This window comes from Haliotis rufescens, unplaced genomic scaffold (assembly GCF_023055435.1).
Source record: "Haliotis rufescens isolate VD_foot unplaced genomic scaffold, xgHalRufe1.0.p SCAF_16, whole genome shotgun sequence".
In the NCBI taxonomy this organism is placed as follows: Eukaryota; Metazoa; Mollusca; class Gastropoda; order Lepetellida; family Haliotidae; genus Haliotis; species Haliotis rufescens.
The window spans coordinates 34,457,758-34,529,846 of record NW_025963846.1 but is presented as its reverse complement, the minus strand read 5'-3'; the positions used below and the strand labels follow the sequence as shown (position 1 = coordinate 34,529,846).

At 42.6% G+C, this 72,089-nt stretch overlaps 4 protein-coding genes across 4 annotated transcripts; 2 read left to right on the top strand and 2 right to left on the bottom strand.

Annotated features, from left to right (window-relative positions):
* The first annotated feature begins 9,560 nt into the window (after positions 1–9,560).
* LOC124118053 (GS homeobox 1-like) lies at positions 9,561–11,087 on the top strand. The gene is made up of 3 exons (XM_046480103.2): positions 9,561–10,137; positions 10,307–10,602; positions 10,781–11,087. The coding sequence occupies exons 1-3, from the start codon at positions 9,561–9,563 to the stop codon at positions 10,967–10,969; spliced, it is 1,062 nt and encodes a 353-aa protein (XP_046336059.2). The 3' UTR covers positions 10,970–11,087.
* A 22,828-nt stretch (positions 11,088–33,915) lies between these two features.
* LOC124118051 lies at positions 33,916–47,156 on the bottom strand. Its single transcript, XM_046480101.2, has 5 exons — positions 47,033–47,156; positions 40,509–40,563; positions 39,341–39,373; positions 38,218–38,271; positions 33,916–34,450 (listed from the first exon to the last, which is right to left on the bottom strand). The coding sequence occupies exons 1-5, from the start codon at positions 47,078–47,080 to the stop codon at positions 34,251–34,253; spliced, it is 390 nt and encodes a 129-aa protein (XP_046336057.2). The 5' UTR covers positions 47,081–47,156; the 3' UTR covers positions 33,916–34,250.
* A 6,286-nt stretch (positions 47,157–53,442) lies between these two features.
* LOC124118042 lies at positions 53,443–57,018 on the top strand. Its single transcript, XM_046480091.2, has 2 exons — positions 53,443–53,512; positions 56,026–57,018. Exon 2 carries the CDS (start codon positions 56,089–56,091, stop codon positions 57,016–57,018), a length of 930 nt encoding a protein of 309 aa, XP_046336047.2. The 5' UTR covers positions 53,443–53,512; positions 56,026–56,088.
* A 146-nt stretch (positions 57,019–57,164) lies between these two features.
* On the bottom strand, positions 57,165–71,742 carry LOC124118040 (ADP-ribosyl-[dinitrogen reductase] glycohydrolase-like). Its single transcript, XM_048397164.1, has 9 exons — positions 71,439–71,742; positions 70,485–70,610; positions 69,877–70,026; positions 68,453–68,596; positions 67,404–67,555; positions 64,099–64,252; positions 61,729–61,887; positions 60,160–60,290; positions 57,165–57,258 (listed from the first exon to the last, which is right to left on the bottom strand). Exons 1-9 carry the CDS (start codon positions 71,448–71,450, stop codon positions 57,219–57,221), a joined length of 1,068 nt encoding a protein of 355 aa, XP_048253121.1. The 5' UTR covers positions 71,451–71,742; the 3' UTR covers positions 57,165–57,218.
* Positions 71,743–72,089: the final 347 nt, after the last annotated feature.

Below are 72,089 nucleotides of genomic sequence, written 5' to 3'. Positions count from 1 at the left end.
TATTGCTGAAACCGGCGTGAAACCATACTCACTCACTCACTCGTGGCATCACTCACTCACTCACTCACTCACTCAATCGTGGCATCATAGTCGTGGCATCATAGTCGTGAAAGCTGCGGCGATTCCGGATCAGAATAGGTCTCCATAAGGCCAGTGCCTGACGCTTCCTGCAAATGCCCAGCCCTGGGACTGTGGGACCGACAGGCTCTGGGTCTCTGCTGTGCTGATTGCACATCGTACCAGCATGGAGCGGACCGCTGCTCATCTCAATCTACGCCAGGACGGGCTGCTCATCTCAATCTACGCCAGGACGGGTGCTCATCTCAATCTACGCCAGGACGGGTGCTCATCTCAATCTACGCCAGGACGGGCTGCTCATCTCAGTCTACGCCAGGACGGGCTGCTCATCTCAATCTACGCCAGGACGGGCTGCTCATCTCAATCTACGCCAGGACGGGCTGCTCATCTCAATCTACGCCAGGGCGGGCTGCTCATCTCAGTCTACGCCAGGACGGGCTGCTCATCTCAGTCTACGCCAGGACGGGCTGCTCATCTCAGTCTACGCCAGGACGGGCTGCTCATCTCAGTCTACGCCAGGACGGGCTGCTCATCTCAGTCTACGCCAGGACGGGCTGCTCATCTCAATCTACGCCAGGACGGGCTGCTCATCTCAATCTACGCCAGGACGGGCTGCTCATCTCAATCTACGCCAGGACGGGCTGCTCATCTCAATCTACGCCAGGACGGGCTGCTCATCTCAATCTACGCCAGGACGGGCTGCTCATCTCGATTCTACGCCAGGACGGGCTGCTCATCTCAGTCTACGCCAGGACGGGCTGCTCATCTCAGTCTACGCCAGGACGTACACGTTCAAAACACAACCAAATTGTGTACCCGTTACATTTTGGTGTTGTTTGTTGTTTGCTGTTTAATGCCGTACTCAGCAATATTCCAGCTATATGATGGCGGTCTGTAAATAATCGAGTCTGCAGTAATAGACATCGTGAGAATCGACCCTAGCAATTGGGATAGGTGAGGTGAGGTTAAATGGGGTTTAACGTCGCGTCCAAGAATATTGCACTTATATAGCGACGTGCATGTACGTGTGTGTGTGTGTGTGGCTGCTTGTACTTGTCCGCACTGATGCCGATTTATAGTGCTAGCTCACTGAGATACCATGCCGCAGTTTAATATGAATACCCCACTCAGACACAGTATACTGACTCCGGGCCGACCAGTCCTTGTTTCAGCCCCTTAATGCCGAGTGCCAGACAGGGTAACAACAAGGACCATCTTTTGGTATGACGTGGTCGGGGATCGAAACCCGGACCTTCCGCTCTACCACTAGACCACGGACACGGTCAGCAATTGGTCAGCAATACGATGACATGCATCAACAAAGTCATTGCCTGACCACCCAATCCCTTTCGCCTTTCACGACAAGCAGGTATGAACTTAACGTGAGTATATTTAGATCTCTATTTACGGTACTCTCAGGACACATATGATTAGCCCACTGAACAAAAGATAATTCCGAGAGACCTCTTACACACCCACACGGGGTTGGCAGATTTTCATGGAGCAGGGGCGGTTACAGCTTTTCAAGGAGGAATAATGAGGTCCTGTTCTGAAAGTAGATCATTATTTTCGTCTCACCCTCGGCAGTGATGAATACATATGACATCGTGTATAAAGGCCGCCCGTAGACCTTAAATCATGATTTACACATACATAATAAAAGGTAAAATAAATCTCTAAATCGGCAAGAAGATAGACTATAACTGTGCACTGATTTCAAAATTTCAAGATTTGTTACAATCGTTAAATGTGAATTACCATTTATTATTGAATTTAAATCGTATTCTTATACGAAATAATACATATTTTGCCTTTCTGTACTGTTTAAGGGACAGGGGCGGTCGGTAAATATATATATATAATTTTATTTTTTTTGAAAAGCATATCCGAGTATATACAGGGTCGGGTATATATATTTACTCGGATATGCTTTTCAAAATTGGGGCGATCGGGTGGCCTAGTGGTTAAAGCGTTCGCTCGTCACGCCGACGACCCGGGTTCGATTCCCGACATGGGTACAATGTGTGAAGTCCATTTCTGGTGTCCCCCGCCGTGATATTGCTGGAATATTGCTAAAAGCGGCGTAAAAGCATACTCACTCACTCACTGTTTAAAGGACACGTAAGAAAGAAATGAAGCGCATCTTCCTTGAATAGCCACAACAACATCTCGGGTTGTCGGATATAAATCTAGCAACTTTGTCAGCGTTAAGATCACTGCAGCCAAGCCTGAGACGGGAGTGTATAACCTGACAGAATCTTGATCCATAATTTACATCAAAGTATATACCATTCTTATCATTGCTTTTTATAAAACTTTTAAAACTTCCTAAGCTATACGCATTAGTGTATTTAATTGATTTGAATTCCAAATATTAGCTGTGTCTGGAATAAATGATTTGACATAATTATTTGTTTAACACTTTATGTTTTGCAGCTGTGAGCAGTTTCTCAAATTATAATCACTAACTTGCATCCGAGACTCTATTTGGAACTATGGATGAGAGATATTCCGATACTGGATTGTTAACCAGATATTCAATATTTGAAAATGCCTTCTTTCTTCTAATGACGTAAGATTTGTTTCTTTATGAAGTTTACCATGACTAGTGCCACGAACAGCCCCACAATTAGTTCTGAGTGCATATAGATTCAATTTTTCAAGTTGGTTGGTTTGTTGGTTGGTTTGTTGTTTAACGCCGCACTCAGCAATATTCCAGCTATATGACGGCGGTCTTAAAAATAATCGAATCTGGACCAGACAATCCAGTGATTGACATCATGAGCATCGATCCACGCAATTGAGATCGATGGCATGCATCAACCAAGTCAGCGAGCCTGACCACACGATCATGTTAGTCGCCTTTTACGACAAGCATAGTCACCTTTTAGGGCAAGCATGGGTTGCTGAAGACCTATTCTACCCCGGAATCTTCACGGGTACAATTTTTCAAGTAGCAACGCCTGTTCTTTTGTGCAGTTGTCCCATATGTGGCAACAATAATCAAATATCGGTAATATGAAAGATTTATACATAGTTTCCAGTGTTTTTCTATTTAAACGATACTTGAGACTCCTGAGACAGTGATTCATTTGACTGACGTTCTTAACTAGGCTTTTAATGTGATCGTTCCACATACAATCTCCTTGGAGAGTAAGTCCTAGGTGTTTATGAGAATGATCTTCCTGAACAGAAGTGTTACTCATTTTCAAAACTGGTTTTACATTTGGAAGAATCTTCCGGGAAAATTGGATAGATGCTGTTTTATTAGGATTGAAATCGACCTGCCAGTTTTCTGCCAAAGAGGATATTCTACTTAGATCGTTATTCAGACAATGTGCTGCTGTATTCGGATCATTTTCCACGACATATAGGGACGTGTCATTGGCAAGCAATCTAATATTACTATCAGTATCGTCTATAATATCGTTTATGAAAATTAGAAACAGCAGCGGTCCTAAAACTGATCCTTGTTGAACTCCGGTCATAACTGGTCGTAATTCGGAACTATACCCGACCGGTGGGGTAGCCTAGTGGTTAAAGCGTTCGCTCGTCACGCCGAAGCCCCGGGTTCGATTCCCGACATGGGTACAATGTGTGAAGCCCATTTCTGGTGTCCTCCGCCGTGATATTGCTGGAATATTGCTAAAAGCGGCGTAAAACCATACTCACTCACTCACTGAACTATACCCATTAATAACAACCCGTTGACATCTATTTTTTAGGTAGCTTTCAAACCATCTCAATCATTTCCCTTCAATACCATACGATTTGAGTTTATGGATAATGCCTTTATGCCAAACTTTATCAATGGCCTTACTAATGTCGCAAAAGACTGCCTTAATCTAATTTTCCAGCAATAAAATCATAGTAAGTCAGGTGGTTAGCCTTAGAATGTCATGGCTTGAAACCTGATTGAAGATTTGTAAGCAAATTATTATCTCTTAAGTAATTCAAAACAGATTTAAAAACGCATTTTAGCCACACAACACGTGAGAGCTATAGGTCTATAATTACTACATTCATTGATATTACCTTTCTTATAAAAAGGTACTACGGAAGCTTCTTTCCAACTCCCCGGAAAAGCAGACTTGTCCAGGGATACATTAAACAATTCAGCCAGTGGATATGATATCGCTGAAGCACTTAATTTCGATAATCTGTTGCCGATACCGTCGGGCCCTGTTGCTTTAGTTACATCAACAGTCAGGAGGAAATATTGAACTTCCTTTTTTGTTAAAATGATAGTAGAGAGCGATTCTTCTGTTTTAAGCTTAATATCAGGGAGAACTTTATCAGGATATTTAACAGATGCCTGGTCAGAGAAATTATTGTTCATCACATTTGCAATATTTCTTGTGTCATCATATAGTATATCGTGGTAATTGATGGGAGGAAATGTTGTATTACTGAGTGAGTGAGTGAGTTAATATTTACAGTCACATCGGCACTGTTTCAGCCATATCGTGACTTGAGCAAGTTATGCATTTATAGAATATCTTAAGACCTGTCGTCGAAGGACAGCATAACAACTAGCAAAATATCACAGATTCTAATTGTAAAACTAGTTTTAGAACAATAAGATAATCAGATTATAACAGACGACACAAAATAAAAACGGGCTATAGATCGTCAGCAACTGAAGGCAGACCACCATACTGGGGACCATGGGGACTTACAGTACCTTTGCTACCTGCATGGACCCCAGCAGGATTTACATCATACCCTCAGCAACTGGCGATTGTATGTAAAGTTAGCCACAAGTAAAAATACAAATATTCTACGTTTTAAACACTAGTAGCCAGAAATATTCTTTGAATGACATGAACTTACAATATCCTCTCAGGGGGACAATAATTTTACACTACTTCAACCCCCTTTGAGGATACGGCCAGTAACAAATTCAGATATAATTTCGTTCTACCAATTTTTAAAAGGTCATTCATTTAATACAATACATATTATCAAAATTTGTTAAACAATTCTATCTCTTTTAAAAACCCAATAACTAAATGAGAATTAATATTATAAAAAAGATCCTTGAGAGATGATGATTTGAAATATTTATCCCTTGTGATGGCAAAATCAATACAGTTTGTATTACTGGTGTACTTGAGTACATATTTTCTCTTTGCAGTGCGAACATAGGAGATAATACGGTTTCGTATTTGATGAAAAATAGTCCAGTCAGAATCAAAGTTACGCTCTTCAGCAACCTTATGTATTCTCTTACGTTTCCTGATCAGTGGACGTATGGACCGTCGTCTAAGGCGCCGCAATTCGCTATGCAGAGTTGCGTCCCTTGGGCACGCCGGAAACCTACGATTGTGGGTTCAAATCCCGGTTTGCCCCGATTATGTTTCTAGGTTTGTCAGCACAATACCCGTGCTCAAGGGTTTCACCGAAGTGGTAAACGTCTGAGACCTACATCACTTCGGGCTTTCCTCCCACATTAAGCTGACACGCCGCGATATAACTGGAATACTGTTAAAACGGGCGTTAAACCAAACTCACTCACTTACTCATACAGCCACGTTTCGGTTAAGCAAATAATGTCGTATGAATGAAATTCAGTGCAGAGTTGATCTACCTTGTCCTTTAAACTCCTTACATTTAGATGAACAATCTTTAAATTACCATATTTTACTGGCCCAGGGTTTGGGTGAACATCCCCGCAACATTAGAGAAGTATCACTACTATAATAGACGTTCTTAGCTTATAGATACAACAGGAAGAGAGAAAAAAATAAATAAGCTGGATGCTTTGCTATAGACTAGAAGCAAATAACCCCACCGCCTGTCTATAATGCGCTATATCAACCGGCATATTTTTTTACAGAATATGTTTGTTTTCTACCGAGGCAGGCGGGAAGGTTACGCGCGAAGAATAAATTAGCAATGCTGAAGTGCACTATATATAACCAAAAACTGACAACAGAAAGCTGAATGAAAACTACAGAGAGAAAGAATGTCACAACACTCGCAGACAAAACATGACAAACACAAAATGAACTTTCGAAACATAAACAAAATCTATATACACCACATCACATAACTGAAAAAAAATAATAAAAAAGCATATTATTTGGGTAATTTGCGTTAGTGGTGTTTTTGTTTCGGTGGACAGTCCAACTGGAAACAAATCAGGTGTCACGATCGTGACGGTAATGATTGAGGTCGGTCCGTGTTTACCGAGATGCACGTGCATGAACCGGCGAGGTTGCAACAGGACAGCGCGTGGATAGCTTGTTGACATGTATTACAAACAATGGATATGGATACCCTGACATACACTGGCTTCTGGCAAGGAGACTGTTATGGGTGTAAGTATATTGTAGTACCCGTCATTAAGGTGATAATACTCATTAATATGTAGAAGATCTGAAATACTATGTTGAATTACGGCATACGTACACACATCGCCTGCCCCTCTAATTCACACTATCATACCAACCAACACACATTTACACAAGCGCACACATGCACACCCATTCATACATGCACACATGCACGCATGCATACATACACACACACATACATACTTACATACATTGTATTTACCTGCACAATCTTTTTAATTTATTTTCTTTAGTTTTTTTTAGTTTTTTTTATCGATCTTAATTTTAAGGAAATAATATTCGGGTAGCCGCAGTGTATTAGTCATAACTTTTACAGTTTGGAATTTAAACAAAAAATAAAACAAAATCCAAGTTTGTGCAAAATATTCTACTCTGTTGGGTCTGGTCCACTTCTAGGTAGATCATACATAAATAATGCCTAGTTAAATAAGGGAATATATATCTCCGTTTGCATACACCTTCAGCAAACCAAACAAAATACCTAAAGTCTGTTATACATCTAAATAAGTGGTTTCAATATTTAGATTCACATTTAATGGAATACAACAAACCATACACACGGATGTTGAACACTCATGAATGAACAACTTCAAAGCTTTAATCCCATTTACACCATTTACCACCACTCCCACACCATTTACCACCACCCCCCACCCCCCCCCCCCCACCCTAACACACCATATACCACCCCACCCCCAACCACCACCCACACACCATATACCCCCCACCCCCACCATTTACCACACCACCACCCGCACACCATTTACCCCCACCCCCTCCACCCCCCCACCCCCACCATTTACCACCACCCCTCACCCCATTTACCACTACCCCTCCACCCCACACAAACCATTTACCACCACCCCTCCACCCCCACACAAACCATTTACCACCACCCCCTCCACCCCCACACCATTTACCAATCCAGATTAACGTACGACATGAAAAATGAAGGAACACATGTGATAGACGTGCTCCACTGTCGACATGATTGTGTTTGCTATGGTTTAAATATATTTTTATTTCAGAACATACATGTAAAATGAAATGGGGATTGGTAAACAAGCAACAATTATATCAAGACCGCTCCCGATGATAACGTATACATTGGCAGTTTAATACATAAATAGAAAATACAAATATCATGTAACAATATGATAGAAAGGTATAATTAATGTACAGCTCATGTACCACCAGCATTGTTGGCATTGATAACATATTTCGTCCTTAAACACTTTCACAGTTAACATACACACTGTTATTGAACACTGTACAGATATACATGTTTATCTGCCCTCGCGTATCAGTATTGTGCTTCTGTGAGTGAGTTATGTTTAACGCCGCTTTTAACAGTATTCCAGCTATATCACGGCGTGTCAGCTTAATGTGGGAGGAAAGCCCGAAGTCATGCAGGTCTCAGACGTTTGCCACTTCGGTGAAACCCACGAGCACGGGTATGGTGGTGACAAACCTAGAAACATAATCGGGGAGAACCGGGATTCGAACCCACAATCATAGGTTTCTGGCGTGCCGAAGGGACGCAACTCTGCACAGCGAATTGCGGCGCCTTAGACGACTGGGCCACCAGTGCCCCTATTGTGCTTCTGTGAAGAAATATCGAACACTACACAAATCATAACTTTAATGAAACAATTGTTGCGATACTAGCAGTATTAGACATTGACTTTTAGCAACACTGGCCACTTCAAAAATAAATTCAAGTTTATCGGAGAAGTGTTTTTTTTTTATAACTCTTCATGAGAACTATTCAAAACCGTTTGGCATGAATGTCATAACGTTAAGAAGATGCAATTCACTTTTTCTATACCTGTCAAAAAATACAATGATATCAGAAACACCATGTATTTCTACACACATGGGTATGATTTAAAAACGATATTACATGGCAGTAGTTCAGTCAGCAGTTCCACAAACATGGCTATTCTTAAATCAGTTCACGATGTCATTGTCAAAAGCAAAAGATTTGAGTAGCTTAAGTGTATGCATGTAGTAATGGAAAACTGCATTATTTTATTTCACAGACACCACTGGTTTCAATGTATTGGCTTCATGTGTGCATTTAGTATGTTTATGTTTAGCACCATCTTATATATAACCAGCTGTTGTTAAGTAATTACTTGGATAGGTATTTCCATAAACAAGTTTTGCTTGTTGACCGATCCAGATTTCTTTTGAAATAAAAATATGTCTAAACCATAACGTTAAACTCATTGAATTTCGTACAGTTGACATTACCAATCCCCATAAGAAGATAAATCTGTGTGCTGTCATATGCATGACAGATGTTTACGCAGCAGGATATATGCAAACAGTGAACATTACTGTATTCATAAATGTTTAATTATGAATAAGATCACCCGCCTATTTTCCTTATAGAAATCCCAATGAAGCGCCTGACGAGCACGCTAAACCCTTGAAAGAAAAGCTAAACAAGTCGTTCTCATAGTGTACTTTACCTACTGTCATGCTGAGTAAACCTTATTATTGAGTCTAACTCAGTGTCACACATCGTGCTGACTGAACAGATCACAAATCCAATCAAGGCTTCTTTGAAGTGATGGGCAGTTTAATCAAAGTACATCCACTGTTCTTCATCTATTCCGAATTGTTGTTTTAAGGAGTTGTTACAAGATCGCATCCCGAACAACCCAATGACACCTTCTCTAAGCCCAAGCCGAACATCCAGTCACTTGAGTGGCAGATTATCGGATTAGTTGTCATCTCTCAGAGATTATCTCCCGACAAAGACACTGATGCAATCACACTGATTACCTTACCTCTGTATATCAATTGTTTTTAGTAGAGGTGAATTGGAGACGGGTATAAATTGGGCATCGAGACCTCTGTTCGTCACATTCACCTCTGAATCACCTGCTTGTACACAAGTATCTGACTGAAAAGGGTCCCAGGCTCCAAACAACCATGGAAAACAAGGTAAGTCATCCATATAAAGTCATACGGATCACGATTTGAAGTTTTTGTCATGAAAAATTGTCATCGTTGGAGATTCTGTTATCCAATTGATATATTAACTCAATATATAATTCCTGTCTTTGTCATTCTTTAACTGTCATTTTATCGTTATCGTAAACTTAACCTTTTATGTTTTTGTGGCAGATTACTTCCGAACCAGCTTCCAGGTCAGCAAGATGTCTGTTCCCTGATGATCTAGGGTCAGGTCCAGTGCCCACACAACGTCCCATCAAGCAGGAGCCTAGGACACCAGAGAAACGCTCCTCTGGCTTCAACGTCAGCGACATCATCAAGAAGGAGCAGATCGACGAGAGTGTCAGCTCAGATGACAGCGGCACTGATGCACTTCATATTGCTTTTGATGATACAGAGGACACCATCACATCAGCTTCTTGTGACACACCCAAAAGTGACACCATCGAGAACATTGCCAAACAAGCATCTTTATCAGAAGCAAAGATAGTACCTACACCCCTAATCAGCGAGTATCCACCACCCTCAATGCCTGGCTACCCCTATGGATTTATCCCACCCCATGCCTTGTACCCCATGCTCAGCTCGGGGATGTATCCATCTGTCTACCCAGGATTCATGCCGTATCAACCTCCAGTCCTCCATCACATGATGCCACAGATTCCTTCAGTACATCAAACCACAGCATCCCCTATCCCTGGAGCGCATAGTATGCAAGAATACTACAACAAAGGTATTTACCTAATTGAACATATATAATTAGTGGTATATAATCAATAATTAATAACTAATTATTAACTATGATATAATGATAAACTCAAAATAGTTTCTATCTCCATAATCGTATATATTACTAAATATGTTAATATAATTATAAACTAAATTCTGTCTATTGCTTTCAGTTGAGGACAACATGCACTCACATCGCAGCCCAAGTCCTGCCTCTAGCCATGCTTCCAGTGGTGTGTACAGCGATCCGAGTCCAGTGCCCAGTCCCACCAGATCAAACCCCAGTGTCCCGTCCCCCGAGATGAGCCCTGTCGCACATCAGAGAATGCGAGCCCCGGGTGGACGCACCTGTTACAACCAGACACAGGTCCGGGCAATGGAGAAGGCTTTCTCCGAGTGCAAATACCCCGACTACGAAGTGTTTGAGGAGATGTCATCGAAACTCAATATTCCCGCCAAGAAAATAAAGGTAAGCCAATATTGATAAAATGTAGTAGGATAATATTCCATCATTCAGTGACCAGAAGACGTTGGGTACATTTACATATATCAAATGAATATAATTTATAGACTTATAGAATTTGCTATGTAACGTCTGTTGTCTGTCTCTATTGATTTTTACTCATTTTATTTTTCGTTTCTTCCAGGTCTGGTTCCAGAACAAACGTGCTCGCAGCAAATCCCGCACCCATACTCCTAGTGTATTGACACCCGGGTATGGCTATATGGCACCAAGTCCCATGATGACCTTCCCATACCCGGTCCCCCAGGCTTCCATGATGCCAATGTACCCTGGGTATCCCTACCCATCGGTGTTCGCATCGCCCATGTGCTGAATGAATTATGACATTTATCAATGACCATGAAGTGCTACATGTACACATCTATGATTTGTATATTTATTATTATTTATTTGCTTATGAATATGTGAACATATTGTGTCAAACCATATGGCTGCTAAGAATGAATCATCAGTTAAGTGCTACAACTGTTCATGCCTGTACCTAAAATTTGTATATGATGAACTGTCTGAAATAAAATATCTGAATGAAATAAAATATCTTAAACATTTTGTGAATCTTAGAAACCCTCGATGTCATTATACCCATACAGCAATATACCGTCTGATTGGTTTGGATGGAATTGGATGTTATGTTCTTCGTAAGTCTACTATCGTGTGGCTACTTGAATCCCATAGCACTACGAATGATCGCTTGTTTGTTTACACGCTCCCTGAAAGTAATATAGTACATGGTAGGACACCCATGGAAACTTCACATTGATGCGTGGTACTCCTTCTTCTTACATGTGTGTGGGTTAGGGTTACACCCTTAAGATTGAAATTTCAGCGGCATTAACCGGAAGTTATTCGCGAGGTATGGTGCTGATCCTACCAGTGCAAAGGGACGCAACTCTGCAGAGTGCAATGTAGAGCGTATGTCCTCAGGCACCCGGTCGCTCCATCTCCTCGACCGCTCCACCTCTCCCCACTAGCATAAAAGTAATGCCTAAAGTTCTCAGTGTCTGTACAGAGGTGTGGCGAGGTGAAATGGGGTTTAACTTGGCGGTCAAGAGTGTTGCACGTATAAGCGGTGTGTGTATGCTTGTACAAGTCCACTAAGATACCATGCATTTTAACACTCATACCAATTATACTGACGCCGAGCCCACCAGACCTTGTCGTATCCCCTTAATCCCGACGCCAGGAAGGGACCCAACAAATACCATCAACGACTATTGGTATGACGCGGCCGGAGATCGAATCACTGACCTTCTGCCGTCCGGGCAGACGCTCTACCACTAGACCATAGATGCGGACGTTTGTACAGATTCACACTATAAACACTTCTGTCCAAACGTAATCAGAAGGAGTCTAACCACAGAATACTAACTAATAGTAACGTAAAGGAACCCGGAAGTTCTTCGGTCATGGCAAATTGGCTCATGGCAACTATGCTGTAACTACCAACTAGTACTACAACAGGTACGCGGTTTTACATAGTTTGCACACCGTTTTACCAGGCATAATATTGAAGTCAGTGCTTAAAAACATAGTAGTCATCAGATTATAACATCATTCATTTCAAACCAACTACAGTAAAGTACGGTTATAACGAACTCAAAGGGACTACTAATTTTAGTTCGTTATAACCGTAGTTCGTTATAAGCATATATACAGCATAACTACAGCAAATAGTCGGGACCAAAAAGCTAGTTCGTTATATCCGTCAGTTCGTTATAAGCGTGTTCGTTATAACCGTAGTTTACTGTATATCTGTTTTCCTTCTTCCGGTGTATGTGTACATGGATTCTAAAAAAACGCAAAAGATTTGCTTGACTTTTTGCAATCTCAGAAAAGAACCAAGTTCTATACTGTCAAAAATTTTATTTTTATAACTTTGTACAACAATATCCCACATGACAAACTGACGAAAAAGCTTCATTCCTTGATCCACGGGACTTTTGTTACAAAACGTAGTGACTACCACCCAGAAACTACAACCTAGTAACTGACACCCAGTATTTACCACGCAGTATTTAGAGCCTTCAAACTACAACCACGTAAGTACTACTGTGTACATACAGTCAGCAGAGAACAAGTCCTTAAGTACAACAATGTAACTACAGCCATGTAAGTACAACCACGTAAGTATCACTGTGTACATACAGTCATGTGAGAACAACCCTCTAAGTACAACAATGTAACTACAGCCATGTAAGTACAACCACGTAAGTACTACTGTGTACTACCAGTCATGTGAGAACAACCCTCTAAGTACAACAATGTAACTACAGCCATGTAAGTACAACCACGTAAGTATCACTGTTTACATACAGCCATGTGAGAACAGCCCTCTAATTACAACAATGTAACTACAGCCATGTAAGTACAACCACGTAAGTACTACTGTGTACTACCAGTCATGTGAGAACAACCCTCTAAGTACAACAATGTAACTACAGCCATGTAAGTACAACCACGTAAGTATCACTGTGTACATACAGTCATGTGAGAACAACCCTCTAAGTACAACAATGTAACTACAGCCATGTAAGTACAACCACGTAAGTATCACTGTGTACATACAGCCATGTGAGAACAGCCCTCTAAGTACAACAATGTAACTACAGCCATGTAATTACAACAATGTAACTACAGCCATGTAAGTACAACCACGTAAGTACCACTGTGTACATACATCCATGTGAGAACAGCCCTCTAAGTACAACAATGTAACTACAGCCATGTAAGTACAACCACGTAAGTATCACTGTGTACATACAGTCATGTGAGAACAACCCTCTAAGTACAACAATGTAACTACAGCCATGTAAGTACAACCACGTAAGTACTACTGTGTACTACCAGTCATGTGAGAACAACCCTCTAAGTACAACAATGTAACTACAGCCATGTAAGTACAACCACGTAAGTATCACTGTTTACATACAGCCATGTGAGAACAGCCCTCTAATTACAACAATGTAACTACAGCCATGTAAGTACAACCACGTAAGTACTACTGTGTACTACCAGTCATGTGAGAACAACCCTCTAAGTACAACAATGTAACTACAGCCATGTAAGTACAACCACGTAAGTATCACTGTGTACATACAGTCATGTGAGAACAACCCTCTAAGTACAACAATGTAACTACAGCCATGTAAGTACAACCACGTAAGTATCACTGTGTACATACAGCCATGTGAGAACAGCCCTCTAAGTACAACAATGTAACTACAGCCATGTAATTACAACAATGTAACTACAGCCATGTAAGTACAACCACGTAAGTACCACTGTGTGCATACAGCCATGTGAGAACAGCCCTCTAAGTACAACAATGTAACTACAGCCATGAATGAATGAATGCATGCATGCATCATGAATGAACGAATGAATTTCTTTATTTCCTCAATAAGTTACATCCTAAGATTTACAAAATCTGATATTCTCAGAGCAAATGAACTGCGCTAGTATTTATATAGATGGGTGCATTTTTAACACATAAAATACTTATGCATATATATATATATATACACACACACACACACACACACACACATGCACACACACACAGATATTTTCGTCATCTACAATGTATACAAGTGAGCACTATTACGATACGACAGATAAGTTTGGGGTTAATCTAATACGTTTCTGAAATTTAAGACACATTCACAGAATATCAATTATATGTTTTCCCATGTAAACAGGTTCATAATTCCAGATTGCATGTTTACTGAGCCCCAGAACAATGCGAGCATATCATTCTCTTCCAGAAGTTCAATTTGAACATAACCTTCGATATCCAGTTTGTCAATGAGGGTGGATAAGAATTCATTTCGATCATTTATACAATATTTACAGTGTAGAAGTACATGTCTGTCATAATCATAGGCTGCCACATTTAGAACATTCACGTGATGTAATGGGTCGGGAAGCTAACTTAAGGGAGTATTGGATGCAATACCTAAGATGAGGATAAGTTAGTGCTAGTTTCCATAATACATGTAGTTTAAGTTTAGAGCGAACTGACCTGTATCGGACCAGATCCTCTCTCAGTGACAGTCTGAGTTTCCTCCTACCTTCTTCATATGAGGATATTGCATCACATACAATTCTTCTCCATTCTTTTTTACAAGGACATATTCCAGTACTGATAAAGTTCATAATGACATTTTAAGGTTATATTTACCAGCAGTTCATATGATTGTGTCACATATGCTAGTGCTAGTTTTGATATTGTCAGCATTGAATAAGGCTAAGTATGCACACATATGTTTCATAGGAGAGAAGCATGAGTTTGTACACAGTCTTCCGAGGAGTAGTACTCTGCATTGGTCTATGTATCCTATCAGCGTCCACATTCCAAGATTTGCTATGGTTGAATCAGTTGATGATTTTTGGTCTAGACCTTGGATGACTCTGGCAAAGTGCCGTTGAACATTTTCTATCTGAATCGTATCCTTACCACGTATGTAGCATAGCAGCTCACACGTATAGAAGCTGGTAGAGTGAGTGAGTGAATATGGTTTTACGCCGCTTTTAGCAATATTCCAGCAATATCACGGCGGGGGACACCAGAAATGGGCTTCACACATTGTACCCATGTCGGGAATCGAACCCGGGTCTTCGACGTGACGAGCGAACGCTTTAACCACTAGGCTACCCGACCGCCCCAGAAGCTGGTAGAGAGAACCATTCGGTGCCATATTGTAACACATACAATTACAATTACAATAACACATATAAGATTACTGCTTGCAAACAACAAGTTTTCATTGCACACGGTGTCTGGACCTGGACTTTTGTTCTTACACAGACTGTGTATTTGTAAGAAGCTTTCTCTAGGATCTATACTTTTGTATAACTCTTTATCTATATTAGTTTGATCCCCATCCTTATTGCCCTTGATCTCCTTAAGCTTGTCGCATATGTGACATTTGAAATTATCATTAACACTATCAAAGTAGTAAGGCTGCGCTAGGTCAGCGTAGTCATCTCCCCATAGCTTGCATATGCCAGAAGTAGATGATTCTGTTTGACCACCGTAACTGAGCTTCTGCACCGATCGATTTTGCCGTTTTTGTTTCCTCACAGTATTATAAAAAGTGTTAATGTCACAGGACTGTGCTAACTCATGACGCACCTCTTTACTATATCTCCTTTTGGCGATCCTACGTAAACGACTAAACTCGCCTTTAGTAGTTTTATATTCAACATATGTTGTAGAGTTACGTCCCCTAGGCTTACTATCAGCACACCAAAGTGTACAAAGCCATGTAAGTACAACCACTTTAGTACCACTGTGTACATACAGTCAGCAGAGAACGACCTTCTAAGTACAACAATATAACTACATCCATGTAAGTACAACCACGTAAATAAAACCAGCTAAATTTCTGTAACTGTTACCCCGTTAATACAATCATATAAACACAACCATGTAAATACAGTAAACTACGGTTATAACGAACTCAAAGGGACTACTAATTTTAGTTCGTTATAACCGTAGTTCGTTATAACATATATACAGCATAACTACAGCAAATAGTCGGGACCAAAAAGTAAGTTCGTTATATCCGTCAGTTCGTTATAAGCGTGTTCGTTATAACCGTAGTTTACTGTACAACCATTTAAATACAATTTTGTTACCGCGACACTTCAAGTACAACCATTAAGTAAAACCAGGTGAGTTCAGCCATGTGCATACTACCATATAATTACACACATGAATGTATAACCGTATATGTACACCAGGTAGGTACAACCATGTAAGTTCATCTATGTTAGTATAACCATATAACTACAACGACTTATGTACAGTCATATAAACACAACCTCATTAAACCATTGATGTAAAACACAGCCCTGTAAGTACACGCATGTACGTAAAACCAGGTAAGTTCAACCATGTGAGTACAATCATCTTAATACAACTGTATAAAACGGCCATGAGAGTACAGTGATGAAACTAAATCCATGTTGGTGCAACCATGTAACTACAACCTTATAACTACATCTTTGTAGCGACAGGTGAGGTGAAACTGGGTTTATCGTCGCGTCTAAGATTATTGCACTTATGGAAGAAAAGAAGAAGAAGAAAATTGTTTTATTAGAGTGTCACATGCTGCAGTACAAAATATATGGACATATAAACATTTCATTAAAAAAACAGCACCCGGCCAGTTGGCCTACGAGACACTAATTACATAATGGTACATTTAAAATATATAAAAAAAAGAAAAGAAAAATTAGTTGTAACTTTGTATATTACTACACCCACACCCACACCCACACCCACACCCACACCCACACCCATACACCCACATACACATCCACATTAAAATCCCGCTCAAAGCATACAAACAGGTAAGCATACAGACAGGTAAGCATACAGGACGCTCACAGCAATCTCATGCAGAACATTCACAGCAGTCTCATACAAAACACTCACAGCAATCTCATACAGAACACTCACAGCAATCTCATTCAGAACACTCACAGCAATCTCATACAGAACACTCACAACAATCTCATTCAGAACACTCGCAGCAATCTCATACAAAACACTCATACATGTCATACATCTATACACATATGCGTCCATATACACACAACTTAATTCATCAATCGTGTATACTAGCCTACCTGTATAACCAGCATACATACTAACATACCAACCTACATACATACCTATATCCATCAAACATAAATCAATCCGTATTATACATACACAGGTCCATCCATACCTATGTCCGTTCAAACACACCTCAATCCAAATATACTAACACACATGCAACCATACATCCATACATATCTATATCCATTCGAACACACCTCAATCCAAATATACTAACACACATACAACCATACATCCATACATATCTATATCCATTCGAACACACCTCAATCCAAATATACTAACACACATACAACCATACATCCATACATATCTATATCCATTCGAACACACCTCAATCCAAATATACTAACACACATACAACCATACATCCATACATATCTATATCCATTCGAACACACCTCAATCCAAATATACTAACACACATACAACCATACATATCTATATCCATTCGAACACACCTCAATCCAAATATACTAACACACATACAACCATACATCCATACCTATATCCATCCATACACATATCGATCCATATATACATACACACATACAACCATACCTATATCCATCCATTCACACCTCAGTCCATATATACATACACACATACAACCATACCTATATCCATCCATTCACACCTCAGTCCATATATACATACACACATACAACCATACCTATATCCATCCATTCACACCTCAGTCCATATATACATACACCCATACAACCATACAAGAGTCGTACTGAATACAATATGAACATACATTAAATACAACAGATAATATAGATGAGAGGGACTGTATACTAACGTACATAAACACACCCGCCTACACACCTACGTGCATATATTAGACAATGCATAACATTATGGATGGGATAAAAAGTAATTAAAATAAAAGCTAACAGTTTATATAAAGTTTACGGCGTCTGTACATTCTGTAGACAAGGGAGGCTAGGGATTTACTTATACATGTAGTATTCATTAAATAACAGGTCTGTTGCAGTAGAGAAAAGGTCGGGAAGGAGGGCTCCAAGGAGGTAATATAATTCCATAAATCATATCTTAAATCAGAATAAAAGTTACATTCAGTTAGAAATAGGATTTCATCTTCGATTGGTTTAGAGTCACACATTTTACATATCCTTTCTTCCAAGGGGACAGTCGGTCGTGAAAATCTCCCGGTCTCTATTTCAAGAGGTAAAGTTCCTGTACGTATTTTGGCGAGTGTACTTCGATAAGATCGGTCCATTATAAGTTAAGCATATGGTTCAGTGTTAAGCGAGCCCTTAAAGAGTCTATATGTTCTAAGTTTGTACCGTTTATAAGCCCTCGATCGTTCCACAGCTGACGTAGCCAGTCGTGGTAATCATTTGATATAAGCCAAGTCTTTATGTAGTCCATGTCAGGGGGTGTTAAATTAAATATAACCAAAATAGGTAGTTGCCACGACTTGATAAGTGTAAAAACCTTATTAGTCCATGATTTACTTATATAGCGACGTGCATGCACGTGTGTGGCTGCTTGTACTAGTCCGGACTGATGCCGATTTATAGTGCTAGCTCACTGAGATACCATGCCGCAGTTTAACATGAATACCCCACTCAGACACAGTATACTGACTCCGAGCCGACCAGTCCTTGCTTAAGCCCCTTAATGCCGAGCGCCAGACAACAAGTACCATCTTTTAACGTCTTTTGGTATGACGCGGCCGGGGATCGAAGACCCGGACCTTCCGCTCTCCGGCCTTTGACAATCCCTCTGATACCCACGCCGTGATCTCCCATTTAGTCATCCAAGTCATCCAAGGCATTGCAATGCGTTGTGCAGAGGTGCGTCCCGTGGCAGAAAGCTATGAACGTGTATTCGAATGCCAGTTACTTATAGCAGCGTTGTGAACGAAGATATATCGGGGTCTTGTTCAGCAAAATATTTCTTACTCACTTAAACTTTGCATATTTTCTACATTCAACGCTGAAAATGACGTTATAAGAGTGGCGTGTGAATACACAATTCGCAGCTTTTGATTCGACGACCAGGATCGATTGTAAGAAACGAGGAAATATCGATTCTAAAATAATGTTCATTGTATCATCTATTGACACAGACATCAGCATGTTAGAGACATTTGCAATTAACGGAAAGTCTAGCTTCAAACTCGATTCAGTGCACTAGGTTTACCGTCAGTGGAGCAATCGACACACTCATCGAGTCACCTCATGTTGGCAATGTAATTTCATACGAATCAGCATTATTCCAGCTATATGACGGAGCTCTGTAAATAATCGAGTCTAGACCAGACAATCTAGTGATTGATATCATGAGCATCGATCCACGCAATTGGGATCGATAACTTGCATCAACCACGTCAGCGAGCCTGACCACCCGATCCCGTTAGTCGCCTTTTACGACAAGCATAGTCGCCTTTTACGGCAAGAATGGGTTGCTGAAGACCTATTTTACCCCGGATTTTCACGGGTCGCCATCAAAACAAAACATGTCAGTATGTTAGTTTTGAGATGCACGCGTCTATTTATCTGTTGTGTTTTGTGGGAAAATAGTGGTGTCATCGGGAGTAGATTATCCGTTTTTGAGAAGACGTGGCAAAGCGCTTCTAACACCCCGTTCGAATGATCAGAATCAGTCCTGTCCGCGGGTGAGAAATAAATATAATTATTATGTTAAACGTTATCTTTTGTTATTTTTTGTTGAATTTTTTAAAACATTTCAAAAGACTTCATATCAGTAACACGTGTCTAGATAACCGATCTCTCCCTTATCTCTATGTGAATTTGTTTAAAAATTGTAAATCGTAGTTTGCGATCGCTGTTCATGACATGAGGTTTGTTTGTTTAACGCCGCTCTAAGCAATATTCCAGCTATATGACGGCGGTCTGTAAATAATCGAGTCTGGACCAGACAATCCAGTTATTGATATCATAAGCATCGATCCACGCAATTAGGATACGATAACATACATCAACCAAGTCAGCGAGCCTGCCCACCCTATCCCGTTAGTTTTACGACAAGGTTGCTGAAGACTTATTCTATTCACGGGTCTTATTACATGAGACATCAGTGCTGTTGTACTATATCGGGTTAACCCCCTGGATGCCAGAGGGACATATATGTCCCTCCTCTACAGCCCTCACTTTGAAGTCGAATAAAATTCAAAATACATCACCCACACAAATACAGCTTACAGTTTTGAATAAGGTGGGAAATTTCCTGTTCTGTGATATCATCCACTGGCATTTTAGGCCAAGCAAAAGTACTGAACATGACCTCTGAAAATTAGGTACATCGTAAATGTCGCCATTTTTTACACATTACTAAATCACCACTCACGGCATGCTATTTTGGGAATTGAATGTATGTCGTTATACATACGCATATAACTCCATTTGATATGTAGTTATGTCGTTCAGAAATTAGGCAGTATTTTGTTCGCTCACAGTTTCCGTAAAGTTTCTTAATTAAAAAAAATGTCGCACAGTACTTTTATCGGTGTACGATAAAAAGCGGCGAAATTTACTGTTTTTCAACGCAGAATAAATTTTCGGACAACACTTAGGAGTGTCTTTTTTAAAAACCGGTTTGATATTTACAGTTAAATTTACACTATCAAATAAGAAATTTAATATTCTCCACCTCTGCGTAATTTTATAGCCAGAGGTAGATCCAGTGCCGTGTGAGCGCAATTCTCGCACAACCTTCACTTTTCAGATCTTAGGAAAATGTGCGTCAGAAAAAAAACTCGGCATCCAGAGGGGTAAAACCTGCTGGCAATTATATTGTCACCAGTTCTGTGTGGCTATACACCCAGTGAACCTCCTGTCGACAATTACACCAGCATCGCTCTTCTGGCTTGACATGCTGACCTCATTGTCTGGTCACCGGATGCAGACACTCAGGATGATGGTGCACTCATCTTTAACTAGTATGGTCTCTTGTCTAATGAGTATTGGCTATTTATAGGCCTAAATGCTGATTATCTGTGGAGTTTGATGTGCACTCGGTGAAACCCAGTAACCATGGCTTCAATGTAGATTCGTTAATGCCGTAATCAGCATGTTTAGAACTCCTCCCTCAATAACCTCACCCGCTTACCACAATGGTGAAGGTCCAGAGAACATTATTGTTTACATCGACTTTTTCAGTATGCCATCTCTAGATTACCAATTAATATATATATTTATTTATATATACAAAAATGAGGTAAATGTTCACTCGGTGTACATGTAATATATAATAAAATAATAAAGTACACGTTAGTCCATCATCTTCTTTATATAAGTTTCAGACATAGTACTTTCGCTGTCTCATGACAGCTCTTCAGTGTAACTGACAATGACATATAATATGACGTCATACTTATGATGACGTCATAAATTACAACTGTGACGTCATAATGTATTTACACACTCCAGCGACGACACCAAGTAATTTAACAATGGGCGATCTTTTTCAATTTATCTTCCCTTCACTAACCCGCTAGGTGCGCTGACCCGGACGGTCCAACCTTAAACTGACGGCGCATGTGGTATGCGCAAAACGAGCACTACATGTTACTATGACGCCTATAGATAGTTAACTAGTATAACCCTCACCTCTGTCGGCAACAGTCACGCTTGTGTGTGGACAGCATATCTTTTCGCCTAAACAATGATTTATCTATTGCCATGTCCGGAAATAAATGTTCCTTGATTTAATGATACATCAGGGATGACCACGACTGATTGTATTGTATAGTTATCCACTAGATAGGCGTTCAAAGCGATGCAGTGAGATCAGCTGATCGTTCATCCCAGGTCGCTTTGTTGATCGGTACTGCAAGTGTTGGCCTTGATGTATGAATATGAAAATTAAGTAGATTTTGTATACGTTCCTATATCTATGTTGTAGCATCGCCGAGCAGGCTACATCATATGCATGCATTTCAGTATGTACAACGGTGAGGCGATACGGTACGCGAAATGTGAAGGTCTCATGCGACGTTGCCCGTAGCCTCAATGTTGTGAATATCAGAGACCATATACCGATATATGGTCTCTGTGAATATTGACAGAAACACATGTACGAGCGTAAGTATTTGTCAGATATATAACAGAGAGCAATGAGAAATTTTCTCAAGATATTGTAAGAGTAACAGGAACTGTAAAATTACGTCATCAACTAGATTTCATGATACAATGTTCAAAATAAAAGAAATGGAAATCACTGAAATCTGTTTTGATATTTAAGGGTTAATTGGTGCATGTTGTATACAAGGATTTTATGTATATGAATGGTAGCTGTTTGTTGCCAAATACTACCATGATTATATTTCAATATGATCAATGAAATATATACATTATTTTGGCCTTTTTTTAATTTTACAAAGTAGAAAAAAAAATTCAGATTCAGAATCAATTCAATTCATTGTGAAAACATTTTTAATTTCATACATAAGTTACTTTGATCTTGATAAGATCCAAATAGATCCAAATTAAATTGAGGAGGATTAAATTATGCAGTCTTATTCATTTCAGCCAGTCTGTCTAAAATCAGGTCCTATTTTTCAGGCAATAATAAATGAATGAAAATTTAAGAAAAAATATGCCTTACCTGAGTGAATCAGTTTTTCAGTCAAAATACATATTGGGCCTGATTATAGACACTGACTGTAACATATGTAAGTATAATCTGTTATATGCAAAAACAAATAACATAAATAAATCCATTTATCTACATGGAATGACTGTGGGGTTCAATTTGCATTTATTTAACCATCAGAAGATTTGATGATAAACTTTCATATTCATATTTTCATATAAATATACTTTATACTACAGGTGTCTTGAAGTACTGTTGAATGAAAATCAGGATACTTAGGATAGTGTGTGGGTTTGTATGGGAAATAATTTGTCAACATTAAAATAAATATGATGTTACTAAAACAAGAAGATAAAACTATGATTAAGATCTATTTATGCATCATACACATTTTGTGGGGTAGTCAGTATGATTTGTTGTTTGTTGGGACAAATCTCTGTAATTAACTACTATTTTAAAAGCATGAGTATCAGAATTCTGTAAGAAATGATGGATCAATGAATTAACACCTGTGTTGACTCAGAGCACTTAATGGTGGGACACGTTATAAGGGGCAGAATAATATGGGTAAATCTCTTATTTCAAAGTATGATGACTGGTATGTATATTGCAAATCGAGTAACTGAGTGCTCAATTGATGCATGGTAGATGTTCATTTGGCCTATTTCTAAAAAAAATAATGTAAATTTAAATATTCAGATGCAACTTTAATTTTGATATAAAAAGATACATTTAAAATCAGTTGTTTTATTATTGTGAACGTTATTTCTTCTTAAAATTTGTAAAGGCACGGATGTATACTTACTATATAGATCATTGGTAAAGGCCTGTCAAAGATGTCTGTGTGCTGCAAATGTTGGCATATCACTAATTTTATTACATTGAAGTCCATGGTAGTATTTGTTGAGATTTGAATGCTTGAATTGTTGTAGGAAATAACACAAAGGCTGATAAATAAAATGAGTCTGCATTATTTCATCGATGCAATATGTTAGCCCAGACCGACTAATGCCTCGCTGTTTTCTGACGTAGAAAATACCGTGGCAATATACCATTTTTCATGACGTTTTTCCCGCTATATTCCAAAGTGACAATTCGTCTTGTAGTTGAAGACTCAACAAATATTCATATTATAAACTAATAATCACTACAAAATATGTGCTAGTTAAAAATATTCAGTTGTAAACGACCGTTTTTGAACGCAGGGGCAACAGGATAACTCTTTAGCTTGGCTCCGTCTCTACATGTCAGTAGTTGTCGCAGCGCGCATTGATCCGGGAACCAGACCGGAAGCGACAGTTTGGACCGTCGCTTATATCATTTCAAAAGGAGAGTTATTGCCCTTTGGAACAAAAAGATCGCCCATTGTAGGGAGACATTTGAATTAAGGCTGGTATTATGGAGTTACGTTTTGTCTGGACTAACGAGTCTATGCATAGTCCAATCAAAATCGCCCACCGAAATCAAAATCCGGTTCGTAAACTGTCGTGCAGATTTCGATCGATTGCAGGATTTGCAAAACATGTGCATCGCCAATTCGTTGTCAGCAGATATTTTCCAAATCCTTTCATGTTTTTAATCAAGGTGCTCACTTGATTTGATGCACTTCGCGATGTAAGACTCGTTTTATCACAATATAGATCTTGATTATCGATCAGATCGTCTTGACTGGGCGCCACCGTTTTGTTTGAAGCAAATGCAAGTGACACGAGAGGTTGAATCTGATTGGTCAATAGGAGAGGCATAGAAAGGACATAACTCGTAATAGCCGCTGGTGACGCTACGATCTAGCCCAGGAATTCCAGCCTAGTTCGGCAAGGGTGGAAACTGGACTTTTAAAGTCAGTTAACTCTCTTGCCTCGGGAAGATGGTGTTCTGTAAGTGTCTTATTACTCGATTAACTTTCGTAACTACAGCTAAGTTATTATTTACATCCAACACAACAACATCGCAGTATCATAAAGCAAAACCAACCTTGTGAAAAAAACAAAAAAAAACCTCAGACAAAATCCCTAACTCGGCAAGAGGATAGATTAAAACGGATTTCAAAATTTCAAGGTTTGTTATAGTCGTTAAATGTGAATTACCATTAAAAATTCAATTTAAATCGTGGCCTTTTACAAAATATACTAGCCACATTAAGAAACTGTGCACGGAGAAAATATAGATATAAGGGCACACCGTCCATATATGAAAGATAGGTTTGAACACAGCAATTATTGGAGACATTCAAACGCTCATGCACGTGCCATGCGATATGACGTCATTGATGGGGGGGCCTATGGACGTGCAATGTGTTACTGCACGTGCATCCTGTGCAGCTGTACACAGCATGTGCAACTCAAAATTCGCTGTCACTTTGGAAAGCATGATCTGTGGTCATTCAAAAATTCAAAACTTCTCAGGCGCAGACACAAGCATATCACAAGCAAATCATGCCAAGATTGACAGCTGCACAGCGTCATGAAGCCATTGGAATGATCCGAGCGGGAATGAGGCAACAACAGGTGGCAACACATTTCCAATGCCATCGTAACACGATATCGGCATTGGTGAGGCGTTATCAGAACACAAATGACGTTGCCGACCACCCACGTTCAGGACATCCCCGAGTAACGACGCCAAGACAGGACAGATGGATTCGAGTTACACATCTCCGACACAGGTTCCAAACGGCAGTAACGACGTCCCAGACAATTCCTGGACTGCGCCGTATCCATCCCAACACTGTCAGGAATCGTTTACGTCAGTACGGGATTCGACCACGACGCCCTGCCATACGTCCCATCCTGACACACCGTCATCGAGTCAACCGTCTAAGATGGTGTCGAAATCATGTTCGCCAACCTCGAATATGGTGGAGAAATGTTGTCTTTACAGATGAATCGAGGTTCAACATTTCCCACAGTGACGGGCGCCAACGTGTCTACCGGCATTTGGGAGAACGTTATGCACGCAACTGTATTGTGGAGAGGAATCGTTTTGGAGGTGGCTCTGTGATGATTTAGGGTGGGATAACAGCACGGCACCGAACCCCTTTGGTGGTTGTTCAGGGCAATCTCACCGGCGTTGGCTACAGAGATCAGATTCTGAGGCCTGTGGTCATTCCTTTCCTGCAACGTCATGGCCCGGGATTGACATTTCAACAGGACAACGCTCGTCCTCACACGGCTAGGGTCGCAATGGATTTCCTTCACCATAACAATGTCATGTTACTGCCATGGCCTGCAGTTTCTCCAGATCTCTCCCCGATAGAGCATGTGTGGGATGAAATGGAGCGCCGTCTGCGTCGTCTTCCACATCCTCCAGATAACCTCCGTGACTTGGCACAGGATTCGAGGAGGATATGGCAGGCCATTCCCCAGGCCTTCCATGCCCATTTGGTGGACTCCATGCGTCGCCGATGCACTGCTGTGATTCACGCACAGGGTGGTCATACCCGTTATTGACTTTGTGACTTTGTCGTATGACCCCCTACTCGATTTTGATCTTCTGACGTCATCGTAACAGATGTTGTTCAGGTCCCGTTGACATTTTCTTATGGTCCGATCATTCAGCTGCTACAGCGTCTGCATCATTTTGTTCTTGTTCTCGCGCGCAGTTTCTTTATGTGGCTAGTATACTAGTGATACATATTTGCCTTAATGTACTGTTAAAGGGACACGTAAGAAAGAAATGAAGCGCATCTTCCTTGAATAGCCACAACAAGATCTCGGGCTGTCGGATATAAATCTGGCAAATGTGTCGGCGTTAAGATCACTGCAGCCAAGCCTGAGACGGGAGTGTATAACCCGACAGAATCTTGATCCATAATTTACATCAATGTATATACCATTCTTATCACTGCTTTTTATAAAACTTTTAAAACTTCCTAAGCTACTGGCACTGGTGTATTCAATGGGTAGTGAGTTCCAAATATTAACTGTATCTAGGATAAATGATTTGGCATAATTATTTGTTTATGTTTTGCAGCTGTGAGCAGTTTCTCAAATTAAAATCACTTGCATCAGGGGCGGTCAGGTAGCCTAGTGGTTAAAGCGTTCGCTCGTCACGCCGAAGACTCGGGTTCTATTCCCGACATGGATACAATGTGTGAAGCCCATTTCTGGTGTCCCCCGCCGTGATATTGCTGGAATATTGCTAAAAGCGGCGTAAAACCATACTCACTCACTCACTTGCATCCGACACTCTATTTTGAACTAAGGATGAGAGATAGTCCGGTACTAGATTGTTTACCATTTCATAACATATATTTAACATTTGAAAATGCCTTCTTTCTTCTAATGACGTAAGATTTGTTTCTTTATAAAGTTTACCGTGACTAGTGCCACAAACAGCCCCACAAATAGTTCTGAGTGCATTAAGATCCATTTTTTAAGTACTAACACTTGTTCGTTTGTGCAGTTATCCCCTATGTGGCAACCTGATTGAAAATTTGAAAGCAAATTAGTATTTCTTAAGTAATCAAAAACGTATTTAAAAAGGCATTTTTGGAATATCTTAGCCACACAACCTGTTAGAGCTATAGGTCTATAATAACTACATTCATTGGTATTACCTTTCTTATAAAAACCGTCGGGCCCTGTTGCTTTAGTTACATCAAGAGACAGGAGAACGTCTTGAACTTCTTCTGTTGTTAGAATGACAGTTCGTTTGTTTATTTGTTTGTTTGTTTGTTGTTTAACGCCGCACTCAGCAATATTCAAGCTATATGATGGCGGTCTGTAGATAGTTGAGTCTAGACCAGACAATCCAGTGATTGACATCATCAGCATCGATCCACGCAATTGGGATACGATGACATGTTTCAACCAAGTCAGCGAGCCTGACCACCCGATCCCGTTAGTCGCCTCTTACGACAAGCAAAGTCGCCTTGTACGGCAAGCATGGGTCGCTGAAGACCTATTCTAACGCGGATCTTCACGAGTCCCAAGTTCATGCTTGCAAGTACTTGGCTGCATCACTTCGGGCTTTCCTCCCACATCAAGCAGACACGCCGTGATACAACTGGAATACCGCTGAAAGCGGCGTTAAACCCATCCCACTCACTCATGTAATTTGAGCAAAAAAAAGTTTAAAAAATACTCTATCGAAGGATTTGCATTGTCCAGAAATTCACAAAATACCGGTATTCGTTCGAAATAGAAAGCGAACTTTTCAAGAAGAGAAACAACCTGTGTCTAATCCTGAGTGTTTTCGAAATCTTGTTTATCCATGTTTCAATTCTGTGGAGCAGGACACGTTCCAGCAGTTTACCGAGAACATATGTCAGAGTAATGCCCTGTTATTACCAGGTTCACATTTGCTTTGTGTCCTTTGTGTGTTGTCATTAAATAAGATTGCTAGATGAAAGTGCGACATTACAAATGAAAGGCTGATCTAAAAACAAGATTTAGTGGATTTTTCATGCACACTGTCGATCCACAAAGTGTCAAATTGCAAAGCATCCGCTGTCCCTCTGTTTCAAGCAAGTGAATTTCGTGCAGCACGTGCACTACAGTCGCACCAGCTCACTGTGGACGAGACAGTCTTCGATGAAGCAGGCTGAGCTGCGTTATAAAACTAGGGCCGACTGTAGGGCTGGCCTGCGTGTTCGCCTCGGATCTGATAGATCCTAAGATTTGACCTAATTTCCACATTTGACTGTCGGGAGGGGCAACTGTCGGATTTGGGACTTGTTATTTTTCGTGCTTTGTTTTTTTATTGTGGTGACGTCAACCCTAGTGTTTTGGAAATGATATGTTTCTGTGAGTTGCACAGAAACTGAAATGAGCTTGGTGATTCAAGAATGCACGATGACGACCCTTCTATCCACCCATTGACGAAACAAATGCATAAATACGATGAACTGCATCAACCAAGTCAGCGAGCCTGACCACCCGGTCCCGTTACTCGCCTCTTGCGACAAGCATGGCTTGCTGTAGACCTATTCCCTTCCCAGATCTTCTCGGGTAAAAGGTTTGTTTATGGAGATGAGATATTTTTCTTTTCAGCCACATCTCCAAAACCAGACATTTTCATATTGTTAATCCAAAACAGCGATTACGCCAAAATAAAAAGCATCTTGCAAAAAAGTGTTTTTGTGACAGACAATTACTTAGTTCAACAGTCTGAAGCATAATTATTGTGCAGGGTTGCGTCCCTTTGGCACGCCAGAAACCTATGATTGTGGGTTCGAATCCCGGTTCGCCCCGATTATGTTTCTAGGTTTGTCAGCACCATACCCGTGCTCGTGGGTTTCACCGAAGTGGTAAACGTCTGAGACCTGCATCACTTCGGGCTTTCCTCCCACATTAAGCTGACACGCCGCGATATAACTGGAATACTGTTAAAAGCGGCGCTAAACCCAACTCACTCATTCACTCACTCACTCATGATCAGCCGGGGAGGTCGGGTAGCCTAGTGGTTAAAGCGTTCGCTCGTCACGCTGAAGACGAGAGTTCGATTCCCGATATGGGTTACAATTTGTGAAGCCCATTTCTGGTTTCCCCCGCCGTGATATTGCTGAAATATTGCTAAAAGTGGTGTTTAACCATACTCACTCACTCACCCATGATCAGCCTGTAAACAGACCAGGCAATCAAATCACCGAGGAACCAGAAAACCTGCTACTTTATATTTAGTCACAGTGTAGTAGCGGTGACAAAACATTTCTTATTACCCCCAAGAGGTTTAAAGGTGAGGTGAAATGGGGTTAAACGTCGCGTCTAAGATTATTGCACTTATATAGCGACGTGCATGCACGTGTATACGTGTGGCTGCTTGTACTAGTCCGGACTGATGCCGATTTAAAGTGCTAGCACACTGAGATACCATGCCGCAGTTTAACATGAATACCCCACTCAGACACAGTATACTGACTCCGAGCCGACCTGTCCTTGTTTTAGCCCCTTAATGCCGAGCGCCAGACAGGGTAACAACAAGTACCATCTTTTAACTTCTTTGGGTATGACGCGGCCGGGGATCGAACCCAGGACCTTCCGCTCTACGGGCGGACGCTCTACCATTAGACCACGGAGGCTGTCCCAAGAGGTTTAAGAGGTTACCGTCAATGCCAAAACACCAAACAACTGAATGCGTGTAACATAGTGTATGTACAACGGTGTCAAGCGTACAAATTCCATGTAATAATTTTGGCCTATTCATTTTCAGGGTGTGTTCAAGGCTGTTGAAGGGGGCACGGGTGGCCCATTCGTCTGAGGCGCCGCGATTCGCTGTGCAGAGTTGCGTCCCTTGGGCACGCCAGGAACCTATGATTATGGGTCCGAATCCCGGTTCACCCCGATTATGTTTCTAGGTTTGTCAGCACCATACCCGTGCTCGTGGGTTTCACCGAAGTGGTAAACGTTTGAGACCTGCATCACTTCGGGCTTTCCTTCTACGTTAAGCTGACACGCCGCGATATAGCTGGGATACTGTTAAAAGCGGTGTTAAAAACCAAACTCACTTACTCACTCAAGGCTGTTGAAATGCAACGTAAGTAAAGATTGTTTTAGTTATTTAGTTAAACCTAACTATCGACTACTTCATTTATTACAGTTATCCTAGTCAGCTTCGTTATCAACCGTGGGCAACTCGTGTTATTCCGGGACAAGCCGAATAGCGACTCGTGCCCCTCACGTGGCCATTTTTGCGACCGGGTTCCGTCTTAGCGCAAACGGGCATACCTAAAACAATTGTCAATTCGTTGCGTAATGGTTCACATATATTTCCCCATATATTATATATATTTCAGATGCAATTTAAAGCACATCGGGACGTACGGAATTATACAGTATGATTGAACACATTTAACTGTGTCTTTGGTATAATTTTAGATGCAAGACATATGTCAAATCAAAAATTATGTTTGAGGGATTTTTAACGAAGTACTTGAAATCATACGCGCATTCTGATTGGTTTGTCGTATTTTCGCACATAACATTCATCGATAGGGGGACGAGTCTTCTTGCAGGTTACGGAAAGGGGCGAGTGGTGACGAATTGCTTCGTAATCTCCCCTAAATCGATCATGGAGGCATGGATGTCCCTGCCGTTCAAGGCGGCGTAGTTCGTGCCAGAATCGTACGTTTGATAACGATGTTCGAATCTCAGATTCGACCTGATTTTGACCCTTTTACAGCACCATTGCCGTGCTCGTGGAAGACGTCTACGAGTATAATAATTTTGGTCTTTCTCTCCACATCAAGCTGTCACGCCCCGACATAACTCAATAACCCGTGAGGATCCGGGGTAGAACAGGTCTTTAACAACCCATGCTTGCCGTAAAAGGTGACTATGCTTGTCGTAAGAGGCGACTTACAGGATTGGGTTGTCAGGCTGGCTGACTTGCAGTTGCGTGCATTGATGCTCATGATATCAATCACTGTATTGTCTGATCCAGACTCTATTTACAGACCGCCGTCAGGTATCTGAAATATTGCTGCGTGCGGCGTTAAACAACAAACAAACAAACATGACATTACTAAATGATCTTCAAAGCGACGCTGAACCAAAGTGACCCCCTCGGTTACTTCAGTTGCCTCGCAGATGATAGTAATCTTCATCTCATTTAAAACTTAAATAACCCGATTCCTATTTACAAATCCTGTGCTCTGAGTGAGTGAATGAGTATGGTTTTACGTCGATTTTAGCAATATTCCAGCAATATCACGGCGGGGGACACCAGAAATCGGCTTCACACATTGTACCCATGTCGGGAATTGAACCCGGGTCTTCAGCGGGACGAGCGAACGCTTTAAGCACGAGGCTACCCGACCGCCCCTTCTGTGCTCTGAGAAAACAGTGACACCTGATATCGATGTCAACATGAAGCTACCCAAAGCTAAACCTGAAAACTGATACATATATTAATTTGTTCTCTCTGACTGTTAATATTCAACACTTTTGTTGTGTCGTCATTCCCTGGCATACTCACTCTTCACCACACAGCTCCTACCCCGGGACAGATGGCGTGATCCCTCCCATGCCACAGGACTGCCCCCTCGGCTCGAAGAAACAGGGAATTGTTTCCTAAGTGACCTGCAGCTGACAGCTGATCAGTGCATTGACAGACCCGTGAAGATCCCATGCTTGCCGTAAAAGGCGACTATGCTTGTCGTTAGAGGCGACTAACGGGTGGTCAGGCTCGCTGACTCGGTTGATGCATGTCATCGATCTAAATTTCGTGGATCGATGCTCATGATGTCAATCACTGGATTGTCTGGTTCAGACTCGATTAGTTTACAGACCGCCGTCATATAGCTGGAATATTGCTGAGTGTTGCGTTAAGCAACAAACAAATAGTGCATTGACATGCTTGGTGATGAAAAGTATTATTCTCTCCGTCGAGCCGACCCCAGCCTAGGGGATTAGAAGAAGGCAGCAGGGTGTTTCTTGTATGGTCGTGCATGTTATGTTATTGCTGACTGTCATTTTATCATACACAGCGCAAAACGTGTAACAGTCTCTACCTTGATCCACTATTATTTTGATGTATTAACAGCCACCCATCCACTACAACTAGTGATGAGAACAAGAAACATTATATAAACTTTCAAACGGTTGAGTATCCCCTCCGCATCAAAAGGTAACTTTTGTTACAAAGCAATCTGCATTCTGGGATGAAATAAAATGTTTTACTGAGAAAGGTTTCGACGTTTTATTGGATTTATATAGGCAAAACGTACCGATTGTTGACTTTTCAAACATTGACGGGGGGGGGGGGGGGGGGGGGGAGAGAAAAAGAGGCGGTACGTGACAATGTTATACCCCCATTCCACTAGGGAGAGCCATAGGTTTCCTCATTTGTCGGCTATCTAGGGACACTTGCAATCTAATTACGATCAGATAGAGGCCCTGTTGCGATCCAGAGGCGATCTATGCGATCCGATAGCGACTTGAAGACCCTTGTTCGTAAACAAACAACCCAAAATGTGGCGATCTTGCACGATCAGTTCCCGCTCCTTTTGCGATCCAGGGCGATCAGGATGCGATCCAGTGGCGCTCTATTTGCGCTCCGATGGCGATCATTCCGATCTTATGCGCTCTACTGTGATCCGATATCGATCTAGGCGACCTACAATGTATGGCGATCCATTAGCACTCAATTAGCGCTCTGTGGTATCCCATTGCGCCCCGATCGCCGAATTGTGGGTCCAAACCTATAACAACTCGTAGCGTTCTGAGACGCTCATCAGTTCTGCTCTTGGTAGCAGAGGGGTGGTGAGTCTTTGGTGGCGATCGGCGGCGCTCGAAGGTGGTACGATAGCGCTCTGATTACGACCTTCGATGGGTGATCTCGGCGATCAAGACGGCATTCTGGGCGGAGCGCCAGGGACCTTTGTGCAGGGGGTCGACGGGCGGCGACCTTGACGATCATGGAGATCAGTTAGAGGTCAGATAGCTATCCATTAACGCTTTTGGAGATCTTAACGCTCTATATGGCGATTTGTAAGAGCGCCGTTTAGTGGAATGGGGGTATTAGTGAGCGAGGGGAAAACAAGTTGAATCATTGTTATAGCAAACTGTGAAAGGTGAGCCATACTTTTCCTACTTTGGTTTATGACGAGAGCTTCGAAACTTCCTGAACTGATCCAGGTACATCTAAGGGTCGTAACTCTACACAGTGAAAAAACGCCAGAGACCACTAATTCCCTCTATGTTATATATTGGACATGTAATGTAAATGTATCCAGTGAAAGTCCTTCTTCAAGAAACACACGGGGGCACGGGTGGCCCAGCCGTCTAAGGCGCCGCGATTCGCTGTGCAGAGTTGCGTCCCTTGAACACGCAAGAAACCTATGATCGTGGGTTCGAATCCCGGTTCGCCCCGATTATGTTTCTAGGTTTGTCAGCACCATACCCGTGCTCGTGGGTTTCACCAAAGTGGTAAACGTCTGAGACCTGCATCACTTCGAGCTTTCCTTCCACATTAAGCTGACACGCCGCGATATAACTGGAATACTGTTAAAAGCGGCGTTAAACCCAACTCACTCACTCACTCACTCACTCACTCACTCAAGAAACACACGTTTCCTGTCAAACGTACTATGCAGATAAGAATGCCATGAACAAGACACTTTATTCGTTATAGATTACCAGAAACAGACAAGCGAGAAAGATATATATCATAAACCGAAAATATTCGAGACCCCTGTAGATAATTCGAGCTATCCGTAGTTCGAGATAAGCGCAGTGTCGCTGTCAAATTACAGTGTTGAAAAGGATATTTCCTGGCATTTGAAGGCTGCAGTGCTTTAGACAAGATTCGCCACGGCCAGATCAAAAGGGGAACACACCTTTGGCGTTGAAATGAGAAAGGAAAGTCTCACAAATCCCGTCGTCGCGTCGTTGTCGTGCCGTTGTCGTGCCGTTGTCGTGCCGTTGTCGTGTCGCGTCTACTTCCCTTCTGGTGGTCCTCCGTCTGCGTCCGGGGCTCTGGGCTGGTCGGGATCGTATCTACTCAAGGTGATGTAACGAGCGTTGCCGATGACGCTGCGACAGTACGGCTCTGTGATGATGTGAGTCCACCCAATGCGACAGTACCCAGACCCGTCCACCCACAGGTGACACTGAGGGGGGTAGTCGAGTGGTTGGGCTGCAAGGAAACATTTACCCATCGATAAACCAACGTTGGCATCTGGCGAGATACCTCAGACCACAGATTCCTCCAGATGTTTACCATGACCCGGAAGGAAAATATAGTGCCCTGCTAAAATGGGTTGTTCACACTCTGTGCCAGATTTATTTGAATGATTTGAGTGACAGTTTAAGTGAAAGAGTATATCTTGTATTTCATAAAGAATATTGTTATCCACAAATTATACATAATATTAACTCAAGCTTCCCATGTTAGGAACATCAAGTTGAAGACTGATAGGTGTGTTTTGGTTGCAATCTCATTAAAATCATATCTTAGTTCTCGCTATCGCTGAACAAAGATCTGAGGACATCCAATTACGGATCACGTCAGAAAGACCTTTCATCCAGCCATTCAAAGCCTCGCTTACCAGATCATGAAAGTGACAGTCGGAATGTGTTTTCTAATCATGCAACCTCGAAAACGTTAACACGGGGTATTCCGAACGACAGTACGACTGATTCCGTCAAAATTATCGTCCGTCTCTTGCTTCCGTGGGATAAACATTTGAACGGAGGAGGCGTTGCACAGTTCGTGGGAAGCACTGCCATACAATCTCAATCATATAGTAGACATTACGGAATGTTCGTTTGTTCAGTTTTCAAAATTTTAATCGAGAACTGTGTCAACATATTTTTCAAGCGTAGTCTGAAATGGAAGTCGCCAGGTTGAAACGAGTGCCGTATAGCTCGAGAAAGCTGCTTTCTAATTGGCTGAAGTCGACTTCTTGTTCGTCATTTCAGTGGTCGGTCAAAGTTCGCGAAAGGTCGCTCTGACGTGACCCGTAATGGGATGTCCTCAGATCTTTGTTTAGCGGCAGCGAGAACCTAGATCTGATTTTAATGAGATTGAGACCATTGTTGACAGTAATTGCTGTGAAATCCTGACGGTTTTGCATTTTAAGAGATACATTATAAGGTGTAGCAGGATCACTTCGAAAGCATGGGTTTTTTTGCGTTCCCCGTTAGGTTTTATATCACGAAGCGGAGGCCGAAGGCTCATGGTATAAAAACTAACGAGGGACGAGTAATCCTGCTACAACGAATTTATCTTACAGGCATGTTTCAGTGTGACACTAATTCAAACAAATTCAAAATTGATAGAAAAAAGCTGTTCGACTTAGCTTGGGTTAGCGTGTTCTGTGATACGTGACTCCAGTGACTCTGAAAAAGCGTACGGTTTTATCCTTTGAAGCGGGGTACAAAGAATTTATTCTGCCTCTCAGAAATCCACGTGCAGCTTGATATGCTCGTGGCGGGGTATAAGCGATTTATTCACCCGCTGAGAAATTTATTCCCCTTCAAGGCGGGATACGCAGTATTTTATCAAGGTCACATGGGCCAATCAGATCTCATCATTCTGACATGGAAGTATGATAAGGCATTTTAGTCAGCATGCAACAGACGAACTACGACATTATTTATCGCGGCTGTCATCACATTGTACAGAGCAAAGAACGAAAACTACAAACATAGTCTTAGAATAGATAATTTATGTAAACTGACGTCCAAAAGAAACTTTACCAGAGTTTGAAATCACTCTTGCTCAAAGACAACAAAACATACATGCATGAAGTAAAGAGTATTGAGAAGATCAATATATCAACATAATCAACACTGAAAATGACAATCATACCGTGACCGAGAATGACGTCAAAGCCCAAAGTTGGGTGTGGTACAAAACTCGGGCTTTCAGAATCATGGACAATAGGCAGAGTACATAAACAATCGCTCACGTTCAATAACAAGTCATTAGTAGCGTGTGTGACCACCAAATGCCTCAATACACGCAAAAACTCTTCGACGCACAGAAAAAGTCAGTCGTCTGATGAGGTCACGTGGGATTTGACGCCATTCTTCTTGGAGGGCCAAGATCAGTTCTTGCCGGTTGGCTGGAGAGTGTGGTCGTTGTCGAACACGACGATCCATCAAGTCCCAGAGGTGTTCTATGGGGGACATGTCGGGTGAGCGTGCAGGCCACGGCAGGACGTTGACGTTGTTGCCTGCGAGGAAGTTAGTGACAATTCTGGCTGTATGGGCTCTAGCGTTGTCATGCTGATAAATGGCACCACGTGGCTGCTGTTGGAGGTATGGTAGGACAACTGGACGAAGAATGTTATCCATGTACCGCTGAACTGTCAAGTTTCCGTCAACGATGACCAGCGGTATCCTCTCCTGCCTACAGATCCCTCCTCACACCATGACACTCCCTCCACCATATGGTACGACCTCCTGCACGCAACACGTCGCCGTTCGTTCACCCCTTCGGCGGTAAACACGTTGTCTTCCATCAGCCCTAATCATACAGAATCGACTTTCGTCAGTGAAGACAACCCTCTGCCAGTCACGTCGTTGCCAACGTCGTACAGTCCGGGCCCATCTCAATCGCAGGCGACGATGTTGCGCTGTCAATAGCTGTCCTCTGTATGGTCTAAAAGCCCTGATTCCATGAGCCCTGAGTCTCCTGGCCACTGTCTGTCGACTAACCCTCTGACCTAAGGCAGTTATCGCCGATGACGTCACTGTCAGGAGCGATTTCGGAGGTGCAAGGTACGCAAGTACCGGTCATCATGGGGCGTGGTCACCCTGGGTCTGCCTGTTCTTGGCCTGTCAGCGGTAAGCCCTGTCTGTCTGTAACGTTGCATCAAGTTGGTAACGGCAACACGGGAGCAACCGAAGGTTCGTGCAATATGCATATGGGCGTGGGTGGCTCCCATCTGTACCATACCCAAGGCTCGTTCACGTTGTTCGACTGTGAGTCGTGGCATTTCTTTTGTGTTTTTTTATCACTGTGGATGTCTGACTTGCCATTGCAATCGTTTTATACCCTTACCCGCACGTGTATTTGCAGTTGTCCGGGGTGCACGTGTTTTTCACTTTTTCGCGTGTTATCTCGCAAACATGTAACAGACGATTAACATTTTCTGCATACACTATTGTTGTATTTAGGTTATGTGTTTTAGATAGACTTCATCGAAAACAAATTTATACTTTGTCTGAAATTTATATTTTCAGTTGGTAAAGTTTCTTTTGGACGTCAGTTTACATATACATACAGATGCCTAAACGATCTACGTGGTTCGTGGTTCCGTCTACTACAGACGTATGTCCACTTCTGATTGTAAACCTGTGGCGAACTAGTGAGTGTGTGAGTGGGTTTGATTTTACGCCGCTTTCAGCCATATTCCATGCCAGTATTAACACGACGGAGGACACCAGAAATGGGCTTCACACATTGTACCTATATGTCGGGTCTTCGGCGTGACGAGCGAAGGCTTTAACCACCAGGCTACCCGACCGCCCCTATGACGAACTAAGAGTCACAATGAGTGAGTGAGTGAGTTGGGTTTAACGCTGCTTTTAACAGTATTCCAGTTGTATCGCGGCGCGTCAGCTTAATGTGAGAGGAAAGCCCGAAGTGATGCAGGTCTCAGACGTTTACCACTTCGGTGAAACCCACGAGCACGGGTATGGTGCTGACAAACCTAGAAACATAATCGGGGCGAACCGGGATTCAAACCCACAATCATAGGTTTCTGGCGTGTCCAAGGGAACTAAGAGTCACAACATCTCGATATCCGAAACGATGCAAACTGTGTGGTGAAACATACAGTCACTTAATTTTAAACAGTTATGTAACAGGACTGCACGTTTCATTTTATACATGCCATTGGTAAAAGCGTGTTTTAAGCATTTTTTTAAGAATGCAACCTCGAGAATACTTACTGAACCCGTTAGACCCCGAACGCCCTGATGGCCCACTTGGTGGAAGACGACAATCTGAATGAAAGAAAATAACAAGCTTTACAAGACCCCTGTATTAATAAAAGTGTCTGTCGCTGCAATCATGTTACGGTGGAATGTAAGTAATCGCGCGTGGGACAGTAAACAAATGGTTAGTGCCGTCAGCCGTCCCGACGTCGGACACGATAACGGACCAGTTTACACATTGTTTTGACCCGATCCTGGGGACGCTTTCTTATCTTATGGATACAGCGTCTGCCCCGAGACGTTATGAAACCAGGTGTTCGCGAAAGGTGAGCGTATCCTCCCCCATCGGTGGTACCCGTCGCATACACATGCAAAGGCAAGTCAATTGTTCACTTGATTGATTGATTGGTTTGTCGTTTTACACCGCGCTCGGCAATATTCCAGCTAAATGACGTAGGTGTGTAAATATTCGAATCTGGACCACACAATCCAGTGATTGATACCATGAGGATCGATCCACGCCTTTGGGATCGATGACATGCATCTACCAAGATAGCGAGCCTGACTACCCGATCCCGTTGTCGCCTTTCACGGCAAGCATGGGTTGCTGAAGACCTGTTCTAGCCCGGGTCTCCACGGGTCTGTACACTTGAAAGAACACGGGAACATATATGGTACATGTCTATATAGAGAGTTGCATCAGACATCCTTTTGTCACAATTAGTGCCCCTGGTCATACCTACTTCTTGCCTTAAGGTAACATAGACATAGATGGGACATAGATGACAGCTAGCTGGGACAGAATTGGTTTATTCCAATTCTATTCCCTCTTTTTCAGTTCGTGCATTCTACTAATGACTTAACTCACTGACTTAACTCACCCTGAAAGACAGTCAACAGCTTTCTCTTTTCTTTTGGCCCATTCTGTTGCAAATGCATCTCCCATTATGATTATTAATTTTAATGATTCAAAATGGTAAGAAGCATACCGCAATGATCTATTTGTTAAATGTTGACAAGCATAGTCGCCCCTTGCGCAAGCATAGGTTGTTGAAGAACTATTTCCTTCCCGAATCTTCACATGCAGGTCAATACCACAATGACACGAATATTCCAAATGCAAATATGAAACACTCACCGACGTTCAAAAGACGAGGAAGAAGATCGTTACCTGGAAACAAACAATTCGGCTTAGAACCTATCTCCATAAATATCGATGTATACATAAACAGAGATGTATACATAAACAGAGATGTGTACATAAACATAGATGTGTACATAAACAGAGATGTATACATAAAAAGAGACGTGTACATAAACAGAGATGTGTACATAAACAGACGTATATATAAACAGAGACGTGTACATAAACAGAGATGTGTACATAAACAGAGATGTATACATAAACAGAGATGTATACATAAACAGAGATGTGTACATAAAGAGAGATGTATACATAAACAGAGATGTAAACATAAACAGAGATGTATACATAAACAGACGTATACATAAACAGACGTATACATAAACAGAGATGTGTACATAAACAGAGACGTGTACATAAACAGAGATGTGTACATAAACAGACATGTAAACATAAACAGAGATGTATACATAAACAAAGATGTGTACATAAACAGAGATGTATACATAAACAGAGATGTATACATAAACAGAGATGTAAACATAAACAGAGATGTATACATAAACAGAGATGTAAACATAAACAGAGACGTGTACATAAACAGAGACGTATACATAAACAGAGATGTATACATAAACAGAGATGTATACATAAACAGAGATGTATACATAAACAGAGATGTATACATAAACAGAGATGTGTACATAAACAGAGATTTGTTCATAAACAGAGACGTATACATAAACAGAGATGTATACATAAACAGAGATGTATACATAAACAGAGATGTATACATGAACAGAGACGCATGGATATGTGCGCAATCGTCTCAACGTTGAAAAAGTTTGAGTTTTTAGCTGAACGCTTATATAAGTAGTGTATATTTCCTGAAGTTTCATCGTTGACTAATAATAATGCCAGTATGAACAGAGTTGCTTACATCACAACATCTTTATTGTTTATCAATTCCGATGATAACAGGATGAGGGAGGATTATTAATAGTTTCAGAGTTCTGATGTTTACTCAATGAGAATAATTTATGACATGGAGTTTGATCGTTCAACAATTCTAAAGTTTAATTAAATCACCCTGACCAGGTTCCCTCGGTACACTGTTAATATATGTTTGTAGCTATTTATAGCTCAGAAAAAAACCTCTTACCGGTACCATATTGTCTCCGTCTCGCATCCGGGTTCCTCTGTCCCTTCACCATCACCTACGTTTAAATATATGAGTATTAACAATAGAAGACATCTTCAATCAAATACGGGGCGGTCGGGTAGCCTAGTGGTTAAAGCGTTCGCCCGTCACGCCGAAGACCCAGGTTCAATTCCCGACATGGGTAAAATGTGTGAAGCCCATTTCTGGTGTCCCCCGCCGTGATATTGCTGGAATATTGCTAAAAGCGGCGTAAAACCATACTCACTCACTTCAATCAAATACGTGTAGTGCTGGCTGTACAATGTACTTGTGTTATTTTTATCGTTGAACAAAGGCCCTTTGGTCATTCTATACAAATGTACAGTCCAAATTGCATTTTCATCTACCTTGGAGTTTAAACACCTGCATGAAGATGTGAGTGAGCGTGGTTTTACGCCGTTATTAGCAACATTACAGACATATCACAGCGTGGGGAACCCAGCAACGGCTTTACTCAACCCGCCTTCACGTAATCCAGGGTTCAACAGAACCCGCGTGTTTCAACAACCCGCCACTTCACGCAATCCGGGAGTCCATATAACCCGCGTCTTAGCGCAATCTTGGACACCGCATAACTCCTGTCTTCACACAACCCGCGTCTTCACACAACCCGGGACTCCACATAACCCCTGTCTTCACACAATACGGGACTCCAGATAACCCCTGTCTTCACATAACCTTCGTCTTCACACAATCAGGGACACCACATAACCTTCGTGTTCACATAACGTTCGTCTTCACATAACTTTTGTCTTCACATAACCCCTGTCTTCACACAACCCGTATCTTCACACAATCCGGGACTCCACATAACCCCTGTCTTCACACAACCCGCGTCTTCACACAATCCGAGACACCACATACACTTCGCCTTCACACAATCCGAGACACCACATAACCTTCGCCTTCACACAATCCGGGACACCACATAACCTGCGTCTTCACACAATCCGGGACACCACATAACCTTCGCCTTCGCAACATCCGGGACACCACATAACCTTCGCCTTCACACAATCCGAGACACCACATAACCTTCGTCTTCACACAATCCGGGACACCACATAACCTTCGCCTTCACACAATCCGGGACACCACATAACCCCTGTCTTCACACAATACGGGACTCCAGATAACCCCTGTCTTCACACAATCCGGGACACCACATAACCTGCGTCTTCACACAATCCGGGACACCACATAACCTTCGCCTTCACACAATCCGAGACACCACATAACCCCTGTCTTCACACAATACGGGACTCCAGATAACCCCTGTCTTTACACAATCCGGGACACCACATAACCTTCGCCTTCACACAATCCGGGACACCACATAACCTTCGCCTTCACACAATCCGGGACACCACATAACCCCTGTCTTCACACAATACGGGACTCCAGATAACCCCTGTCTTCACACAATCCGGGACACCACATAACCCCTGTCTTCACACAATACGGGACTCCAGATAACCCCTGTCTTCACACAATCCGGGACACCACATAACCTGCGTCTTCACACAATCCGGGACACCACATAACCTTCGCCTTCACACAATCCGGGACACCACATAACCTTCGCCTTCACACAATCCGGGACACCACATAACCTGCGTCTTCACACAATCCGGGACACCACATAACCTTCGCCTTCACACAATCCGGGACACCACATAACCTTCGCCTTCACACAATCCGAGACACCACATAACCTGCGTCTTCACACAATTCTAGACACCACATAACCCCTGTCTTCACACAATACGGGACTCCAGATAACCCCTGTCTTCACACAATCCGGGACACCACATAACCTTCGCCTTCGCAACATCCGGGACACCACATAACCTTCGCCTTCACACAATCCGAGACACCACATAACCTTCGTCTTCACACAATCCGGGACACCACATAACCTTCGCCTTCACACAATCCGGGACACCACATAACCCCTGTCTTCACACAATACGGGACTCCAGATAACCCCTGTCTTCACACAATCCGGGACACCACATAACCTGCGTCTTCACACAATCCGGGACACCACATAACCTTCGCCTTCACACAATCCGAGACACCACATAACCCCTGTCTTCACACAATACGGGACTCCAGATAACCCCTGTCTTTACACAATCCGGGACACCACATAACCTTCGCCTTCACACAATCCGGGACACCACATAACCTTCGCCTTCACACAATCCGGGACACCACATAACCCCTGTCTTCACACAATACGGGACTCCAGATAACCCCTGTCTTCACACAATCCGGGACACCACATAACCCCTGTCTTCACACAATACGGGACTCCAGATAACCCCTGTCTTCACACAATCCGGGACACCACATAACCTGCGTCTTCACACAATCCGGGACACCACATAACCTTCGCCTTCACACAATCCGGGACACCACATAACCTTCGCCTTCACACAATCCGGGACACCACATAACCTGCGTCTTCACACAATCCGGGACACCACATAACCTTCGCCTTCACACAATCCGGGACACCACATAACCTTCGCCTTCACACAATCCGAGACACCACATAACCTGCGTCTTCACACAATTCTAGACACCACATAACCCCTGTCTTCACACAATACGGGACTCCAGATAACCCCTGTCTTCACACAATCCGGGACACCACATAACCTTCGCCTTCACACAATCCGGGACACCACATAACCTGCGTCTTCACACAATCCGAGACACCACATAACCCCTGTCTTCACACAATACGGGACTCCAGATAACCCCTGTCTTCACATAACCTTCGTCTTCACACAATCAGGGACACCACATAACCTTCGTGTTCACATAACGTTCGTCTTCACATAACTTTTGTCTTCACATAACCCCTGTCTTCACACAACCCGTATCTTCACACAATCCGGGACTCCACATAACCCCTGTCTTCACACAACCCGCGTCTTCACACAATCCGAGACACCACATACACTTCGCCTTCACACAATCCGAGACACCACATAACCTTCGCCTTCACACAATCCGGGACACCACATAACCTGCGTCTTCACACAATCCGGGACACCACATAACCTTCGCCTTCGCAACATCCGGGACACCACATAACCTTCGCCTTCACACAATCCGAGACACCACATAACCTTCGTCTTCACACAATCCGGGACACCACATAACCTTCGCCTTCACACAATCCGGGACACCACATAACCCCTGTCTTCACACAATACGGGACTCCAGATAACCCCTGTCTTCACACAATCCGGGACACCACATAACCTGCGTCTTCACACAATCCGGGACACCACATAACCTTCGCCTTCACACAATCCGAGACACCACATAACCCCTGTCTTCACACAATACGGGACTCCAGATAACCCCTGTCTTCACACAATCCGGGACACCACATAACCTTCGCCTTCACACAATCCGGGACACCACATAACCTTCGCCTTCACACAATCCGAGACACCACATAACCCCTGTCTTCACACAATACGGGACTCCAGATAACCCCTGTCTTCACACAATCCGGGACACCACATAACCCCTGTCTTCACACAATACGGGACTCCAGATAACCCCTGTCTTCACACAATCCGGGACACCACATAACCTGCGTCTTCACACAATCCGGGACACCACATAACCTTCGCCTTCACACAATCCGGGACACCACATAACCTTCGCCTTCACACAATCCGGGACACCACATAACCTGCGTCTTCACACAATCCGGGACACCACATAACCTTCGCCTTCACACAATCCGGGACACCACATAACCTTCGCCTTCACACAATCCGAGACACCACATAACCTGCGTCTTCACACAATTCTAGACACCACATAACCCCTGTCTTCACACAATACGGGACTCCAGATAACCCCTGTCTTCACACAATCCGGGACACCACATAACCTTCGCCTTCACACAATCCGGGACACCACATAACCTGCGTCTTCACACAATCCGAGACACCACATAACCCCTGTCTTCACACAATACGGGACTCCAGATAACCCCTGTCTTCACATAACCTTCGTCTTCACACAATCAGGGACACCACATAACCTTCGTGTTCACATAACGTTCGTCTTCACATAACTTTTGTCTTCACATAACCCCTGTCTTCACACAACCCGTATCTTCACACAATCCGGGACTCCACATAACCCCTGTCTTCACACAACCCGCGTCTTCACACAATCCGAGACACCACATACACTTCGCCTTCACACAATCCGAGACACCACATAACCTTCGCCTTCACACAATCCGGGACACCACATAACCTGCGTCTTCACACAATCCGGGACACCACATAACCTTTGCCTTCGCAACATCCGGGACACCACATAACCTTCGCCTTCACACAATCCGAGACACCACATAACCTTCGTCTTCACACAATCCGGGACACCACATAACCTTCGCCTTCACACATTCCGGGACACCACATAACCCCTGTCTTCACACAATACGGGACTCCAGATAACCCCTGTCTTCACACAATCCGGGACACCACATAACCTGCGTCTTCACACAATCCGGGACACCACATAACCTTCGCCTTCACACAATCCGAGACACCACATAACCCCTGTCTTCACACAATCCGGGACTCCAGATAACCCCTGTCTTTACACAATCCGGGACACCACATAACCTTCGCCTTCACACAATCCGGGACACCACATAACCTTCGCCTTCACACAATTGGGGACACCACATAACCCCTGTCTTCACACAATACGGGACTCCAGATAACCCCTGTCTTCACACAATCCGGGACACCACATAACCCCTGTCTTCACACAATACGGGACTCCAGATAACCCCTGTCTTCACACAATCCGGGACACCACATAACCTGCGTCTTCACACAATCCGGGACACCACATAACCTTCGCCTTCACACAATCCGGGACACCACATAACCTTCGCCTTCACACAATCCGGGACACCACATAACCTGCGTCTTCACACAATCCGGGACACCACATAACCTTCGCCTTCACACAATCCGGGACACCACATAACCTTCGCCTTCACACAATCCGAGACACCACATAACCTGCGTCTTCACACAATTCTAAACACCACATAACCCCTGTCTTCACACAATACGGGACTCCAGATAACCCCTGTCTTCACACAATCCGGGACACCACATAACCTTCGCCTTCACACAATCCGGGACACCACATAACCTGCGTCTTCACACAATCCGAGACACCACATAACCCCTGTCTTCACACAATACGGGACTCCAGATAACCCCTGTCTTCACACAATCCGGGACACCACATAACCTTCGCCTTCACACAATCCGGGACACCACATAACCTTCGTCTTCACACAACTCGCGTCTTCACACAATCCGGGACACCACATAACCTTCGTCTTCACACAACTCGCGTCTTCACACAGCTCGGGACTCCAAATAACCCCTGTCTTGACACAACTCGCGATTTCACGGAATTCGGGACTCCACACAACTCTCGTCTTTACACAATCCACCGCTCCACATACCCCTTGTCTTCACACAGCCTAGGGCATTACGCAATTCGGGACTCCACATAACCCGCGTTTCACCCAACCCTCGACTTCAGCGCGATGAGCTAACGCTTCATCCACGAGGGTATACGTTCCCCCAGCTCCCCAACACAAGGAAATGAATAAGAATAACGCCCCTTTTCCCTCGACTGATTCATATGTTGCACGATAGTGAATTCAAAAAGTCACTGCCGGAGAACAATAAGTCTCAAATATCTGCCGAAAAAGATTTCATATGAATTGCTTCATATGCATTTATTAGAAGTTGGCGGATGACAAAGCAGACCATTTATTGATAACAACTTCTTTATCTCAATGTACTGGCGACTTTTTGGTATAGATCCTTATAGTGTTGCTATGATCCTGATGCTTGACAACGGTATAAGGATCTATACCGAAGCGTCGCCATTACAGATTTAATATGATATAATTGGCAAAAGAGTGAGTGAGTGAGTTGGGTTTAACGCCGCTTTTAACAGTTTCCAGTGATATCGCCGCGTGACAGCTTAATGTGGGAGGAAAGCCCGAAGTGATGCAGGTCTCTGACGTTTACCACTTCGGCGAAACCCACGAGCACGGGTATGGTGCTGACAAACCAAGAAACATAATCGGGGCGAACCGGGATTCGAACCCACAATCATAGGTTTCTGGCGTGCCCAAGGGACGAAAACTCTGCACAGCGAATCGCGGCGCCTTAGACGACTGGGCCACCCATGCCCCCATGGGCAAAAGAGTGATGAAAATGTTATAAATGGATCACTGACAAACAGTGGTGTTCGCCAAAAGGGTAAGCACGTGCTGCTAAACTGCTAGCCCACAATTTACATTAAGAAAGTGAGTAATAGGTGAATAATTTGGGAATAATTAGTTAGCATATTAAAATGATGACATAAACTATGTACAAAGATGGACTAATACTCACACTGTATGTTAAAACAAGGCACAGAAGACAGACGACTGTTTTCGCCATGTTGAATATCTGAATGCTTCTTGACAATGCGCCCTGAATACATCTGCCGTCCACATCCGTAATGTGTCAGATTTCAATTTATTACAACATTTATAAATAAACTGTGTAACACTTAGAACATCATCCGGCCGGATATAACACACAATTACGCAAAGGGAGTCAGTCATACACGCTGTGTTCGCCCCGATTATGTTTCTAGGTTTGTCAGCACCATACCCATGCTCGTGGGTTTCACCGAAGTGGTAAACGTCTGAGACCTGCATCACTTCGGGCTTTCCGCCCACATTAAGCTGACACGCCGCGATATGACTTGAATACTGTTAAAAGCGGCGATAAACCCAATTCACTCACTCACTCGAGCATCGATCCATGCAGTTGGGAAACGATGACATGCATGTCAGCAAACATGACCACCCAATACCGTTAGTCGCCTCTTACGGCTAGCATGGGTTGCTGAAGACCTCTGCTGACTCGGATCTTTACGGGTCCTATGTTTAAGTGTACAAAAGAACACCATTTACCTACATACTATGCTTAAAAAAAAAAGCAACATCATTTACCTATATGGATACGTATGTATGACTGTTTCATTGTACACCACCACCATACTGCATATTTATGTTATAATATTGAGAACAATTACTACATACACTTGTTGTGTATAAACGTATTGTGAAGGTAGGGTGATGGGTTTGGGGGTTATAAAAAATTACATTCGTTGTCTAGAAACATGATCACCGAACAGGTTCACCCAGCTGATTCTGTAAATAAGGTGAGGTGAAATTGGGTTTAACGTCGCGTCCAAGATTATTGCACTTATACAGCGACGTGCATGCACGTGTGTGTGTGTGGCAGCTTGTACTAGACCGATGCCGATTTAAAGTGCTAGCACACTGAGTTACCATGACGCATGAATACCCCACTCAGACACAGTATACTGACTCCGAGCCGACCAGTCCTTGTTTAGGCCCTTAATGTCGAGCGCCAGACAGGGTAACAACAAGTATCATCTTTTAACGTCTTGAGGTATGATGGGGGATCGAACCCCGGACCTTCCGCTCTCCGGGCGGACGCTCTACCATTAGACCACGGAGGCGGTCCTGTAAATAAGGGCGAATGGATTGTGCCTGGTGACCAGGGGCATCGATCCCTTCGTTAACAGTGTTACGCCTCCCTAACGGTAATATCCCGAGCAGTATGAGATACTGGCATCTGTGCTCAACAAGGTGAGGTGAAATTGGGTTTAACGTCTTGTCAAAGATTATTTATAGTGCTAATTTATAGTGCTAGCACACTGAGATACCATGCCGCAGTTTAACATGAATACCCCACACAGACACAGTATACTGACTCCGAGCCGACCAGTCTTTGCTTTAGCCCTTTAATGCCGGGCGCCAGACAGGATAACAAGAAGTACCATATTTTAACGTCTTTTGGTATGACGCGGCCGGGGATCGATCGAACCCCAGACCTTCCGCTCTCCGGGCGGACGCTCTACCACTAGACCACGGAGGCGGTCATCCTAATGCTCAACAACAACGCGGTTTTGTTACGAGGTGATTTCCAGAAAAACCCAGAAATCGATTTGCACAGAAATAAATTGTGAAATCTGTAAATAACTACACAAGATCAATGAATAATCAATCAATTCTTTTCAAACACACAGGTTTAGGTTTACAGGGGATGTCGAGTGAGTGAATGTTGTTCCAGCTTTTTAAACCTATTCATTGGGATCGCCATTAAGTAAGAGACTTCTTTCTATAGGCATTAAAACCTATTGTGAGGTTTTACTTTCCAGTCGGGTTAAATCTCATAAACAGGGTCGTTGTAATGTCCCTGGGATTTTATATAATATCCCTGGGATTTAATAGGATATTCAAGTCATATTTGCTATAATATCCCAGGGATTTTATATAATGTCCTGGGTATTTTATTAATGTAACTTCCGTTCACATTGTAACACGTAATGAAATGTAATATCAAATGACAAATGTTTTCTTTATATTCCCGAGGATCGAACTCGCAACCTTCATATCTGTAGCCCAGTGAGTGTACCACGAGGCTACAGAGGTGTCGATAAGCCAAACTTCGCCCCCTTGGTTTTTCCCTCTCCCCAGGGCATGCTCTGTCTACCAAAACCTCGTAAGCGTGTTTTCTCCAATACATATCACGATGAACTGTAATTATACAAGGCCAGTAGGATATTCCTCGGGGAAATTTCTACCCGGAATCCCCATGGGGTAGTTTAATACGGGCGGTGGGGTAGCTTGATGGTTAATCTGTTCGCTCGTCACGCATTTACATCCTTGGCTAAATTCTTTAAGCACTTTTAGAGCGTCCTAAGTGGTCATAATCTTAAAATTGTGTTACAGCGGTGTTAAACCGAACCCACTCATTTTATATTCATTTGCTAGTGAGTTTTACCCATTTTGGGATTCGAACCTGGGTCTTCGGCGAGACGAGCGAACGCTTTTACCACTAGGATACCCCACCGTCCAACTGATTTGATAAGAAAGGTTTTGAAACGTGAAACACTCCCTTGTAATCAAATCCTATAGATCATAGCAACTTTCTTTTCTCGACGGTTGGTTGGATGGTTTCTTGTTTAACGCCGCACTCAGCAATATTCCAGCTATATGACGGCGGTCTGTAAATAATCGAGTCTGGATCAGACAACCCAGTGATTGACATCATGAGCATCGATCCATTGCAATTGGGATCGATGACATGCTTCAACCAAGTCAGCGAGCCTGACCACCCGATCCCGCTAGTCGCCCCTTACGACAAGCATAGCCGCCTTTTACGGCAAGCATGGGTTGCTGAAGACCTGTTCTAACCCGGACGGGGTTTTCTCAGTGTAATGGACCTTTGTTTCATGATATCTCACTGGTTTGCCTGATTGTGTCACAATGATTTACAAGACCCCATGATAAAGTGAGATTACTGCTGTTGACTGCAGCCTTTAACAATATTCAGTCACTTATCATTCGTGACCAACTCGTGTTATTCCGGGACAAGCTGAATAGCGACTCGTGCCCCTCTCGTAGCCATTTTTGCGACCGGGTTCCGTCTTAGCGCAAACGGGCATACCTAAAACAATTGTCAACTCGTTGCGCAATGGTTCACACATTTGCCCCATATATTATATATATTTCAGATGCAGTTAAAAGCACATCGGGACGTGCGGAATTATACAGTATGATTGAACACATTTAACTGTGTCTTTGGTATATTTTTAGATGCAAGACATATGTAAAATCAAAAAAATTATTTCTGAGGGATTCTTTGACGAAGAACTTGAAATCATACGCGCATTCTGATTGGTTTGTCGTATTTTCGCACATAACATTCATCGATAGGGGGACGAGTCTTCTTGCAGGTTACGGAAAGGGGCGAGTGGTGACGAATGTCACTTCATCAGTGACGGTTCATGACATTATATTGTGGTGTTTTGTTTGGGTATTTTCTCTTCCAATGTTTTCTCTACGTTTTACACAGATCAAGACCCACCAGAAGATCCGGGTTAGAATTGGTCTTCAGTAGCGACAGCCCATGCTTGTCGTAAGTAAGAAGCAGCTAACGGCATTGGCGGTTAGGCGCGTTGGCTCGTATCCCCATTGCTTAGATCGATGCTCATGAAATCAATCACTGGATTGCCGAGTGCGGCGGTAAAAAACAAACACTGATTTTGTCTAATGTATGTGCTTTGTAGACATGTGACAGTTCATTGGTGCTGCTTACAACGTTTTCTTGCGATCTTGTAAAGAGCGTAAACCTACTTTCGCCAATTGCAGATTTCCAGACACTATTCAAAGAGTTTTCAAAACGCCAAAATCCTATGAAAGTGAACTCGAACGAAGATCCGCATTGTTTATGATTCTGTCTGTTGATGATGTCGGATTTGTTTGGCTTGTTTGTTGTTTAGCGCCGCACTCAGCAATATAACACGGCGATCTGTAAATAATCGAGTCTGGACCAGGCAATCCAGTAATTGACATCATGAGCATCGATCCACGCAATTGGGATCGATGACATGCATCAACCAAGTCAGCAAGTCTGACCACCCGATCCCGTTAGTCGCCTTTTACGACAAGCATTTGTTGAAAACCTATTCTACCCCGTATCTTCACGGGTACTTCACGCGATGTACCCATGTGGGCTATCTCTATAATAATACACGTGAAAAAAGATTCGAATTTTACCAGAGAATAGTTGATATCAATTAGTGTATTACTCCAACTTTTACGGGGATATTTATATTATCTTTCCATGAGACACAAAATTGATTCGGGGGACACGGGTGGCCTAGTCGTCTAAGGCGCCGCGATTCGCTGTGCAGAGTTTCGTCCCTCGGGCACGCCAGAAACCTATGATTGTGGGTTCGAATCCCGGTTCGCCCCGATTATGTTTCTAGGTTTGTCAGCACCATACCCGTGATCGTGGGTTTCACCGAAGTTGTAAACATCTGAGACCTGCATCACTTCGGGCTTTCCTCCCACATTAAGCTGACACGCCGCGATATAACTGGAATACTGTTAAAAGCGGCGTTAAACCTAACTCACTCACTCACTCAAAATTGATTCTCATAATGCCAAGTGTATATATAAATTGAATGACATGTCTGAGTATCCCTATCAAAAGTTGAGTGGTATATATCAGTTGGTATACTCTGACATACAACCTTCAGAATATAGGACTATTGACCTCAAATACACAATGTTTCATGAATTGCTTTTATAGAAGTTCAGCACGTATACGCACTAAAGACAGCGTGGCATGACCAAACCCCATAACCTTTATATAGTTTCCTTTTATGTCAGAGACCAAACGATTCATAAGCAATCGTAGCGTTCAGCCGACTGTCTTGACAACGTGGCATGCTCTCCTTTCAATCTGGATTTTGGTCTGTTTTGTCTTTTTTACTACATTACCTTGCAAAGGCCACGTACACTTTTATGATGGTCAGGTCAAGAAACAGGTAAGTTACTTAGGATTTATAAAACAACGCATCTCAAATGGGGATTCCGGATTAGAGTCATGACAGGTCTCCAGCATCACTGGCTTGTCAAAGTCAAGTCAAAGTCAAAGATATTTATTGCATGTAAGGCCTCCGGCCCATATACAACAGAGTTACAAATAAGTAGTTTACATATTTGGATATATACTCATGTTTAACAATTTGTTTCTGAGGGACATTGCATTTTTTACATACATAGCCAGTTTTAATATGACAGCATCATCTTTCGAAGAAAAGAGAGAAATAAAAGCAGGTACAGGATAATTTGACAGATAGCGATCTGGTATAAACTTTCTTCTTAGATCACAATAATAAGGACATACAAAAGTAAAATTAATTTCATTTTCTTTTGCTGAATAAAGCAGGAATGTTGCTGTGGGTTAAACAACAAACACGCGCACACACATAAAGAGGAAGTGTACACACAAAATTCACTTTCTTTCTTATTTGAAACAAAACGCAATTTAAGAATTAGTTAATATCAGTGTTTGAAAATATACACTCATTTTTCTGACAGGCAAGTCGGATGCTCACAATGAGTGAGTATGTTAGATTTGCTTTTAACAGTATTTTCAGTTACATCACGGCATATCAATCTGATGCAAGGAAAGCATGACGAAAACCTAGAAACAGATCTATTACCTCCAATACGTGAATACGGTACACTCGGTAAGCCTTTCTGCTAAGGATTGCGACCCGTGAAGATACGGGGTAGAATAGGTCTTCAGCAACCCATGCTTGCCGTAAAAGACGACTATGCTTGTCGTAAGGGGCAACTAACGGGATCGAGTGGTCAGGCTCGCTGACTTGTCATCGTATCCTAGTTGCGTGGATCGATGCTCATGATGTTAATCACTGGATTGTCTGGTCCAGACTCGATTATTTACAGACCGCGGTGATATAGCTGGAATATTGCTGAGTGCGACGTTAAACAACAAATAAATATATGCTAAGGATTGCAGTTTCGCTTTAAAAAACGTGTAATTACTGCGGAGCTTGAATAATTCATCAGCCGCTTGTGATATAAACTACGAGGGTGATATAGCAACTGGTGACCGTAGGTGTACGGCCTGGTTAGGTTCTCCTCTCCAGCCTGCCTAAATATTTACACGGCGTATTAGGGATAACATATTTTGTTTTCATTTCCTTCGACATATTCATAATACATCCAAATTACTGATAATCCGATTGTTAGAAGAAGAGAGAACACCGTTATACACCTGCAGTCAACGATGTTAATATTTTTCCAAGGGGCATTAACCGACGACCGCTTATAATGTGGGGTTATTGTGTTGACGTCGGAAGAATGCATGGATATATAACACCCGTGACAAAGTCGGAGCCTCGTACCTTGTGTTACAAATACATCTGAGCATATTCGCAAAACCACGGGGGAAACAACGACACAATCAGAGGTAAAAATTTGACATTTTCTTTCCACATATACACACTTCCTACAGGAAAATATATACGTATTGATGAAATGATATACCTACATCGGTGACCCTTGAAGATCCGGGGTCGAACAGGTCTTCAGCAACCCATGCTTGTCGTAAGATGGACTAGTCCAATTATAATGCGTATGGTGAAAACGTCTGGTGAAGATCCGGGGTAGAATAGGTCTTCAGCAACCCATTCTTGCCGTAAAAGGCGACTATGCTTGTCGTAAAAGGCGACTAACGGGATCGGGTGGTCAGACTTGCTGACTTGGTTGATGCTTGTCATCGATCCCAATTGCGTGGATCTATGCTCATGATGCCAATCACTGGATTGTCTGGTCCAGACTCGATTATTTACAGACAGCTGTCTTAAAGCTGAAATATTGCTGAGTGCGGCGTTAAACAACAAACAAACACACCTACATGGGTGTTTCGACTTCGTTGACTCAATGTTTACGGTTCACAAAATGCAACACAGAACACAGTATTAATTGTGTATGTTTTAAACGCTGTCCCTGACCGCCTCCGTGGCGTAGTGGATAGAGTGTCTGCCCGGGCAGCGGACGGTCGGTCATACCAAAAGACGTTAAACGATGGTACATGGCGTTCGGCATTAACTGGATGAAACAAGGCCTTGGGTCAGCATACTGTGCATAGGTGGGGTATCCATGTTAAACTGCGGCATGGTATCTCCTTGGACGTAGCACCCTAACAGAGGCCTCTGACGTCAATTTGGACACCTTCAAACAGTTGTATTTTCCTAACGACTCCTTATAGGTGTGTCGGACTTGGTATCAGACGTCTTAGAATTTCAAGAGCCTTCCAACGAGCCACCATGCACTAAAATCGCTTAATATTTAAGAAAAATGTGTTTTTCACCTCTCCAGCAAAAGGACTTCCAAGTCAGCAAATGGAAAAGATATGGTTCTACCTGGAGTGTTTGAGAAAAGCGCCAATTTTCGTCTCAGGAGTAGGGGCGGTCGGGTAGCCTAGTGGTTAAAGCGTTCGCTCGTCACGCCGAAGACCCGGGTTCGATTCCCGACATGGGAAAAATGTGTGAAGCCCATTTCTGGTGTCCCCCGCCGTTATATTGCTGGAAAATTGCTAAAAGCGGCGTAAAACCATACTCACTCACTCCATGGACTTGCTCTATAAAACCGGTATTAGTCCCGACAAGGACAGAGACACACACACTCTCTCTCTCTCTCTCACTCTCACACACACACACACACAACCACCGACCCGGTACAGATGTTAAGTTTAAATATATATTCTTGCTCATGAACACAGTTGGCTATGATTTTCAAATCTACTAAGGTTCTACCCAACATGTACCGGCCTGTAGTGTTTATTAATTTTCAGATTTATCTAGCGCCAGATAATATATATAATTTTACTACATGGACCTGAGATGTGGGGTATGGAATTATATGATTCAGTGGAGAAACATCTCTATGCTGTATCTGTTGTGGTTCGTGTACGATATACCGATGGAATGTGTTTACGAGATGATAATATACCTTTGGAAGCCTTTTGTTTGTTTCACTTGAAAGAGAAGGTACCATCCACCGATACTATCATCTGGTTGTGGTAATGAGTGAGTTTGAAACAACACTGCTTTCAACAGTGGTCAGTTATATGAAGACATGTCAGCTTGACGAGGGAAGTAAACTTGAGGTGTTTCAGGACTTAAAAGTTTCACACTTTGTTTGAAACCAAGAGCACAGGTAAGATGCAGACCAATTTAGGACAAAGACAGGGCGAAACCGGGATTCGAACCCTCAATCACAGGTTTCTGCCACGCCCAAGACGCAATTTTGAACAGCGAACTGCGGCGCATCAGATCACAATAACATGCGTGCCCCTAGTTATAACCATCCGGGTGGCGTATTGCCCAGTCGTCTAAGGCGCCGCGAATCGCTGTGCAGAGTTGCGTCCCTTGGGCACGACAAAAACCTATGTGTGTTCGAATCCCGGTTCGCCCCGATTGTTTCTAGGTTTGTCAGCACCATACCCGTGCTCGTGGGTTTCACCGAAGAGGTAAACGTCTGAGACCTGCATCACTTCGGGCTTTCCTCCCACATTAAGCTGACACGCCGTGATCTAACTGGAATAATGTTAAAAACGGCGTTAAACCCAACTCAGTCACTCACTCACTATAACCATCGGAAGACATTGTTTGATGAAGATCACTTAACACAAAGATAACACACGTCTAACTAGGTTCACATAACAATTTCATTATCAAAGGGATAACTATTGATCATTCAATTAATTGTCTGGTTTTAATCAATTCATAACCAAATTAGCAGTTTTTTTCTGTAATAAGTAATAAGTATTGATCAGACAATACCTTTTAGAAAGTGTTAAAATGTAACGTTTGTTATATTTGGGATTACACTTTCTAAGTAATGTACACATTCTTTTTCAAATACTTTTTAGTCGAGTCCAATCAGGTACAATTATCAAAAGTTTGCATTTCTGTTTAGAGGACAACAGCTGTACAGGCCATTTTACCGTAATCCCTGACGTGAACTCATTGACAAGAGACGATGCCACGAAAACTAGTGTCAGATCCATATAGGGGATGGTATTCTTGGGAATCTCACTTCAATGCTGCAATGCGTATGAGTTCACGGTCTTTGTGGGCTCTAAAGATGAAGAACGAAAAGGAAGACCTAACCTGCAAGAGGCACCTGGACAAAATCACCTTTGACCAAAGGATAGAAACATCCGAGCATTCCAAGAATGTCAAGACCCTCCAACGTGAATACAATAAACTGATCGCCTTCAAGAAGGTGTCCGATATCTATAACTTCCAACAACATGAGAAGCTGAAAGAAAACAGACAAGTCTCTAGTCCTATGAAGGAGTCGAACAATGTGTCAACTTGTAAACCTTCTAGGGACAATAAGTGGAAGAAGATGCTCCAGCCTCATTTAGATACAGCCAAACAAGATACCCACGCTGATGAAACCAAGAAAGATGGGTACCATTACTCGTATGATCTCTTCCCCAGCCTAACTCTGTACAAGGCTAAGGCGGGATGCTATCCAGGACATCTACCACAAACTGGTACAGGTTTTCGGAGGTTACTGTCGAAGGAGAATGGACTTCTGGTTCCAGAGAAGATACGCTCTGAAACAGCTGATCAAAACTGGTCTCAGACCTTAGCTAGCGTCAAGGGTATTGTGAGGTGGAAGACTCTTATGCAAAGATCGAAAGAGGAATCGGTTCAAAAGGATGTTGCAGTGGGTCCAAACGTCGAAACTCGGGCCTCCAAGAGATCGGTTTTACCAGGAGATTGCAAGAATATATATGCTCTGAAGAAACTGATGAAGAAAGAGCTAAAAGAAGCTGTGGATTATGAAAATAGGAAGAGAATATTATTTCCATCTGTATCAAGAAAGGCGCCGTTTAAAGCGAACTGTTGCAGCAAATTTGGAGACGTGACCACCATGAAAGTGTTTTCAATGATATAAAGTAACTTTCAGTTGAGGATACATTGTAACCACGTTGACATTTCAAAGATGACATCGCCCAGTATCCATGAACACTGTGTTTTCGTGCAAGTCACTGGATATACAAAACTAGTCTTTTACAACAGATTTAGCAAAACTCCAAAGCATCAGTTCGATAATTTTTATTCCTGAGTAAAGATTCACAGTCTTTCTGGTTGTATTTATTTTTTTACCATCATTTTCTCGCCCAGGACGAAATACCTGTAACATAAAAATGTATATGGTGTATTTCATTCTTATGTTAAGAGTATCTCCTACCATCCTTCTTTCAAAAAAAGCCAGTACACGTTAAAGGATAGTAAGTGTGTTTGTTTGATGTTTAAAGCCGCACTGAGCAATATTCCAGCTATATGACGGCGGTCTGTAAATAATCGAGTCTGGACCAGACAATCCAGTGATTGGTATCATGAGCATCGATCCACGCATTTGGGATATGATGACATGCATCAACAAAGTCAGCGAGCCTGACCACCCGATTCCGTTAACTGTCTCTTACGTCAAGCATAGTCGCCTCTTACGGCAAACGTGGCGTGCTGAAGAGCTATTCTGACCCGGATCTTCACGTGTCAGGAAAGTGAGTGAATGTTGTTTTATTCTGACCCGGATCTTCACGGGTCAGGATAGTGAGTGAAAGTTGTTTTACGCCACAGACAAATATATGACGGCGACCTGTGAATAAACGGGTCTGGGAAAGACAACCCGCTTGTTGATATCATGGGCATCGTCCCACGCCGTAGGGTAACGATGTTATGCAATCTACCAAGTCACTGAGCCTGACCAACCGATCCACGTTGTCACCTCTTAGGAGACGTAATAACCAGTATACGCGGGACAGCAAGCATGGACCCTTGCCAAAAGCCGAACTCACTTTTCCTTGGTTAAAGCCAAACCATCAGAGCTCCCCGGATCGGGTTCCGGGTCATAAATGTTCCCAAATCTGTCTCCGTGGCCTGGCTAAATGCCTGTTATCGTACACCAACAGCATTGATCGTTCCTCACGATATCGGTCACAGGATTGTCTGGTCCAGACTCGATTATTTACAGGCCGCCGTCCTTTGACTGAACTTTTGCTGAGTGAGTGTGTGTGTGTGTGTGTGTGGGGGGGGGGGGGGGGGGGGGGGGGAAGAAGCAAACAAACACCGGAACTACAGTCCGTTTGACTCCAAATGAGAACGATGAATTGCAAAATAACTCGAAATCCAGAAAAGTGTATGAAACATCAATACGGTACTTGACCATGAATACCCTGTACCCAAAAAATCTGATTTTTTTTATTTTAAGGCCCACGACGGATGAAGTTCTTTAAGAAACTATCATGTAATTTTGTATAGAAATGTGTACATGACACGTAGGGGGTACAAACCGTGGAAGGCACAGCGCAAGCACGCATGCACTGCACGTTCTGTGGTTGGGGAAATGACAGAGCGTTAGAGGGGCCGTCTCATGATCATTTCAGTCGCAATCTGACTCGCTCATGCCATAGATCTCGTCGTCGGAACTGCTGGTGCCTGAACCGACTGCCACTATTATAGGTTGGACTGTTGCTGGCCGTAGTCCATCTCGGGACCAATAACGTGGCTCTATCTCGTCAACGACTGTGGCCACACAACGCCTCCATGTTTCTACTGTTACCCGACCAAGGGATTCCATTACGAGTTGTTCAACGTCAACGTCTTGAACGTTGTGTTCGATCGTCAAACGTCACCCTTGACGATGCCCCATACCAACTCGATTGGATTCAGGTCGCAGTGATAAGGTGGCAGTCGTAAGACAGCGTGACCCTGACCCTTGATGTAACTGTCAACTTTATACACGGGGTCAGGTTTCATAGTTTTGATGATTTCATAGAGCTGTGGTTTCGTCGCTCGAGAAGGAAAGGTAATGTTCCTCCGTTGCAGCCAAGTAACCATGTCTCCTTTACGGTTATTAGAGGTTGGAGTCTTGCTTTCTGGATCCTGCACACTATGATACGGTGCATTGTCCATGACAATGAGAGACTTGGTAGGCAAAGCAGGGACTAATTTATCTTTCACCCACTCCAGAAATACATTGCCGTTCATTTCTGTGTGGTAGTCCCTGTTGTCTTTGGCCTTGGCTCTAAAGACGAGGTCACAGTCTGGGAGTAAACCCTGACTAGCAGAACCAGCATGGATAACTATGAGTCTTTCACCCTTTCCCATTGGTAACTTTCTACCAGACTCCTTACAGTCACCACTGGGTACCCACTGACTGTTGGCTGTGTGTGACGCATTTACCCATGTCTCATCTAAGAAGACGGGCTCATATCCGTCTTCACGTTTCTGCTTGATGGTACGAAGGTAATGATTTCGGAAACGAACAATGTCAGACCGTTCACACAACACAGCCCTATTTTCTCCAGTTATCTTTTTGTATTTGTAACCAAATGTATGCAACAGCTGCCATAGTTTGTACTTTGTAACACGTAAATCATGGTCAGTTTCAAGGTGTTTCTTCAAAATTCTTAGGGACAGGTACTTATTTTCTAGGTGTAGTTTAACAATTGCACGTCTGACTTGATCCCTCTGAAAACTGTCTAATTTATCAACCTTGCGTGGTTTTGACATGTTCCCTACCTCCTTGGCCCGACTATTTGTATCTCGTCGACTAACAACATTTTTAAGTTTCTGAGGGGACATACCAAGAGCTTTTGAAGCTCGTTTCAAGAATTTATTAATTGCATAAAAAGACTTTGCTCTTTCTGCTTCACTTCTAAAGAAATCATACACAATCAACTGTTTAACATCTGCTGAGCAGCGCATCTTGACATTGAATGAACACGGTCACTGTGTAGCACGTGCAGACCGTGCTTGCGCTGTGCCTTCCACGGTTTGTCCCCCTACGTGTCATGTACACATTTCTATACAAAATTACATGATAGTATCTTAAAGAACTTCATCCGTCATGGGTCTTAAAATAAACAAAATTCAGATTTTGTTGGGTACAGGGTATTCATGGTCAAGTACCGTATTGATGTTTCATACACTTTCCTGGATTTCGAGTTATTTTGCAATTCATCGTTCTCATTTGGAGTCAAACGGACTGTACCTTTGCGTCAAACATATCCCATGGTGAAAATCTTACTTTTCAATCTTCTCGTCCAGCCATGCTTTGTGTTTGAGATTCGCCACCCATGATGCCGGAAGTGCAGACATTCCTAGTTTACATCCCAGAAGAGCTCCCGCCACAGCGCCATTTGTGTCCGCATCACCACCCTGGCAATAATACATAAAGCGTCTGTATGTGCTACGAGCAGATCGTCAGGTCAACGTTTAACATGTTAGGTATGTTCATCTTCCCGAGGCAAGGGAGTTAACTAACTAAAAGTCCAGTTTCAACCCTTGCCGAACAAGGCTGGAATTTCCAAGCTCGATCGTAGCGCCACCAGTGGCTATTACGAGTAATGTCCGTCTATTTCCCTCATATTGACCAATCAGATTCCATCTTTCACATCACTTGTATTTGCTTCAAATAAAATGGCAGTGCCCAGTCGAGACAATCTGATCGAGGTGAGGTGAGGTGAAATTGGGTTTAACGTCGCGTCCAAGATTATTGCACTTATATAGCGACGTGCATGCACGTGTATGTGTGTGTGTGTATGGCTGCTTGTACTAGTCCGGACTGATGCCGATTTATAGTGCTAGCTCACTGAGATACCATGCCGCAGTTTAACATTAATACCCCACTCAGACACAGTATACTGACTCCGAGCCGACCAGTCCTTGGTTTAGCCCCTTAATGCCGAGCGCCAGACAGGGTAACAACAAGTACAATCTTTTACTTGTTTTTGTATGACGCGGCCCGGGATCGAACCCTTGACCTTCCGCTCTCCGGGCGGACGCTCTACCACAAGACAACGGAGGCGGTCTCAATCTGATCGATAATTAAGAACTTTATGTGTAATAAAACGGGACTTAACCCGCAAAGCGCATCAAATCACCTGAACATCTTGATTAAAAACAGGAAAAGATTTGCAAAATATCTGCGACACCCAGTTGACGGAACACATGTTTTGAAAATACATCGATCAGTCGATCAATATCTGCACGTTGAAATCCATGTTGTTTACGAACCGTGTCTCGTTCGTTTGATTGGACTATGCATTTAGTTTAGTGTTTTAGAGTGAGTGAGTGAGTTGGGTTTAACGCCGCTTTTAACAGTATTTCAGTTATATCGCGGCGTGTCAGCTTAATGTGGGAGGAAAGCTCGAAGTGATGCAGGTCTCAGACGTTTACCACTTCGGTGAAACCCACGAGCACGGGTATGGTGCTGACAAACCTAGAAACATAATTGGGGCGAACCAGGATTCGAACCCACAATCATAGGTTTCTGGCATGCCCAAGGGACGCAACTCTGCACAGCGAATCGCGGCGCCTTAGACGACTGGGCAGCCCGTGCCCCCTAGTGTTTTAGAGATGTACCCAAGAGAAGACTATGCGATAAACATGGAATAATGTTCGAAATTATAGGCGTGTAACTACATAAACAAACCCATGAGTATCAGAATCTGTCTCACCCTCAAAGAACCCCACTTTCAATACAACATGCTGTGTCAGTAATGCAAATGATATACATGAGAATATAATCACCCACGGCAAATTTCAAAGACGCAATTAGATTAATCTCATAGTATGACCAGTAGTAACGTCTCACCTCCATGACGATTTTCTGCAGTGCCTTCCTGAAGTCCTTCTGTTTGAGAGCCCAGAAGCCTGCACCCAGACACTTGTAGGTGTAGCCGATCTTGCCGGACTCCGACAACCTCAGGTCCCGGATGTTCTTCATCTCCAGGAATGACTTCAGTTCCTTTTTCTGGACCAAGTCAAAAGTAAATACAAGTGTGCTTCTAAGGCCATCTCAATTTTATTTCTCATATTTTTTTATATTTAAAGTAAAACAAGCATGAAATACTCATATCCCCCGCCAATATGACATGTCCGGTTGTGTGCAATGCATTAGCTCCTGTGAACAATGTTCTCTGGGCCTTTTTGTTAATTGCAGCACTAAAAAAAGTTGTTACTGGTGTTGTTTTGCCATCTGCAGTTTATGATAGAATATGTAACTGTATTTGTAATGAGTAAGGATGAGACATATGGACGAACAACTTCTATATTACAATTAGGATCGATGGTTTCGGTGTAGGTTCTAACACCGTTATCAAGCAAGTGAAGTACAGAGTATGGTTGACAAGAATATATACAGGATAGGAGGCAGTGATTATACAGTTGAGTAGGTTTAAGATCAGTTACACTGTTGTATTTGTAATGAGTTGTGTTTCTGCAGGAAGTTAGTCAGTGAATGCAACAACCGTTTCCATGACACTTTTGGAGGAGGAACATACACACTAAGCAATGCAGAACTTACAAACAAGAAAGGAAATGTATTCATTACTGCGAGATGACATTATGTGCCAAGTATGGTGAAGAAATATGGTACGGTTTTCAAGATCTGCTCCGGAAACGAGGACTACCGCCATTTTCAGTCTCAATCAAAGTCGTTGCAATGGAAACTCGAAAAAAAATATTTTTTTAAATCCCAAACTATCAAAAGGCACCGGTTCACCACTAGACCTATCTATGGGCCAAGTTTGGTGAAGAAATATGGGACGTTTTTCAAGATCTGCTCCGGAAACGAAGACTACCGCCATTTTCAGTCTAAATCAAACTCGTTGCCATGGAAAACCCAAACTATCAAAAGGCACCAGTTCAGGAAATCCCCCCAACTTCACATTCGTTGTTGCTGATAATGTTTGGATAAGGTCGGATTATACCTGATATTCCAGATACATTTTAGGCTTAGGTCAAGCCGGTATGATGATATAAATTGAAATATTGCATTAAATCAATGAATCAATATTCGAGTTGGTAATCAGTTGAGAATTTGTAAACAGGAAAATATATTCGTTCATCGTTTTTGTCCACTAGCCTACATCAAAGCCTAGTTTATAAATAGCTCAAACATCCTCAGAACTAATAGAAGCGGCGTCAGCTTTCTGCAAATTCAATGGACTTTAGCATTTTATCCGACAGAATACAATAACGGTGAGGGTTCGATGTCCCATACTCGTCCTGATTATGCTGAAACGTTTTTAACGCCTCACACAGCAATATTCGCGCAATACGGCGCTGACCAGACAAACCGGTGATTGGTATGATAAGCCGTCGGGGTACGTTGACACGCAAGCGACAATACGTCACACAGCTTGACCATCCGATTAATTCAGTCATCGCCTATAACAAGCATTGGTTGCTGGTGACCCATTCTAATCTGGAATCCCAGCCGGGTGTCCTGATTGTGACGGCTGGATCATCCAGCACCATACCCGTCCGACAGTCCTTTAGCCATTTGATTGGCTACGGTACTAGGTCTAAAGTACCAATAAGAATGCAGTTACAGTGAGTGAGGTTTTACGCCGCTTTTAGCAATATTCCAGCAATATCACGGCGGGGGACACCAGAGATGGGCTTCACACATTGTACCCATGTCGGGAATCGAACCCGGGTCTTCGGCGTGACGAGCTAACGCTTTAACCACTAGGCTACCCGACCGCCCCCTAATGCAGTTACAAATTAGCCTCAATGTTGGGTTGGCCATATAACAACATTGCGACCTGTCCAACTGATAGTGTTTGCGAGAAATTCAAAGTTGAAAAACTGATTGACACGCAAAAGAAAACCCTCAAAAATCGTTGTGATGGGGAAGATATCTGCAGGTCAATTCAAACTGGCTAAGGGAAGTAACTCGTATTCCCTTAAAACGAATTTAGGCAATACGAGTTACCTCCCTTGTCCATTTCTTTATCTCGACGTATGATTGGTCGGTTAAATGTTAATGAAAATTAAGGGCAGTGAATTTAAGATTGCTGGAACCACGGGGTTGGGGTTGGTTTACCGAAATCCTAGCCCTGGAGATATAGAGGATGGGACAGTCCTCCCACGTGAAACTGACACCTCCTGATGAAGCTGAGATACTGTCAAAGCCGCAACAATCTCACTTATTGACAAGTTGCCAATGGATGCCTACCTCTTCCTGTGTTTGAAGGCACGCAGCGGCCATGTGAAAGCTGTCCTGTATGATTACATTCACCCTGTATTTCCCGCTGCGCTTCATGTGTTGTGGCGCTCTCTTCAACATCAGACTTATTGCCACCGACACAGCAACTGTCGATGCCTGACACCTGAAACAACAGAAAGAAGACAGATTCAGTTAATATTTTACATGACATCACTTAAGTCACTATAACAGCTATATAGAGGTGAGGTGAGGTGAAATGGGGTTTAACGTCGCGTCCAAGATTATTGCACTTATATAGCGACGTGCATGTACACGTGTGTGTTTGTGTGGCTGCTTGTACTAGTCCGGACTGATGCCGATTTATAGTGCTAGCTCACTGAGATACCATACCGCAGTTAAACATGAATACCCCACTCAGACACAGTATACTGACTCCGAGCCGACCAGTCCTTGGTTTAGCCCCTTAATGCCAAGCGCCAGACAGGGTAACAACAAGTACCATCTTTTAACGTCTTTTGGTATGACGCGGCCGGGGATCGAACCCCGGACCTTCCGCTCTCCGGGTGGACGCTCTACCACTAGACCACGGAGGCGATCTAGCTATATAGAGAAGTGTACGCCAGACATCGTACAATACAATTTATCATACCTCTATGTCAGAATGATGAGATCTGATTGGTCCACGTGATCTTGATAAACTACATAAATTTCCCATTAAACCTCGCTTCGGGTCAATTAAAGTCGCGTGACAGCACAAGTTAACCTCAGCTCAATGGAACAGCTGTATTTGAACATATTAAAACTACAATGTCATATTAAAAGATAAGATGCGTTGCAGCAGGATCACTCGGGTTATGGACCGCCTCCGTGGTCTTGTGGTAGAGCGTCCGCCCGGAGAGCGGAAGGTCCAGGGTTCGATCCCGGGCCGCGTCATACAAAAAGACGTTAAAAGATGGTACTTGTTGTTACCCTGTCTGGCGCTCGGCATTAAGGGGCTAAAACAAGGACTGGTCGGTTCGGAGTCAGTATACTGTGTCTGAGTGGGGTATTCATGTTAAACTGCGGCATGGTATCTCAGTGAGCTAGCACTATAAATCGGCATCAGTCCGGACAAGTACAAGCAGCCACACACACACATACACGTGCATGCACGTCGCTATATAAGTGCAATAATCTTGGACGCGACGTTAAACCCAATTTCACCTCACCTTACTCGGGTTATGCATCCCTCGTTAGGTTTTAAAAACCAAACGCGGAACACATAAAACCCCATGTACCCCTCGTGATCCTGCTACAACTTATAGCGTACTGAGCAAGTGCCTCGCTGATGGTAACGTCGCCTGATAACTGAATGCGCCAAAAGGATGATCATTGTCAACCGTCAACAGCAGAGCTCCAGATAAGCTGCGTATCTGCGTGAAATACGCATCAGAAATGCAAAAATACGCAGTAAAATATAATCCATCAAATACGCAACAAACAGTACAGATACGCTATAAAATTTGTGCGTATAATCAAAATATTGTGAAAAAATATTAGCAAATCAGCAACTTATTTTGAAATTATAAACGGGCATTCCGTCAACCTTGCCAAACTCCACGATGACAGTTACATCATGATCATTTGCCATCACACTTTCGTATGGAAGTATCGTGGTATTTTTTAGTCCTATAAAGCTCTCGAACCCACACGACCCCAGTTTGCAGGGACTAGATGAATAGTGTTTTTAAATATTTAACTTAAATACCCACATGTGTAAAAACTAGTGGGTAACAGAAATTTGAATACGCAGATAGAATTACTGATACCCAATGATTTTAAAATGCATGGGTAAAATACCCACAACACCAAAAGCTTATCTGGAGCTCTGACTACAGTCTCTTTTACTTGGGCGGTACCGTCCAGATAAATGGGCTTACGGTAGATACCGAAGCCAAAGAACGAGCTTCGTTATTTTGCTATTTATAGCATCACTGGATTTTACTACACTGTCCGATTTGATAGTTCAAATATCTGAAATATCTTCAGTGAGGGGGTCTCGTGTCACTTTGAGGCTTTGAGTATAGCTCGATCGTTTCCTTTGAAAGTGTTTTAATATCGTGTTCTTCTTTAATCCTCTACAGACAAAAATAATGGAACTCGAGAATAAAATATTTCAGAAATACATCTAAAATTTGTCAATAATAAAGGGCAAGTTCACACGGAAATGAACCTATTTTTCTTGTTCCTTTTTCCACATTAAAAGTGTTAACCTAGAAGTGTCATAGACAAAAATATAAAAATATCACAACTAATTAACATATTTTTCGCATTAAAACGATTTATATTTTTCACATTTACCAAGTGTTCTATTTCCACAACAAAAACACCATGGCTTATGCCCCTTGCAATATGACGTCATTGGTGCCAATTGATAAACATTATGACGTCATCATGCTTTGTTAGAGCCGCTTCACGTGGTGTAGGTACAGGTGTGTGATTCTAGCGTCTCAGATGCCAGCCAGTCTAGTGTTATGCTGAGTCACCACTGCGCCGGAGTGTGTCGTAGGCCATGTTGTTTTACCGCAAACTGGTACTTGATATCTTTTGCGTTGAGAATAGACAGGGACCCAGTTGAATTGGCACCAACTACGTCATAATCTAAGGGGGATAACTCAGGCCTGATTAGCTCGAAAAACGAAGGCTTCATAACGGCATATCATTTTCACACTATTGTGAGCTTCCTACTTTCACTGTGAAAAAAATGAGTGTGTATTTTCAAACACAGATACTAATTGATTCTAAAATTGCGTTTTGTTTAGAAAAAGATAAAAAGTGATTTTGGCGTGTACACTTCCCCTTTAAAGCCATCTCCCCGAGGCAAGTCTCGGAAACTGGGCTTTTAAAGTCAGTTAACTCCCTTGTCTCGGGAAGATGTATTGAAGCCAGTGCTTCAAGAGCTTCTGGATCTCTGCTCAGTACTGACAGGAAGCAGCGACATTATAACAGACAGTATGTGATGAAGTCTTTTAATTCTATGATTTGACGATGTTTTTGTCAAACAATAAATTTGGGTATGTTGACAAATTGTACAATATTGTGTTGTTCAATATTTATTTAATTTACCTGGCATAACGGTGTTTGGGCCATTTGGTTTTATATGATTAAATATGGGACTGGGACTTTATCGAAAAATATATATTGTTAAAGAAATTGCTTGTAAAAATAATATGCTGTCACAAATAATACAGTTTTGCAAGATGTTTTTTTTTTAAATAGTTCAAACTCATGGCCTTAAGAGAATATGCATTTACATTATGTAGAGCTACGATTACCTGGGGTCGTAGTGCGTAGTTCTGCATATATCCAGGGCATTGTGAGCCACAGCCTCCGTATCCCAAAACTGCTGAACGCCCAGAATAGAGGTTCTCATCACAGCTCCGTTTGATGCCGCCATTTTCCCACTTTCCCACCATTCGCGCGCAGCCTGTACGAAATAACCAGTATTGTTACCCAGAAGGGAGCGGGGTAGGTGTAATAAACATTTGGTAATTTATTAGTAATTATTATTTTCTAGCAATGTGCTGAATAATAAATTAAGTAATTTGATTGGCTGAGAAGTTTTCATTCATTCATTCATTCATTCATTCATTCATTCATTCATTCATTCATTCATTCATTCATTCATTCATTCATTCATTCATTCATTCATTCATTCATTCATTCATTCATTCATACAAAGACCTACAACCAGCCACGCGATTACAATGTCCAGTGACCATATGTGGTCTCTGCTATGTCCTTGACCAGAGTTTAAAGTAATGACACTACGACACAATCCTCTTTACATCGAAAATATGACGTGTACTTAGGAGATAAACCTACAGTGTTTTTATTTGAGAGGTTTCTCGCGTAGATTCATTTGAAAGATTTACGAGTTTCGGATCGAACCAAGGCCCGGGACTATAAACGTCATTAATTTCACTCAGGACACGGAGTCCGTGATTCCTCGTAGCTCGTATGTTACATTGTGATATCGAACTCATTTACTTTTTCAAAAGGTCCGTGCACACTACTTGGAACATGACCAGGACCCACTTGCACAAAGCGATCTTAGCGCTAAGATGATCTTAACTCCCATACTTTAACATAGGCTTAAAATAGTCTTAGTGCTAAGATCGCTTTGTGCAAGTGGGCCCTGGTGTGTGCGTAATTTCGATCATTACACACCCTCGGCAGTTTTCATATTGAGAAGGGTGCAATGGCAAGATCACATTCGAATATATGACACGTTTCTTGTGTTGGAAGGTGACCAATTAGTTGAAAATCTATTCTGATGATCCCATAATTCAAGATGGAAGACACCTTAATCACCTTAATTTACCTTGTGTGGCTGTGTGACAAATTCGGGGTTGGCAATAACCTTTGCTGTTGTAGTACCGATTCCCATGCCGACGCGATCGCCAAGTTCAGGAAAGCCATTTCGAGACCAAAACTTCAACCTTTCTGCAAAATCCTCGGGTTTAACCTGTAACAGGTAATGTAGCATAATATTGTTTACTGTACAATGAAGTGTGGGCGAATGTGGGTGTGTGTTGCCGTTTGCCGCAGCCAGGAATAATAGTGAGTTGTGTTTAACGCTGCTTTTAACAGTATTCCAGTTATATCACGGCGTGTCAGTTTAATGTGGGAGGAAAGCCCGATGTGATGCAGGTCTCAGACGTTTACCACTTCGGTGGAACCCACGAGCACGGGTATGGGGCTGACAAATCTAGAAACATAATCGGGGCGAACCTGGATTCGAACCCACAATCATAGGTTTCTGGCGTGCCCAAGTGACGCAACTGGGCCACCCGTGTCCCCTGCCAGGAATAATAGATTACTGAATAGAAATTGCAGAATCAGTCGAATGAGAAAGTTGACAATCGGTTTGATTCCGTTTTGAGCAGTATTTCAGTAACAAAGAGGCATGTCAGCTAACTTGGGAGTAAAGGTCGAAAAGAGCTTTATTTCTTTAGTGAACACCACAAGTACGGCTGCGGTGCTGAACAATCCGTAAACATAATCACGAACCAATGGTCATAGGATCCTGGCACACCTAATGGACGCAACTCTGCACAGTCGCCTGGACCCTTAATTAAATGGAGATTGTCTCATTTGTCCATCGCCATATACATATTATCATACCTCCATGTCAGAATAATGAGATTTGATTGGTCCACGTGATCTTGATAAAGAATTTTTTTACTCCTTGTCAGATTAATGAAATCTGATTGCACCACGTGACCTTGGAACTCGTGAAAATCCGGGGTATATATGTCTTCAGCAACCCATGCTTGCCGTAAAAGGCGACTATGCTTGTCGTAAAAGGCGGGTGGTCAGGCTCGCTGACTTGGTTGATGCATGTCATCAATCCCAATTTTGCGGATCGATGCTCATGATAATAATCACTGGATTGTCTGCTCCAGACTCGATAACTTACAGACCACAGTCATATAGCTGGAATATTGCTGAGTGCGGCGTTAAACAACAAACAAACAAACAAACAAAACATGACCTTGGAGGGAAATCAATTTCTCAGCGGGGGAATATATGTCTTATACCCCGCCACAAGCAATGCAGGTTGAAAGTGGATATCTGTGAGGCAGAATAAATCCCTTATACCCCGCTTAAATGCAAAAGGCCGCACGCTTCCCAGATACAAAGCGTCCGTCATATAAAGGGAGATAACTCACTACACCATACATTTGGCTTTCATGTATATCTGTTACACCGAGCTGGACTACTCTTATCCTTAAGAGGCAGTACCTGTCCATCGTTATCTATAAGACTCTGTAGAATGAGTATCATCTGGTCCGTGTCATCCGTCCAGTCGCCCTCCTCCCACCGTGTTCTGTGTACATCAGGCCATAGATGCTTGTGTTCTAATTCAAGCTGTTTTCTAACTTCACCGTATTCCTGGAATCAACAAGTGTATGGGTTAAAGGAAAACAGACAGTTGAGCAACCAGGCCCCGATTTCTCGAAACAAACTTAAGTTCAAAAACTGCGTCTCAAGTGCTAAACATCAAATGCGAATAAATGAAGATTGTAGTCATATTTGTGGAAGAGTGAGTGAGTGAGTTGGGTTTTACGCCGCTTTTAACAGTATTCCAGTTATATCACGGCGTGTCGGCTTAATGTGGAAGGAAAGCCCGAGGTGATGCAGGTCTCAAACGTTTACCACTTCGGTGAAACCCACGAGCACGGGTATGGTGCTGACAAACCTAGAAACATAATCGGGGCGAACCGGGGCGCCTTATTTGTGGTAGACACTAAAATAAACGTTACCAATAGCACGTACGCTGTTTGCGTTCTCGTTAAGTTGAAATATTCAGTGAAGTTTGAAAAATATATTTGAATACTTTATATTTGTACCTCCTTAGCCTCCTCCTTGGTAAGGAACTCAGTGAGCAAGCCAATAGCATCCCCCACAGCCTGACCGTAAAGAGTCGCCAGAATCTGATCCCGGGGGTAGCCTGATTCAGCCCCTGGGGTTGAGGCCTAAACGAAAAGTATTTTGTTACAAACAGTATCGTATTTCACAAAATATGAAATATGGGTTGGAAGGCAGTCAGTTTGACCATGATGAATTATGTCTACACATCTAAAGCTTCAATTAAAACATATATGATTTATATGTCGGGGGAGGGGGAGGGGGGGGGGGGGGGGAGAGAAGTAACTTCCCCCGATAACCTTATTTTTCTTAATGTCAGCCGATCCACGCAATATGTTTAATGTCGATACGATAAGCTCAAAGAAACATTTCGAAGTTCCTAGACCAAGTACATTTAATTCGAAAAAGTGTTAAGCAAGTTTCATTTACAAATATCCACATGGGTGACCCTAAATTTAGATCAATTTATAAAGTCCCTCTTTTAAAAAGCTTATTTACGTTCCTGTTCAAATTAATCATATATCAAATTCGTGAAAAGGAAATAAACGATAATATTAATAATAAGTATTATTATTACTATTATTTAATTTATTAATTAAATATATACCTTAGTAACAAATAATATCTGCGTGGATCGATGCTTATGATATCGATCACTGGATTGTCTGGTAAAGACACGATTATTTACAGACCGGCGTCATATAGCTGGAATATTGCCGAGTGCGGCGTTAAACAACAAACAAACAAACCAAACAAACCACGGTGCCATTGAGATTGTAACACAATAAAAGAGACCAGAAAATAATAGTAGACTTTGTCTGCTCTTTTTAAAAGCATTTTCACATTCCTAAATTAATTAAATATCTACATTAGCAACAAATAATATCTGCTCAAGGCGACATGCAAGAAGACCGACATGGCAGAAACACACTCACCGCTTCGGCCATCGCTATCAATAGACAGGACGCCCTAGATCGTCATCGCTGAACAAGCGCGATGGTTCTCTTCGGGCCGAGCTTGTTTCCCCTTGCTTCATACATATTAACTGCTGTTTCCAGGCGATGCGCTTGATAGTTCTAACGCCGTTTGATGCATGTTGGGTAGCAGTTAACTGTGGATAACCTCCCTGTACAGTTATTCTTTATATATTGCTATATGACCGTTTCTGCACCTCTAAACAGCAACAAGTCTTACATGAATATATCGAATAGGGCAAGTACTATTAATAACCATGGGAAGGGAGGTAACTTGCAAGTGAGTATCTGACAAACCTTTAGAAAATGGATGCAGTTGTCTGCTTGCAGATATTATCAGATTGTTCACTTTGCATATTTTAAATGAGGGACTAAAGTACGACTTCAGTATGACTAACAGTGTAATTCTGTAACATGTGGCGAGTGTTTACCGTCCCGTAATTATAATATTGTAGCGTTCTTATCATAAAAAGCAAAATGGCTCCTATATGGGGACGAGGGCTAGAATTGGTCTTGTAAGAGTCGAATAAAATCGATCGGATAGTTAGGCTCGGTGGCTGTACGTTGATCGCAGTCCAACTGCGTGAGAAGTTGATCTTTAATATCATACTC

Bases quoted from the DNA above. Each gene is read 5' to 3' on its own strand.
- LOC124118040 (XM_048397164.1), bottom strand. The intron at 67,556-68,452 runs GTAAATTAAGGT...TATTTCGTACAG, and splicing joins TTGTCACACAGCCACACAAG to GCTGCGCGCGAATGGTGGGA. The intron at 57,259-60,159 runs GTAAGATTTTCA...TTTATGTTACAG, and splicing joins CTGGACGAGAAGATTGAAAA to GTATTTCGTCCTGGGCGAGA.
- LOC124118042 (XM_046480091.2), top strand. From the start codon at position 56,089: ATGCCACGAAAACTAGTGTCAGATCCATATAGGGGATGGTATTCTTGG.
- LOC124118051 (XM_046480101.2), bottom strand. From the start codon at position 47,080: ATGGCGAAAACAGTCGTCTGTCTTCTGTGCCTTGTTTTAACATACAGT. The intron at 40,564-47,032 runs GTGAGTATTAGT...ATTTAAACGTAG, and splicing joins GCCTTGTTTTAACATACAGT to GTGATGGTGAAGGGACAGAG. The intron at 38,272-39,340 runs GTGAGTGTTTCA...TCTTTCATTCAG, and splicing joins TCCTCGTCTTTTGAACGTCG to ATTGTCGTCTTCCACCAAGT.
- LOC124118053 (XM_046480103.2), top strand. From the start codon at position 9,561: ATGTTTTTGTGGCAGATTACTTCCGAACCAGCTTCCAGGTCAGCAAGA. The intron at 10,138-10,306 runs GTATTTACCTAA...TATTGCTTTCAG, and splicing joins GCAAGAATACTACAACAAAG to TTGAGGACAACATGCACTCA. The intron at 10,603-10,780 runs GTAAGCCAATAT...CGTTTCTTCCAG, and splicing joins TTCCCGCCAAGAAAATAAAG to GTCTGGTTCCAGAACAAACG.